The sequence below is a fragment of the Arachis hypogaea genome, chromosome 13 (genome assembly GCF_003086295.3).
Source record: "Arachis hypogaea cultivar Tifrunner chromosome 13, arahy.Tifrunner.gnm2.J5K5, whole genome shotgun sequence".
NCBI classification, from domain to species: Eukaryota; Viridiplantae; Streptophyta; class Magnoliopsida; order Fabales; family Fabaceae; genus Arachis; species Arachis hypogaea.
Window position 1 is genome coordinate 61,110,072 of NC_092048.1, and position 72,089 is coordinate 61,182,160.

At 37.3% G+C, this 72,089-nt stretch overlaps 2 non-coding genes across 2 annotated transcripts; both read left to right on the forward strand.

Moving 5' to 3' along the window:
- Positions 1–24,019: 24,019 nt before the first annotated feature.
- Positions 24,020–24,127, forward strand: LOC112738807 (small nucleolar RNA R71). The gene has a single exon (XR_003169760.1). It is a non-coding gene; the product is annotated as a small nucleolar RNA R71 (small nucleolar RNA).
- An 8,481-nt stretch (positions 24,128–32,608) lies between these two features.
- On the forward strand, positions 32,609–32,716 carry LOC112739508 (small nucleolar RNA R71). Its single transcript, XR_003170443.1, has one exon. It is a non-coding gene; the product is annotated as a small nucleolar RNA R71 (small nucleolar RNA).
- Positions 32,717–72,089: the final 39,373 nt, after the last annotated feature.

Here is a 72,089-nt window from a genome sequence, read left to right on the forward strand (position 1 = left end):
AAGACTCTAATCTCTCCATACCTCGGCTGAACTGGTGTCTCGAGAAGTCCCCGACGAAGTCGTGGATTAGCCGTCTAAGAGATGTATAATCAAGCTAGTGGTTCATCATTGTTCGATGAAAGACTCACTCTGAACCCATGTAGAATGAGATAATCTTGTGTCGATTCAACGCATTCATATTGATGAAGAACGAAGATATATCTTAGCATAGAGAATCAAACACGAATTGAAGATAAAATAGTAATACTTTATTAATCCATAAAACCCAGCAGAGCTCCTCCCCTCAATCTAGGATGTTTAGAGACTCTTACTGATAGAAAATACAATCTAAACGTCTAAAGTGTCAAAAGGTTGGAAGAAGATCCTAAACAAGGTTGATCTTCTCCTATAAATACTAACAGCCTCTTTGGGCGTTGAACGCTAGCTTCTCCCTTGTGGGCGTTGGACGCCAGAATTGGACAGATGGCTGGCGTTGAACTCCAGTTTTGGGCCTTCAATTCTGAAGCAAAGTATGGACTATTATATATTTCTAGAAAGCCCAGGATGTTAGCTTTCCATAGCCGTTGAGAACAATCCTAACAGCATCTGTAGCACTTTCTCTGTCTCTAAATCAGACTTTTGCTCTAGCTCCTCAATTTCAGTCAGAAAATACCTGAAATTGCATAAAAATACACAAACTCAAAGTAGAATCCAAAAATATGAATTTTGCACCAAAACCTATGAAAACACCAATAAAACTTAAACAAAACATACTAAAAACTATATAAAAATGATGGCAAAAAGTGTATAAAATATCTGCTCATCAAGAACAACTTTAAATCCACAAACCGTCAACTGACCGAATCTCATCCATCATGTTAGGAAGGAATTTATCACCTTAAAATTGCTGGAAATTAATGTTTCTTGGCCCACAAGTCAAGTTGAGCATGATTCCTAAGGAAGAACATCAAGAAAACACATGTTTTAAACATGCTTCCTTGAAACTGAAGCAAAAGGGAGATGGTGCAGCCAACTCAACTTGATTCCAGCCTTGATAAGTCATATGGTTTTGTAGAGAAAGAAGAGAGGATCATTTTGGTCAGATTGGAATTTTGATTTGAGTTTTAGTTCATAAGAAATCAAGCTTTGAAGATTTGGAACTAAGAACTTTTCTCTCTTTATCTCTCTTGAAAATTTTGGCCGCAAGGAGTAAATGAACCAGCTTTGGGGGTCTTGGGGGTGTAGGGTGAGTTGTGATTGGTTAGCTTGGAGGTGGAGTAAAATAATATTAGAATATCTTAGGTGTATAACTACTAAAACTATATGTATCGGAACACTTGTAAAAATATCTCTGAAAATTCTTTTCTGAGCTACTAGAATAAATGACATTAGTAACATATTTAATATGAGAATAAAACATGTATGATGAGGCCTTAGCATTGCTAAAGTCATCAGAGAGTGCTGGCGCTAAGCTGTACCAGTAAACTATGAACCCAGTTAAACCGTTTTCCTATTTTTTTACTAAAATAGACTAGGTAACCTTATAATATCATTCAAGAAGCTTCTAATACTAATATATTGATAATATTATACTATTATCTGTCTTCTCTCCTAAATCGAGTCCGGTTCGTCAAATTGGGAATATTCACGGAAACCAGAATCAAAACTCCTAACTGATATGGTTCAAAAACTAAATTCTTCGCAATTGGGTTGTCGAGCTTGTCTCAAAAGAGGTCCTGACTTAAAGATGACATAATGACAATGAAGATTGAGATACTTGATGATACAGCTCCCAAGTATGCTCTTCTTCTCCTCTTTGTCCCCAAGCCACTTTGACCAAGCGAACAGTTTTGCCCCTTAGCTGCTTATCACTTGTTTCTACGATCTAGACTGGTGATGCGTGATATGTCAAATTGTTTCGTAACTGTACTGTCTCTGGTTGTAAAACGTGACTCTCGTCGGGAATATATTTCTTAAGTTGCGAGACATGAAAAACATTGTAACAACCCAACTTCCAGTATGTCATGATCGTCCCAAAAGTAAGGAGTTACTAACCTATTTCTTTTATTAACTATTTAATATTGAGCCTTTAGTTCAATATCACGTTTCTATTTTATAAAAAAAATTCCAGAAATTTTTTTTTTATTATCAAAATCATATATCAAATATTTCAAAGTAATAATAATCACATAATTATTAATAATAATATCTGTCATACAAAAGATTTCAAATAAAACTCAGATACAAATCCTATCCCTCTGTAAAAAATAAAAATCTTAAGCAATAAAGGCGAGGGAACTCTATGAAAGAAAATTAACTCATACACTTAACTCATAAATAAATTCTATAATCTCCCGCAGCTTCAAACTGTGTCTTCGAACCTGTGTCACTGAAAGGGTGGAAGATTTTGGGGTGAGAACAAACCACACGTTCTCAGTAGGGAATGGAATGCCGTAAAAGTAATGATTAACATGCAAATAATTAGCTACTTTTTTTTAATTTCTAAACTCAAAATAGGTCTCAATCTCAAAATTAACCATACCAACCATCTCTCAGCCACATAATTGATTCTTAATCACAAAATTAGCTCGTAATCACCTCAATACATCCACAACTAATAGCACAAGTAAGAAACTCAATTCAACACACAAACAAGTCACAATAAGGCAAACAACACAATCACAGAAAACTAATACAAGTAAACACAACCAAATGCAAATGCGCAAACATTATGATGCATGTCTGTCCTAAGCAGGCCATGAGCTCACGTGTCGGTTTACACCCTGCAGCCCGACATTACCTAGGAACAAGTCCCAGATATGGCTTCCCTTTGTGTCCTTAGTGCATATGTGTCGGTGGTAAGAATACCACTCCTTCGTGACTACCGGCAGTTGGCGCAAAGCCTGACCCCATAATATACGCACAAGGGGAAACAGTGATCCTCAGTTCGTGGGCGTCCCCGAGATCAATTCACAAACAAAACAATGATCCTCAGTTCGTAGGTTTCCCCGAGATCAACATACAACAACAAACATGATCCTCAGTTCGTGGGTTATACCCGAGATCAATTCATAGCAATACAATGATCCTCAGTTCGTGGGTTACACCCGAGATCAACATATAACAGTTAGTGGGTTATTCCCGTAATCAATGATTATCAATTCGTGGATTTTCCCGCATTTAAAACAAATAAGAATTTATAGGTTTCTCCGAGATCAATGATCATTCAGTTCGTGGGTACTTCCCAAATTTAACTAATTATCAGTTTCACACTCTTGTTCAGTAACTCTTTCTCAAATTTGCTAACTTTCCAAAGACTCGAAAATCATCTTTCTCTTTACTATTCCAACTCAAATGTTATAAATCCACAATCTCCTAAAAGGTAATCCTTTATTTCAAGCCAAAACCATAACTCTTTTCATTTTTGAATCATCTTTATAACAAAATCCTTTTTCTTAAACAAATCAAAATCGAAATATAATTTATTCTGTTCTTAATAAATCAAATAACACATTTTCACAAATCCAAAACATTTAAATCAAAACCTCAATTTTAGATAAATTTCAGCAGCACCTCCCCTAAAATTCGGACTTAGCCACCCTTACGGTTTCCCTCTTTCTCAACAATTCATCTGTCTATTCCCAACCAATATCAAAGTAGCATGATTCTCAATAATCAATTTACCTCAATTCAGTTTAATAACCAATGTAATATTGTCAACATAACCAAGAAGAATAAGAATTTCCAAGAGATCTGTTTGTCAAATAAACATTAACTCGTTCTACAATTTTTAATTTCAATCTTGGTTCATTCAAACTCAATTCAATACTCCACACAAAATTATCCAATCAAATTAGCATATCCAGTAAATAACATTTTCCAAACTAGCTTGCAACAATGTCCATCATCTTCAAATAAATCTTAAGTTAACAACCAAATTAAGAAATCAATGTAACCCGAAATTTAGGTAACAAGCATAGCCTCAAACCAAAATCAACCTCATCAATTAATCACTTACAACAATGAAACCAGCCACAATCACAGCCAAGTCAGAATCAATAAATCATGACACAGAAAACTAGTCTAACCATTACAAAATTATTTATATACTCTTAAAGTTTACTATATTATTTCAGAAAATCAGGTTCTCAAGACAGTTTAATCCCATAAGTTCCAATCCTTCAATAACCACCAAAACCAATCCCAACCAGTCACAAGTCAATTTCACAGCCATTCCGATACATCAGATAACTAAAATCAACAGCAAGCATTTATTCTCAATAATCAGGATACAGTTACAATTCAACCAATTCAGCATAATCACATAAAATCAGAATTTTCAACAATTCTATCAAAATAAGAAAACCAATTTCAATCACAGACTCAATCCAAAATAAACCTTGTCAATTAATCAATCACTCACAACAAGAACACCCAATGACATTCACAGCCACAACCTAAAATCAATAAATTAATTGAAATACTAGGAAATCATCTCAATACCAAACTTAATCCAAATTTCACAACCTCAAATCAAGCTTATTCCTATCAATTAATCATGTTTATGAATTATTTACAATTACTCACTAAACCTCATTGGCATTCATAAGTTAAAACTGTTAATTTTAAAATAAATCCCCTACCTCAATGTCACATTAACAATGCAATCAAACCAAACAGCAGCCTCGGTGACATTTTTTCTTATGAGTTCCCTTCCTCTGGCAACAACACAGTAGCTCGGAACCTACGTAGCAGCATCAGAATCATCAAGAGCAGCTTCAGAAATTGGTTCCTAGCGACTCCAATGGCAGTATCCACGATGGCAGAGACTCCGGTAACTACGAACATCAAAAGCAGAAACAGAATAGAGGACAACAATGAGCAGAGGCAAGGACGGATTACATCAGAATCAAAATAGCAACTTCGGCATTTCAACTAGTACCAGCGGCAGACTTTACTCACGGCGGTGGCGACGAAGGGCACAAACAATGGCACTGGAACGACGGCGATAGAACCCTCACGGTGGTGGCTGTGGATCGGTGGCGACGGGGCCGTGGAACACAGCTCCTTCTCTTCTCGGTGGTGACCCTGACTCTCGCGTTTCTCTCTCTGCTGGCCCTCGATGGCGACGGCTCTAAGGGAGACGACGAGCAAGGACAGCAATGGCTCCTCGAACGATGACGCGTGCGACGGATCCAGCGGCGGTGGGAACAACCGAGACAACGGCGACTGTAGCGGCTCAATGACCCCTCGGGAGCTCCTTCTCCTTTCTCGCGCGATGACGGCAACTGCTCAGTGGAGGCGACAGCGCAGGTGAGACGCGGCAGTGGCCGCGAGCTGGACAGCGCAGAGTGCAACACCCTCTCCTTCTCCGATTCCAAGCTCTCTCTCTTCTCCCTTTCCATTTCTGCCTTTCTTTCTCAGCTATGTGGGTGTTGTATGACTGTTAGGGGAAGGAAGTGTGGCTGACGGCTGTTGCTAAGGAGAGTGGGGGAGGGTTAGGGTTTCTTAATTTAGGAATTAGGGTTTCTGAGGTTGATTTGCGAATTAGGGTTAGAAATTAGAAATTTTATGAAGAAATATGGATAGATATGAATAGATATTTTGATAAAATTGGAGGGTAGAACAATTTTAAAATCAAATGTACTCCGTTAAAAAATATTTAAGAACATTATTTATCAATATATTGGTAAGTTCAATTAATTATTTCTAATTTAAAATATAAAATGAACATATTAATCACATTTTTGTAAAATATAGTTTTAAACTCAATATTAATTATTCAAATCAAATGGTATAATTTTTCATTATTTTTCTATCACCGGAACTTTAATTTCAAATTGTAAAATAACTGACAATAAAAATTGTACAAAAATATTAATTGACTTAAACTTAAAGTATTTATAAATACCAATCTAATCATTTTTAATAAAATCATTTCTAGGAGTTCAAATTAATAACATAATTCATTCAAAATAGAATTTATTTAAATTAAATTATACAATTCTTCTTATTTTTCAATTATCAAAATTATAATTTCAATTATGCCAAATATCTAATAAAGATTATATAAAAATTCTAATTAATTTAAACTTCAATTATCATGAAACTCTATTTAATTACCATTAGTAAAATAATTTTCTTAAAATAAAATTATCAACAAATAAAATAAATCACAAATAACTAATTATTTGAATTTCAAAAACTAGGGTTGTTACAAACATCATGAAAGTTTGACAGATAAGGAGGAAGGGCTACTTGATAAGCTATTGGACCGACCTTTTTGAGTATTTGGAAAGGTCCTATGTATCTAGGATTAAGCTTTTTAGTCTTAAGGGCTCTACTTATTCCAGTAGCTGGGGATACTTTTAGAAAGACATGGTCTCCCTCACTAAATTCTAGGGGTCTACGTCTATTATCAGCATAGCTCTTTTGACGGCTTTGTGTTGTTTGGATCATCTGACGAATCCCTTTTATCTTCTCATTAGTTTCTTGCACCAATTCTGGACCCAAAACACTAGCTTCTCCATCATCATTCCAACACAATGGTGTCTGACATCTTCTTCTGTAGAGAGCTTCATATAATGCCATCCCGATGCTTTGTTAGTAACTATTGTTGTAGACGAACTCGACCAACGGCAAATACTTATCCCAACTGCTTTGGTTGTCCATCAAACATGATCTTAACATGTCTTCTAATGTCTGGATTGTCCGCTCTGATTGTCCATCTGTCTGAGGATGGTATGCTATACTCATATGCAGTTCTGTTCCCAACGCTTTTTGAAAGGCTCCCCAGAATCTGGAAGTAAATCTCGGATCTCGATCTGAAACAATTGACGAAGGTATCCCGTGCAATCGTACGATTTCTTGAATGTATATTTGTGCCAACATTTCTAAAGTATAGTACACTCAAATCGGAAGGAAATATACCGATTTTGTCAACCTGTCCACAATCACCCAAACGACAACATTTCTTGTTGAGGTTCTTGGCAATCCCGTAACAAAATTTATAGTGATCTGCTCCCATTTCCATTGTAGTATTTCCAAGGGTTGTAAAGTTCCTGACGCTTCTGATGTTCCACCTTTACCTTATGGCAGCTTAAACATTTCGAGACACAATCAGCTGCCTCTTTCTTTAAGCCCCGCCACCAAAACATTATTTTCAAATCTTGATACATCTTTGTCACTCCACAATGCATAGAGAATCTACTTTGATGAGCTTTTGCAAGAATCTTTTGTCACAATTCTCCAGAGTTAGGCACACAAATTCTGTTCTTGTATCTCCATAGACCACTTTGATCTTGTTTCATAGCTTCTCATTCTTCTGTTCCCATACGTCTCAGCATTATCATCATTTTTGAGTCTTGTGCTTGTGCTTGCTGAATACTAGTCTTGAAATCTGGTGTTATATGCAACTGTGCCAAACGGACTCTACTTGACGTCTCAGTCAGGTCCAACTTAAGGCTCTCAAATTTTGTGAGCAGTTTTTTTCTTTTATCATCATCCAAGAGATACTCAAACTTTTCCTGCTCAAGGTGTCTGCCACCATGTTTGCTTTTTCTAGGTGATAACTTAACTTGAAATCATAGTCCTTCAGGAATTCCATCCATCTTTGCTGTCTCATATTGAGATCTTTTTGGTCAAAGATATACTTTAAACTTTTGTGGTCAGAGAAAACTTCTAATTGAGCGCCATACAGATAGTGTCTCCAGATCTTCAAAGCAAACACCACTGCAGCCAACTCTAAGTCATGCATCGGGTAATTCCATTCATGAGGTCTTAACTGCCGAGAAGCATAAGCTACCATATTTTTGTCTTGCATCAACACACATCCAAGTTCCTTATGAGAAGCGTCACAATATACTTTAAAAGTTTTCTGTGGATATGGTAGTACTAACACAGGTGTAGTCGTTAGCTTTTCCTTAAGCATCTTGAAACTTCTATAACACTCAGTCGTCCAAATAAATGGAACTTCTTTTTGTGTAAGGTAGGTCAAAGGTAAGGCTATCTGTGAAAACCCTTTGATGAACCTCCGATAGTATCCAGCTAGTCTGAGGAAACTCTGAACTTCTGTAACTGTTGTAGGTGGTTCCCATTGCACTACTGCTTCAATATTTGAAGGATCCAATGCAATTCCTCCCTGTGATATAACATGCCCCAAAAATGCCACCTTCTCTATCTGGAATTCGCACTTTAATAGTTTAGCATATAACTTCTGAGTCCTCAATATCTGCAAATAGTCCTTCGATGCTCTTCATGTTCTCTTTTGATCTTTGAATAGATGAGGATGTCAAACTACTACAAACTGATCAAGGTATGGATGGAAAATACGATTCATGTAATCCATGAAAATCGCAGGAGCATTAGTTAGTCCAAATGACATAACCGTATACTCAAACTGACCATATCGAGTTCTAAACGCAGTCTTCAGTGTATCTGACTTTTTTACTCGAATTTGGTGATAACCTGAGCTCAAATCAATATTTGAAAACACATTTGCACCTTTCAGCTGATCTATCAGATCATCAATCCGTGGAAGTGGATACTTGTTCTTGATTATGACTTTATTTAGCTGTCGATAATCTACACAAAGTTTGATTCCACCATCCGTCTTCTTTACCAGCAATGCTGGAGCTCCCCAAGGTAATGCACTAGGGTGAATAAACTTCTTTCCAAGTAGCTCATCCAACTGCTTTCTTCAACTCTGCAAGTTCCAGCGGTGACATCCGGTATGGTGCTATAGAATTCGGCCCAGTTCCAGATACTATATCAATACTGAATTCTATCTCTTGCTGAGGAGGAAACTCAGGTATGTCGTCCGGGAAAACATCAGGAAATTCCTTCATCACTAGGATCTGTTCTAGGCTTAATTCACTGTCATTCGAGCTAGTCACTAACAGAACGTACCCCTCACAATCACTCCTGTCTAAGGTAACTCTTACAGAATTTAGATGTAAAGCATGGGACAATTCCATTGCAAGTATAGTCTGAGCCAACAGATAATGCTCACAGTCAAAGTTTGAATTCAAAACAATGTCACAATTTAAAACCAATTCAATTTTGGGAGTTTCAATTCCTGGGTCATCTCCCAAGGAAACTTGAGACTAATGAGTGTGCAATCTTGGTTGTGAGGATCATGGGATTTTTAATAAAGGGATAAACATATAAAGCAATAAAAGAACATGCAAAATTACAATAAATGAACTAATAAAGGAATTAACGAAGTAACTATGCAATATAGACAAGTAAAGTGTAAAAGGAACTAATGTAAATGTGTATGAAGGAATTGAAGCATAAAAGGTATTGATGAGCGGATAATTTATATGCTTTTTGGCATTGTTTTTAGTATGTTTTTAGTAGAATCTAGTTACTTTTAGGGATGTTTTCATTAGTTTTTATGTTAAATTTACATTTCTGGACATTACTATGAGTTTGTGTGTTTTTCTGTAATTTCAGGTATTTTCTGGCTGAAATTGAGGGACTTGAGCAAAAATCAGATTCAGAGGTTGAAGAAGGACTACTGATGCTGTTGGATTCTGACCTCTTTGTACTCAAAGTGGATTTTCTGGAGCTACAAAACTCAAAATGGCGCGCTTTTAATTGCGTTGGAAAGTAGACATCCAGCGCTTTCCAGAAATATATAATAGTTCATACTTTGGCCGAGTTTAGATGACGTAAATGGGCATTGAACGCCAGTTCTACGCTGCTGTCTGGAGTTAAACGCCAGAAACAAGTCACAAACCAGAGTTGAACGCCAGAAATACGTTACAACCTGGCGTTCAACTCCAGAAAGAGCCTCTGCACGTGTAACATTCAAGCTCAGCCCAAGCACACACCAAGTGGGCCCCAGAAGTGGATTTATGCATCAATTACTTACTTCTGTAAACCCTAGTAACTAGTTTAGTATAAATAGAACTGTTTACTATTGTATTAGACATCTTATGATCTTCAGATCATCTTTGGACGCCTAGTTCTTAGATCATGGGGGCTGGTCATTCGGCCTTGCCTGGACCTTTCACTTATGTATTTTCAACGGTAGAGTTTCTGCACTCCATAGATTAAGGTGTAAAGCTCTGTTGTTCCTCAAAGATTAATGCAAAATACTACTGTTTTTCTATTCAATTCAACTTATTCCGCTTCTAAGATATTCATTCGCACTTCAACCTAAATGTGATGAACGTGACAATCATCATCATTCCCCCACGAACGCATGCCTGACAACCACTTCCGTTCCACCTTAGATTGAATGAGTATCTCTTGGATCTCTTAATCAGAATCTTCGTGGTATAAGCTAGATTGATGGCGTCATTCATGAGAGTTCGGAAAGTCTAAACCTTGTCTGTGGTATTCCGAGTAGGACTCTGGGATTGAATGACTGTGACGAACTTCAAACTTGCGAGTGCTGGGCGTAGTGACAGACGCAAAAGGAGGGTGAATCCTATTCCAGTATGATCGAGAACCTCAGATGATTAGCCGTGCTGTGACAGAGCATTTGGACCATTTTCACAAGAGGGTGGGATGCAGCCATTGACAAGGGTGATGCCTCCAAAAGATTAGCCATGCAGTGACAGTGCATCGGACCATTTTCCAGAGAGGATTAAAAGTAGCCATTGACAACGGTGATGTCCTTACATAAAGCCAGCCATGGAAAGGAATAAGATTGATTGGATGAAGACAGCAGGAAAGCAGAGGTTCAGAGGAACGAATGCATCTCTATACGCTTATCTGAAATTCTAACCAATGAATTACATAAGTATTTCTATCCTTATTTTATGTTTACTTATTATTTAATTTTCGAAAACTCCATAACCTTTTGATATCCGCCTGACTGAGATTTACAAGGTGACCATAGCTTGCTTCATACCAACAATCTTCGTGGGATCGACCCTTACTCACGTAAGGTTTATTACTTGGACGACCCAGTGCACTTGCTGGTTAGTTGTATCGAAGTTGTGAATGAAAAATGATTTATTAAGACGTGCGTACAGAGTTTTTGGCGCCGTTGCCGGGGATCACAATTTCGTGCACCAGGTATCTTGGCTTGGAGTGAGCTAGGGGTCCTATCCTTATTGGAACCACAACTATGACAACTACAATGGATCAATCTCACTTGATTAACCCTCACATCAGAGAGTAAGTTAAATGAGCATAAGTGTTCTTAACCCACAAATCCTAAATTGCTTGCTAATTGCGTTAGCAACAACCTAGCGTTAGTGGGAACAAGAACAATTAACAATCCAAGAATTGACACTAAATGTTGGGCATTCCAACTCTAGGAACCCAACTGCTCACTTTCCCCAAGCCAAGACATAGAAAACTAGCCCAAAATCATAATTGATATTTTGTCAAACACTTGGTGGGCAAGAACTCTAAACATGAGAAAAATGAGGCAAAGCTTGAAACCAAAAGCAACAAATAATCTCAATCAACAATAAAGACTCAAGAAAGCATGTAACAATCATCAATCATCAAATTCATCAACAAGAAATACAAATTGCAAAGGAGAAGTAAAATTGAACTATAACTTGAAATATAAGAAAGAGTAAGAACAGTGTAACTACAAAGAGTAGTAACAAAGAGATACTTACAATGGAAATTAGCAAAATCCAAAATCAAAATGCAAATGGCACTTGAATGTAAAAACCCTAGTACAAACCCTATTAGAGATGATGAAAAACTTAAAGAAAAACTATACTAAAGCTATCTACTACTACTCCTAAGCTATCCTAATGTTATGCTATGGTCTTCTCTTCATTTTCCCTTCCTTATGAGCTAAATGGCTTTAAAAATGGGCCTCCAAACCACCAAAATCGCGAATCATGTGAGATTTTAATGAAGGCATGTGCGGCCACCTGTGCAGATGCACAGACGTGTGCACACGCACACTCTGCCAAAAATCTCTACCGTGTGTACACACAGGAAGTTGTGCACACGCACACTAGGCGATTCTTGAATGGACGCGCGATGTGCATGATGTGGCTCACGCGCACGATGGTCTGTGCGTACGCACACTAGGATGAGCTCTTCTCCTTTGATTCTTCATGCTTCCTCCACTTTGAATGCTCTTCTTCCATTCTCTCCAAGCCATTCCTGCCTTATACCTCTGAAATTACTCACAAATAACATCAAGGCATCAAATGGAAGGTAAATGGAATAAAATTAATCAAATTAGGCACAAAAGAGCATGTTTTCATAATCAAGCACAAATTAGGAGAAAAGTTCAAATGCATGCTATTTATCGGAATAAGTGCAAGTTTATATGATGAAATCCATTCAATTTCAACCAAAAACCATCATCAAATATGGATTCATCACTCCCGTCTAAGGTAACTCTTACAGAATTTAGATATAAAGCATTGGACAGAAATGGTACAATATGTAAACTATGAGATGGAATAATAGCAGTCCTTTCAAAGCAATCAAGGAAAACATGATACTTAGATAATCTAATCTAATCCTAATAACTTCTAAACCACATAGAGACAAATAGATTAGATCATGTATGACAGTCCTGTTCCTAATAGCAAATCGTACTTGTAAACACACTAAACTAGTCAAAGCATTTTGGGATGCAGGTGTATGGACAATTAGATCAAAGTTCAACTCAGAGATATCTAGTCCCAACGCATGAGCAACAGTTAAGGAAATAAAGGAATGTAATGCACTCGAATCATACAGTACAGTTAGAAATCGATTTTTGACATAACACTGACCTTGGATCAGGACGTCTGATTGCATAGCATCATCAGCAGTCATAGCAAACACTCGACCTTGTTGCTGGGTTCGTAATGTATTCCGAACAAATCTTCTTGGGTAGATCCTATCTATGTGTCCAGATTCCTCACAAGTAAAACAAGCGTTCGTTCCTTCCAGCATCAAAATCTCACATAGCCATAGTCGTGGAGATCATAACAGCTATAAAGATAGTTGTGCCTCGCATCGATTCGTCGTTTAAAACTCAAATAAACTATGCCTATTAGCAGTCATTGAGGTCTTATCCGCACCAAACAATCAACATTAAGGTGATTAGTCTTAATGTCTCAAGTAAGGCATGAACATTCCCAAAATGACCACTCATAGACATTCATGCCAAATGTATCTTAAAGATACCCTAACAGCATGAGACACACAATAGAGTATGCAATGAAGCATAGTCAGTCCACTCCCCAAGCTCAACTAGGAACGAACTGCTCTGATACCAAATTGTAACGACCCAACTCCCAGTATGCCATGGTCATACAAGAAGCCAAGTGTTACCAACTTGTCCTTCCTAATTATTAACTATTATTTAACATATGAGCTTGTTCCATGTTAGAACGTAGCCAATTTACGAGTAATTTTTTTTATACTTAACTTATATAATTGCGAGAGATGGAGTAAAATAAATAGTCATACATTGATAGAAATAATAAGGAAGCATCAAGAAACAAAGAACACGGCTGATAATATACATCATGTACACTATAACAAAACATGTAGCATTTACAAAAGATCAAGTCAGTTTACATCCTCGTAAAACCTATATAGATAATATATAAACGACACTCCCAGGGCTTGACCCATACAAAAAGCCGCTAACTGGCATCCAGGCTAGCCTAACCACTCTATAGCTCCTAGCTCTCGGGTGTACTAACACAAGTGAGAGACTAACCAAAAGTCAATGTCAGACTAGAGTGTCATCAAAAGAATGCCCTACTACTATCAGTCTATATCTACACGTGGTCGTTCGGCAGATCGTCATGAGGCTCGTCCATCTCCTCATTCTGCTCTATCTCTATCTCCGGGTCCTCCTCCTCCTCCTCGTCAGCAGCTACAGCTATACCCTCAGAACCACCAAAAGCACTTCTGTCACTATGTACAAAACCATTCGTGAGCACAAGTCCGTTCACGTATATAGGAGCTACCCCATCATCCGGTAGTGCCGGCTCATCATGTTGTGGAAAGTCAAGAATCAGCTCAGGGGGAAAGTCCCACTCTGGTGGAATCGCAGGTATATATTCTTCAACTATCTCTGTCTCGTCAAGAATGAAAGGCACAGGTGCCGCCTCATTCAAGGGTTGAGCTTGTATAGGGTGTCCGGGACCATCGGGAAAAGAATGTCCAGGTGCGTCAGGGTGTAACCAGGATAAAGGAAAGTCGTAAGGAGCATTGGAGTCAAAATGCATACTAGACAGAGGAAGTTGAAAGGCTCGACCTTGTAACGCATATCGTCTGATCCTCATGGATGTAAGGGTCCTCGAACTCATAGAATATCACGCCTGTCTCCATCTGGAGGGGAGGAAAGGAGAGATGAGGGTAAGAATTAGGGAGTTTTTAGTAGGGCCGGGGTTATTAATTACGTTCATTAATTTGGTGTCGATTAGCAGACAAATAACAGAATATAGTAAAGCAGTAAATAGAGGATAAAGATAAATAAAGAAAATAGAGAAAACAGAAAGCAAAACACGAACAAAAGAATACAATAAAATAAAACACAGATATAGCATACAAGCAATCAATCTTAGACAAATAGATCACACACAGAAAGGAATGCAACAGAGAATGATGCGCAGACAAGAATGATGCATGTCTAGCCCTAGTACAGGCCATGAGCTCATGTGTCGGTTAGCTGCCCGCAATCCCGACATTTATCCGGTCACGAGTCCACGATTTTCCGGATACGATTTTCCATTCCTAATAATTGCGCATATGTTAATAGCTGCTCATTTGAGATAGCCTCTACTTTCTATTAGATTCCCTACAGAACTTTGGGTTGTCTCAAGCAACAAACATGAAAATAAATATCTCTTTATTATATTACTCTTCTCTTTTATCTCTTTACTCTGCTCTGGTTACTCTTTTCTCTGTATCTCTTTACTCTGCTCTGGTTACTCTGTTCTCTATATCTCATTACTCTGCTCTGATTTCTCTTTTCTCTATATCTATATTACTCATTTTCTCTTTATCTCTTTACTCTGCTCTGGTTACTCTGTTCTTTGTGTTTCTCTACTTTGCTCTGATTTCTATGCTTAACATATGTATTTAAAGCTTATGTAAATTTTGGTATGAATAGTTAGCCTGTCCCAAGTATAGCTTCATTAATTCTATACTGAAATAGTTTAACTTTTCATATAATACCTGACTTTAGCCGCAACTCAAGAAGTAACTATGTTGCTCTAGTTTGTTCACTAATCTCTGCTATTTTCTGTCATTAAAACTTTATAGACTTTTTCTTTGATTTTTATCTCTTATTTAACTTTTTATCTTTCCTTATCATTGCTCACTAATATGTTATTACCACTCCCTAATTATTTTATGAAGGTAATTATGAGATCTGAGCTTGAAGTTGTCTTTCTAAAGCTTTTAGGAAAAACTGCCTTTTCGTATTATTTTATTATTTTTAATAAAATACTATCTTTATTTAATATTGAGCTTTCGCGAATACGAATCGATACTTTAATTAAGAAATCAAAAGGAGATTTTATTTTAAATCTCTTAACCACAAAAGTATATATTCACATAACTTTATATACATAGGCTTATTTCAAAATTCTAAAAAAAAAAACAAATCCTACCCCTCAAAAAACCAAAAGAATAAACGATGAGGGAAAAATAAATTCTAACAACTTAACTCGTGAATAAAATCTTCTATGCTCCTGTATCTCCGTTGTAAACCTTCGCACCTGTAGTTGAAATGGGTGGAAATAGGGGGTAAGCACTGGAGAGTTCTTAGTAGGATCAGAGTTAGAAGTTAAGTTCATTTCATTATGTTCTTAGTAACAACAGTCAACAAAATATAATCCAACTTAGCAATTACAAAACATAGAATCCAATCACAAGCACACACAATCATAGAAAACACAATAAAAAATAAATATGCACAAACAAGTATGATGCATGTGTATTCTTATCGCAGGCCATGAGCTCATGGGTCGGTTGCCTACCCGCTCCTGACATTACCCGGGCACAAGTCCTAGATATGGCTTTCTAGATGCATATAGTGTGCATAAAAGTCTTACGGCCAGGCCGCATACAGTGTGGCTTTTAAATGTATTCCAATATGCTTACATCTAGAAAATAGTTCTCAGTGTGTGGACACCCCACTATACATTTGGCACCAAGGCCCAAACAAGGTTGCATATGCTCTCCTGTAGCAGACGTTCCTTTAATTAATACACTCCTTTCTCTTATATTCTCCACTCTCATGTGACAGAGATTCTTTAGTTTCTTTTATTCTTTTAATTCTTTTATTCTCTATTATTTATTGAATAATATTTCCACTTAACTCAGTAACCTTTGTCTGAGTTTGGCTTCCAGTGCTATAACCTCTGTAAGCAACCCCTGTCTTATAGGTACGACTCTCTTGAGCCAATGTATGCAAACATAACCTCTGTAAGCAACCTTTGTCTTATAGGTGAGGCTCTCTCTAGTCAATGTATGTATTGATAACCTCTGTAAGCAACATCTTTCTTACAAGTGCGACCATCCCTGGAAAGGCTGATGTATCTCTGGAAAGCAAATCTCAGTGAGCTCATGGTGCACAAAATTGTGATCTCAATGGCGCCAACAATTTGGTACACACAATTGTAATCTCAACTTTTTTTCACAACTTCGCACAACTAACCAGCAAGTGCACTGGGTCATCAAAGTAATAAATCTTACGTGAGTAAGGGTCGATCCCACGGAGATTGTCGGCTTGAAGCAAGCTATGGTCACCTTGTAAATCTCAGTCAGGCGGATTCAAATGGTTATAGAGTTTTAATAATTTAAAAGATAAATAAACATAAAATAAAGATAGAGATACTTATGTAATTCATTGGTGGGAATTTCAGATAAGCGTATGGAGATGCGTTATTCCTTCTGAATCTCTGCTTTCCTACTGCCTTCATCCAGTCCTTCATACTTCTTTCTATGGCAAGCTGTATGTTGGGCATCACCGTTGTCAATGGCTACTTCCCGTCCTCTCAGTGAAAATGGTCCAAATGCACTGTCACCGCACGGCTAATCATCTGTCGGTTCTCGATCATGTTGGAATAGGATCCATTGATCTTTTTGCATCTGTCACTACGCCCAACACTCGCGAATTTGAAGCTCGTCACGGTCATCCCTTCCCAAATCCTACTCAGAATACCACAGACAAGGTTTAGACTTTCCGGATCTCAGGAATGGCCGCCAATAATTCTAGCTTATACCACGAAGGTTCTAATCTTAGATTAGAAACCCAAGAGATACACATTCAAGCTTGTTTGCATGTAGAACGGAAGTGGTTGTCAGGCACGCATTCATAGGTGAGAATGGTGATGAGTGTCACATAATCATCACATTCATCATGTTCTTGTGTGCGAATGAATATCTTAGAGAAGAAATAGGCTTGAGTTGAATAGAAAAACAATAGTACTTTGCATTAATTCATGAGGAACAGCAGAGCTCCACACCTTAATCTATGGGGTGTAGAAACTCCACCGTTGAAAATACAAAAGTGAAAATAGTGTTCATTGGCTTCGTCCCCAGAGGGGGAATGGTGCACGAAATTGTGATGTCCAGGCTCAAACAATCCCTGGCAACATGAGCAACTTGGTACGCGCAATCGTGATTACACTTTAATTATGTAAAATTCATGGCTCTTTCTTTCCCTGGCAATGGCGCCAAGAACATGGTGCCAATACCATGGTTCACAACTTTGATGCAACTAACCAGCAAGTACACTGGGTCGTCCAAGTAATACCTTACGTGAGTAAGGGTCGAATCCCACGGAGATTGTTGGTATGAAGCAAGCTATGGTCACCTTGCAAATCTCAGTTAGGCAGATATAAATTGATAATGGTGTTTTCGAATTTAATATAATAAAATAGGGATAGAAATACTTATGTAATTCATTGGTGAGAATTTCAGATAAGCGAATGGAGATGCCTTCGTTCCTCTGAACCTCTGTTTTCCTGCTATCTTCATCCAATCAGTCTTACTCCTTTCCATGACTGGCTTTATGCAAGGGCATCACCGTTGTCAATGGCTACATCCCCTCCTCTCAGTGAAAAATATGCTCACATGCTCTGTCACAGCACGACTAATCATCTGTCGGTTCTCGATCATGCTGGAATAGGATTCACCCTCCTTTTGCGTCTGTCACTAACGCCCAACAATCGCGAGTTTGAAGCTCGTCACAGTCATTCAATCATTGAATCCTACTCGGAATACCACAGACAAGGTTTAGACTTTCTGGATTCTCTTGAATGTCGCCATCATTCTAGCTTAAGCCACGAAGATTCTGGTTAGGAGATCTAACAGATATTCATTCTAGCTTATTTCATGTAGAACGGAAGTGTTTGTCAGGCACGTGTTCATAGGGGAGAATGGTGATGAGCGTCACACATAATCATCACCTTTCATCATGTTCTTGGGTGCGAATGGATATCTTAGAAGCGAAATAAGATGAATTGAATAGAAAGCAGTAGTACTTTGCATTAATCTTTGAGGAACAGCAGAGCTCCACACCTTAATCTATGGAGTGTAGAAACTCTACCGTTAAAAATACATAAGTGAAAGTCCAGGCATGGCCGAGAGGCCAGCCCTCTGATCTAAGAACCAGACGTCCAAAGATGGTTTACACTGATCAAAGATGATCAAAAGATGCCTAATACAATAGTAAAAGGTCCTATTTATAATAAACTAGCTACTAGGGTTTACATGAGTAAGTAATTGATGAATAAATCCACTTCCTGGGCCCACTTGGTGTGTATTTGGGCTGAGCTTGAGTGTTGTACGTGTAGAGGTCCTTCTTGGAGTTGAACGCCAGCTTTTGTGCCAGTTTGGGCGTTCAACTCTGGTTTTGGCTCCTTTTCTGGCGCTGGACGCCAGGTTTGGGTAGAAAGCTGGCGTTGAACGCCAGTTTATGTCGTCTATTCTTGGCCAAAGTATGGACTATTATACATTGCTGGAAAGACCTAGATGTCTACTTTCCAACGCAATTGGAAGCGCGCCATTTCAAGTTCTGTAGCTCCAGAAAATCCACTTTGAGTGCAGGGAGGTCAGAATCCAACAGCATCAGCAGTCCTTCTTCAACCTCTGGATCTGATTTCTGCTCAAGTCCCTCAATTTCAGCCAGAAAATACCTGAAATCACAGAAAAACACACAAACTCATAGTAAAGTCCAGAAATGTGAATTTAACATAAAAACTAATGAAAACATCCCTAAAAGTAACTAGATCCTACTAAAAACATACTAAAAACAATGCCAAAAAGCGTATAAATTATCCGCTCATCACAACACCAAACTTAAATTGTTGCTTGTCCCCAAGCAACTGAAAATCAAATAGGATAAAAAGAAGAGAATATACTATAAATTCTAAACTATCAATGAAACATAGCTTCAATCATATGAGCGGGACTTATAGCTTTTTGCCTCTTGAATAGTTTTGGCATCTCACTTTATCCATTGAAGTTCAGAATGATTGGCATCTATAGGAACTCAGAGTTCAGATAGTGTTATTGATTCTCCTAGTTCAGTATGATGATTCTTGAACACAGCTTCTTTATGAGTCTTGGCCGTGGCCCTAAGCACTTTGTTTTCCAGTATTACCACCGGATACATAAATGCCACAGACACATAATTGGGTGAACCTTTTCAGATTGTGACTCAGCTTTGCTAAAGTCCCCAATTAGAGGTGTCCAGGGTTCTTAAGCACACTCTTTTTTTGCTTTGGACCTTGACTTTAACCTTTCAGTCTCAAGTTTTCACTTGACACCTACACGCCACAAGCACATGGTTAGGGACAGCTTGGTTTAGCCGCTTAGACCAGGATTTTATTCCTTTTAGGCCCTCCTATCCACTGATGCTCAAAGCCTTGGGATCCTTTTTATTGCCCTTGCCTTTTGGTTTTAAGGGTTATTGGCTTTTTGCTCTTGCCTCTTGGTTTTAAGAGCTTTTGGCTTTTTCTGCTTGCTTTTTTTCTTTTTCTTTCTATATTTTTTTTCTCCTAATTTTTTTTTTCTGCAAGCTTTGTTCTTTGATGCTTTTTCTTGCTTCAAGAATCATTTTTATGATTTTTCAGATTATCCAATAACATGTTTCCTAGTCATCATTCTTTTAAGAGCCAACATATTTAACATTCTTAAACAACAACTTCAAAAGACATATGCACTGTTCAAGCATACATTCAGAAAATAAGAAGCATTGTCACCACATCAATATAATTAAGCTAAGTTCAAGGATAAGTTCGAAACTCATGTACTTCTTGTTCTTTTGGATTAAAACATTTTTCATTTAAGAGAGGTGATGGATTCATAGGACATTTATAACTTTAAGACAAAGTTACTAACTACTAATGATCATGTAATGAAGACACAAACACAGATAAGCACATAATATAGAAAACGAAAAACAGAAGAAATAAGAACAAGGAATGAATCCACCTTAGTGATGGTGGCGTTTCCTTCTTGAGGAACCAATGATGTCCTTAAGCTCTTCTATGTCTCTTCCTTGTCTTTGTTGCTCCTCCCTCATTGCTTTTTGATCTTCTCTTATTTCATGAAGCATGATGGAGTGCTCTTGATGTTCCACCCTTAGTTGTCCCATATTGGAACTCAATTCTCCTAGGGAGGTGTTGATTTGCTCCCAATAATTTTGTGGAGGAAAGTGCATTTGAGGCATCTCCGGGATCTCATGAAAATGAGCTTCTTGCACCTCTTGAGCTCCATGATTGGGCTCTCTTGCTTGCTCCATCTTTTTCTTAGTGATGGGCTTGTCCTCTTTAATGAGGATATCTCCCTCTATGTCAATCCCAGCCGAATTGCATAGGTGGCAAATGAGGTGAGGAAAGGCTAACCTTGCCATAGTGGAGGACTTGTCAGCCACCTTGTAGAGTTCTTGAGATATAATCTCATGAACTTCCACCTCTTCTCCAATCATGATGCTATGGATCATGATGGCCCGGTCTATAGTAACTTCAGACCGGTTGCTAGTGGGAATGATTGAGCATTGAATAAACTCCAACCATCCTCTAGCTACAGGCTTGAGGTCCAATCTTCTTAGTTGAACCGGCTTGCCTTTGGAGTCAATCTTCCATTGAGCTCCTTCTACACATATGTCCATAAGGACTTGGTCCAACCTTTGATCAAAGTTGACTCTCCTTGTGTAGGGGCGTGCGTTCTCTTCCATGTTTGGCAAGTTGAACGCCAACCTCACATTCTCCGGACTAAAATCTAAGTATCTCCCCCGAACCATTGTAACATAGTTCTTTGGATCCGGGTTCTTACTTTGATCATGGTTCTTTGTGATCCATGCATTAGCATAGAACTCTTGAACCATTAGGATGCCGACTTGTTGGATGGGATTTGTTAGAACTTCCCAACCTCTTCTTTGAATTTCATGTCGGATCTCCGGATACTCATTTCTTTTGAGTTTGAAAGGGACCTCAGGGATCACCTTCTTCTTGGCCACAACATCGTAGAAGTGGTCTTGATGGGCTTTGGAGATGAACCTTTCCATCTCCCATGACTCGGATGTGGAAGCTCTTGTCTTCCCTTTCCCCTTTCTAGAGGATTCTCCGGTCTTAGGTGCCATCAATGGTAATGGAAAAACAAAAAGCTTATGCTTTTACCACACCAAACTTAGAATATTGCTCGCCCTCGAGCAATAAACAAAAGAATAGAAGAAGAAGAAGAAGAAATGGAGGAGAGGGAGAGTGAGAAGTGTTTTGGCCAAGAAGGGTGTAGGGGGAAAGGTTTCGGCCATATGGGTGGGTTTGGGTGGGAAATTGGTTTTGAATTTTTGAAGGTAGGTGGAGTTTATGAGGTAGGTTTATGGGGAAGAGTGGATGGATGTGAGTGGTGAAGAGGTGATGGGGAAGAGAGTTTGAGGTGATTGTTGAAGGGTTTTTGGGGAAGAATGTTTATGGGGTTGTGTGAAAGAGAGTGGTGAGAGGAAGTGAGTGGAGGTAGGTGGGGATCCTGTGGGGTCCACAGATCCTGAGGTGTTCAAGGATTTACATCCCTGCACCCATTAGGCATGTAAAAAATGCATTTGTACCCAACTCTGGGCGTTCAGCGCCAGGTTGGTGGCCATTTTGGGCGTTCAACGCCCATTTGTGTGCCATTTCTGGCGTTGAACGCCAGAACCATGCCTGTTCTGGCGTTCAGCGCCAGAACCATGCTCTGTTCTGGCGCTGAACGCCATACAGATGCTCCTCCAGGGTGTGATTTTTCTTCTGCTGTGTTTGATTCCGTTTTTAATTTTTATATTTATTTTGTGACTCCACATGATCATGAACCTACAAAGACATATAACTAAGAAAAATATAGTTAGATAAATAAAAATTGGGTTGCCTCCCAACAAGCGCTTCTTTAATGTCAATAGCTTGACAGTGGGCTCTCATGGAGCCTCACAGATGTGCAGAGCTTTGTTGAGACTCTCCAACACCAAACTTAGAGTTTGGATATGGGAGTTCAACACCAAACTTAGACTTTGGTTGTGGCCTCCCAACACCAAATTTAGAGTTTGACTGTGGGGGCTCTGGTTGACTCTGCTTTGAGAGAAGCTTTTCATGCTTCCTCTCCATGGTTGCAGAGGGAGATCCTTGAGTTTTAAACACAAGGGGGTTCTCATTCCATTGAAGGACTATTTCACCTCTGTCAACATCAATCACAACTCTTGCTGTGGCTAGGAAAGGTCTTCCTAGGATGATGGATTCATCTTCTTCCTTTCCACTATCCAGGACTATGAAATCAGCAGGGATGTAAAGGCCTTCAACCTTTACTAACACGTCCTCTACTTGTCCATAAGCCTGTTTTCTTGAACTGTCTGCCATCTCTAATGAGATTTTAGCAGCTTGCACCCCATAGATTCCCAGTTTCTCTATTACAGAGAGGGCATGAGGTTTATTCCTGAACCAAGGTCACATAGAGCCTTAAAGATCATGGTGCCTATAGTACAAGGTATTATGAACTTTCCAGGATCCTGTCTCTTCTGAGGCAATGTCAGTTGATCCAGATCACTTAGTTCATTGATGAACAAGGGAGGTTCAACTTTCCAAGTATCAATGCCAAATAATTTGCCATTCAGCTTCATGATTGCACCAAGAAACTTGGCAGTTTGCTCTTCAGTAACATCCTCATTCTCTTCAGAAGAGGAATACTCATCAGAGCTCATGAAGGGTATAAGGAGGTTCAATGGAATCTCTATGGTCTCTAGATGAGCCTCAGAGTCCTTTGGTTCCTCAGAGGGAAGCTCCTTATTGACCACTGGACGTCCCAGGAGGTCTTCCTCCTTGGGATTCACGTCTTCTCCTCTCCTCACAGGTTCGGCCATGGTGCTTATGTCAATGGCCTTGCACTCTCCTTTTGGATTCTCTTCTGTATTGCCTGGGAGAGTACTTGGAGGGATTTCAGTGATCCTTTTGCTCAGCTGGCCCACTTGTGCTTCCAAATTTCTAATGGAAGACCAGGTTTCATTCATGAAACTCACAGTGGCCTTAGATAGATCAGAGACTAGATTTGCTAAATTAGAAGCATTTTGTTCAGAGTTCTCTGTCTGTTGCTGAGTGGATGATGGAAAAGGTTTATTATTGTTAAACCAGTTTCTTCCACCATTATTAAAGCCTTGTTGAGGCTTTTGATCCTTCCATGAGAAATTTGGGTGATTTCTCCATGATGAGTTATAGGTGTTTCCATAAGGTTCACCTAAGTAATTTACCTCTGCTATTGCAGGGTTCTCAGGATCATAAGCTTCTTCTGCATAAGAAGCCTCTTGAGTACTGTTGGATGCAGCTTGCATTCCATGCAGACTCTGAGAGATCATATTGACTTGCTGAGTCAATATTTTATTCTGAGCCAATATGGCATTCAGAGTATCAACTTCAAGAACTCCCTTCTTCATAGGCGTCCCATTATTCACAGGATTCCTTTCAGAAGTGTACATGAACTGGTTGTTAGCAACCATGTCAATGAGTTCTTGAGCTTTTGCAGGCGTTTTCTTTAGGTGAATGGATCCACCTGCAGAAGTGTCCAGTGACATCTTTGATAGCTCAGATAAACCATCATAGAATATATCCAGGATGGTCCATTCTGAAAGCATGTCAGAAGGACACTTTTTGGTCAACTGTTTGTATCTTTCCCAAGCTTCATAGAGGGATTCACCTTCTTTCTGTCTGAAGGTTTGAACATCAGCTCTAAGCTTGCTCAGCTTTTGAGGAGGAAAGTACTTGGCTAAGAAAGCCGTGACCAGCTTATCCCAAGAGTTCAGGCTGTCTTTGGGTTGAGAATCCAACCATAATCTAGCTCTGTCTCTTACAGCAAAAGGGGAAAGCATGAGCCTGTAGACTTCAGGATCTACTCCATTAGTCTTAACAGTATCACATATCTGCAAGAATTCAGTTAAGAACTGAAAAGGATCTTCAGATGGAAGTCCATGAAACTTGCAGTTCTGCTGCATCAGAGAAACTAATTGAGGTTTCAGCTCAAAGTTGTTTGCTCCAATGGCAGGAATGGAGATGCTTCTTCCATGTAAATTGGAATTAGGTGCAGTAAAGTCACCAAGCATCTTCCTTACATTATTATTATTTTCGGCTGCCATCTCCTCTTCCTGTTCAAAAATTTCTGAAAGGTTATCTCTGGATTGTTGTATTTTAGCTTCTCTTAATTTTCTCTTCAGAATCCTTTCAGATTCTGGATCTGCTTCCACAAGAATGTTCTTATCCTTGCTCCTGCTCATATGACAAAGAAGAGGGCACAGAAAAATAATAATAATAATAGAGATCCTTTATACCACAGTATAGGGATCCCTGTGTGAGTAGAAGAAGAGGGGGAGACAAAGAATGTAACATAATGGAAGAAACACAACTGTGAGGATGGCAGAGATGTGAGATGAGATGTTAGGATATGAATGAATAAATAGAATAAGATGGGGAGGGATAATTTTCGAAAATTATTTTGAAAAAGAGTTAGTAATTTTCGAAAATGGTTTTTGAAAATTGTTAGTATTTTTTCGAAAAATTTTTTAAAATTAAAAATAGAAATAAGAATAATTAGTTAATTAAAAAGAAATTTTTGAAAAAAAGGGAAGATATTTTCGAAAATTAGAGAGAGAGAGTTAGTTAGGTAGTTTTGAAAAAGTTAAGAAACACACAAAAAGTTAGTTAGTTAGTTGAAACAAATTTTGAAAAGATAAGAAGTTAGGAAGTTAGAAAAGATATTTTGAAAAGATATTTTTGAAAAAGATAAGATAAGAAGATATTTTTGAAAAGATATGATTGAAATTAGTTTTGAAAAAGATTTGATTTTTAAAATCACAATTAATGACTTGATTCATAAGAAATCACAAGATATGATTCTAGAACTTAAAGTTTGAATCTTTCTTAACAAGCAAGTAACAAACTTCAAATTTTTGAATCAAAACATTAATTGATTATGTTATTTTCGAAAATTTGATATAAAAATAAGAAAAAGATTTTTGAAAAATATTTTTAGAATTTTCGAAAATAACTAAGAAATTTGAAAAAGATTTGATTTTTGAAAAAGATTTTGAAAAAGATAAGATTTTCAAATTGAAAATTTGATTTGACTCTTAAGAAACAACTTGATTTTAAAAATTTTTGAAAAAGTCAACTCAAATTTTCGAATTTGATGAGAGAAAAAGGGAAAGATATTTTTTTGATTTTTGAATTTTTATGATGCAAGGGAAAAACAAGAAAAATGATGCAATGCATTAAATTTTTAGATCAAAACAACGAATGCATGCATGAATGATATGAGTGTCAAGATGAACACCAAGAACACTTTGAATGTCAAGATGAACATCAAGAACATATTTTTGAAAAATTTTTTATGCAAAGAAAACATGTAAGACACCAAACTTAGAATTCTTTAATGCTTAGGCACTAAGAATTCAAGAATGCATATGATAAACATGAAAAGACACAAAACAAAAAATCATCAAGATCAAACAAGAAGACTTACCAAGAACAACTTGAAGATCATGAAGAACACTCTAAATGCATGAAATTTTCGAAAAATGCAAGATGCATATGTAAGTGACACCAAACTTATGATATGACTCAAGACTCAAACAAGAAACACAAAAATATTTTTGATTTTTATGATTTTCTAATTTTTTTGGATTTTTATTTTATCTTTTTCGAAAAATTCTTTTGAAAAAGAAAATAAGGATTCCAAAATTTTTTAATATGAATTCCAAGAATCTTATGCTCTAAAGCTCCAATCAAAGGGTCAAGCATGGCTTAATAGCCAGCCAAGCTTTAGTATGTAACTCAGACATGACACGCCTGACATACTCATTCCCAAAGGAATTAGACATGGCTTTACAGCCAGCCAGGCTTCACATGCTTCATGAAACACTAGAATTCATTCTTAAAAATTTTGAATAAAAATATATTTTTTCGAAAACAGGTGAGAAAATTTTGAAATATTTTTGAAAAATTTTTGAAAAGAAAACAAAAAGAAAATTACCTAATCTGAGCAACAGGATGAACCGTCAGTTGTCCAAACTCGAACAATCCCCGGCAACGACGCCAAAAACTTGGTGCACAAAATTGTGATGTCCAGGCTCGAACAATCCCTGGCAACGTGAGCAACTTGGTACGCGCAATCGTGATTACACTTTAATTATGTAAAATTCATGGCTCTTTCTTTCCCTGGCAATGGCGCCAAGAACATGGTGCCAATACCATGGTTCACAACTTCGATACAACTAACCAGCAAGTGCACTGGGTCGTCCAAGTAATACCTTACGTGAGTAAGGGTCGAATCCCACGGAGATTGTTGGTATGAAGCAAGCTATGGTCACCTTGCAAATCTCAGTTAGGCAGATATAAATTGATAATGGTGTTTTCGAATTTAATATAATAAAATAGGGATAGAAATACTTATGTAATTCATTGGTGAGAATTTTAGATAAGCGAATGGAGATGCCTTCGTTCCTCTGAACCTCTGCTTTCCTGCTATCTTCATCCAATCAGTCTTACTCCTTTCCATGGCTGGCTTTATGCAAGGGCATCACCGTTGTCAGTGGCTACATCCCCTCCTCTCAGTGAAAAATATGCTCACATGCTCTGTCACAGCACGGCTAATCATCTGTCGGTTCTCGATCATGCTGGAATAGGATTCACCCTCCTTTTGCGTCTGTCACTAACGCCTAACAATCGCGAGTTTGAAGCTCGTCACAGTCATTTAATCATTGAATCCTACTCGGAATACCACAGACAAGGTTTAGACTTTCCGGATTCTCTTGAATGCCACCATCATTCTAGCTTACGCCACGAAGATTCTGGTTAGGAGATCTAAGAGATATTCATTCTAGCTTATTTCATGTAGAACAGAAGTGTTTGTCAGGCACGTGTTCATAGGGGAGAATGGTGATGAGCGTCACACATAATCATCACCTTTCATCACGTTCTTGGGTGCAAATGGATATCTTAGAAGCGAAATAAGATGAATTGAATAGAAAGCAGTAGTACTTTGCATTAATCTTTGAGGAACAGCAGAGCTCCACACCTTAATCTATGGAGTGTAGAAACTCTACCGTTAAAAATACATAAGTGAAAGTCCAGGCATGGTCGAGAGGCCAGCCCTCTGATCTAAGAACCAGACGTCCAAAGATGGTTTACACTGATCAAAGATGATCAAAAGATGCCTAATACAATAGTAAAAGGCCCTATTTATAATAAACTAGCTACTAGGGTTTACATGAGTAAGTAATTGATGCATAAATCCACTTCCTGGGCCCACTTGGTGTGTATTTAGGCTGAGCTTGAGTGTTGTACGTGTAGAGGTCCTTCTTGGAGTTGAACTCCAGCTTTTGTGCCAGTTTGGGCGTTCAACTCTGGTTTTGGCTCCTTTTCTGGCGCTAGACGCCAGGTTTGGGTAGAAAGCTGGCGTTGAACGCCAGTTTACGTCGTCTATTCTTGGCCAAAGTATGGACTATTATAAATTGCTGGAAAGCCCTGGATGTCTACTTTTCAACGCAATTGGAAGCGCGCCATTTCGAGTTCTGTAGCTCCAGAAAATCCACTTTGAGTGCAGGGAGGTCAGAATCCAACAGCATCAGCAGTCCTTCTTCAACCTCTTGATCTGATTTCTGCTCAAGTCCCTCAATTTCAGCCAGAAAATACCTGAAATCATAGAAAAACACACAAACTCATAGTAAAGTCCAGAAATGTGAATTTAACATAAAAACTAATGAAAACATCCCTAAAAGTAACTAGATCCTACTAAAAATATACTAAAAACAATGCCAAAAAGCGTATAAATTATCCGCTCATCAGGGAACCAGAATGACCAAGACATCTAATACAATAGTAAAAAGTCCTATTTATACTAAACTAGTTAATAGGGTTTACAGAGATAAGTAAATGATGCAGAAATCCACTTCCGGGGCCCACTTGATGTGTGCTTGGGCTGAGCATTGAGCTTTACACGTGTAGAGACTTCTCTTGGAGTTAAACGCCAGGTTGCAGCCTGTTTGTGGCGTTTAACTCTGGTTTGTAACCTGTTTCTAGCGTTTAACTTCAGAATAGAGCAGCAAGTTGGCGTTTGAACGCTAGTTTGCGTCGTCAAAAATTGGGAAAAGTATGGACTATTATATATTGCTGGAAAGCCCTGGATGTCTACTTTCCAACATAATTGAGAGCGCGTCAATTGGGTTTTTGGATCTCCAGAAAATCCACTTCGAGTGCAGGGAGGTCAGAATCCAACAGCATCTGCAGTCCTTTTTCAGCCTCTGAATCAAATTTTTGCTCAAGTCCCTCAATTTCAGCCAGAAAATACCTGAAATCACAGAAAAATACACAAACTCATAGTAAAGTCCAGAAATGTGAATTTTGCATAAAAACTAATAAAAACATAGTAAAAACTAACTAAATTATACCAAAAACTACTAGAAAACAATGCTAAAAAGCGTATAAATTATCCGCTCATCACAACACCAAACTTAAATTGTTGCTTGTCCCCAAGCAACTGAAAATCAAATAGGATAAAAAGAAGAAAATATACTATAAATTCCAAAATATCAATAAAACTTAGCTCCAATTAGATGAGCGGGACTAGTAGCTTTTTGCCTCTGAACAGTTTTGGCATCTTACTTTATCCTTTTGAAGTTCAGAATGATTGGCTTCTATAGGAACTCAGAATTTAGATAGTGTTATTGATTCTCCTTGTTCAGTATGTTGATTCTTGAACACAGCTACTTTATGAGTCTTGGCCGTGGCCCTAAGCACTTTATTTTCCAGTATTACCACAGGATACATAAATGCCACAGACACATAACTGGGTGAACCTTTTTAGATTGTGACTTAGCTTTGCTAAAGTCCCCAGTTAGAGGTGTCCAGAGTTCTTAAGCACACACTTTTTTTTTTTTGCTTTGGACCACAACTTTAACCGCTCAGTCTCAAGCTTTTCACTTGACACCTTCACGCCACAAGCACATGGTTAGGGACAGCTTCGTTTAGCCGCTTAGGCCAAGATTTTATTCCTTTAGGCCCTCCTATCCATTAATGCTCAAAGCCTTGGATCCTTTTTACCCTTGCCTTTTAGTTTAAAGGGTTACTGGCTTTTTGCTCTTGCCTTTTGGTTTAAAAAGCTTTTGGCTTTTTCTGCTTGATTTTTCTTTTTCTTTCTTTTTTTTTCTTTTATTTTCGCCATTTTTTTGCAAGCCATGTTATTCACTGCTTTTTCTTGCTTCAAGAATCAATTTTATGATTTTTCAGATTATCAATAACATTTCTCCTTTTTCATCATTCTTTCAAGAGCCAACAATTTTAACATTCATAAACAACAAATTCAAAAAATATGCACTGTTCAAGCATTCATTCAGAAAACAAAAAGTATTGCCACCACATCAAAATAATTAAACTAATTTCAAGGATGAATTCGAAATCATGTACTTCTTGTTCTTTTGTGATTAAAAACATTTTTTATTTAAGAAAAGTGATGGATTCATAGGACATTCATAGCTTTAAGGCATAGACACTTAGACACTAATGATCAAATAATGAAAACACAAACATAGATAAACATAAAGCATAGAGAACAAAAACAGAAAAAATAAATAGACAAGGAGATTAAGGAACGGGTCCACCTTAGTGAGGGTGGCGTCTTCCTCCTCTTGAAGAACCAATAGTGCTCTTGAGCTCCTCTATGTCTCTTCCTTGCCTTTGTTGCTCCTCCCTCATAGTTCTTTGGTCTTCTCTAATTTCATGGAGGAGGATGGAATGCTCTTGGTGCTCCACCCTTACTTGTCCCATGTTGGAGCTTAATTCTCCTAAGGAGGTGTTGATTTGTTCCCAATAGTTTTGTGGAGGGAAGTGCATCCCTTGAGGCATTAGTGGTTATGGAAAAACAAAAAGAAAAAACAATGCTTTTTCCACACCAAACTTAAAATGTTTGCTCGTCCTCGAGCAAAAGAAGGAGGAAAGGAGGAGAAGAAGAAGAAATGGAAGAGATTGAGGTGTGTATGAAAAGGTGTGAAGAGGAGAGAAGAAAAGGTGTGGCAGGTGGGGATCCTGTGGGGTCCACAGATCCTGAGGGGTCAAGGACTTATCATCCCTGCCCCATTGAGGCATGCAAAAACGCCCTTAGAGTGCAATCCTGGCGTTTAACGCCAGACTGCTGCTTGTTTCTGGCGTTAAACGCCAGCTTTTCTCCCTTTCTTGGCGTTAAACGCCAACTTGGTGCTTGTTTCTGGTGTTTAACGCCAGTCTGGTGCTTGTTTCTGGCATTAAACGCCAAGCTGTAGCCTGTTTCTGGCGTTTAACGCCAGCTTGATGCTTCTTTCTGGCATTAAACGCCAATCTGATGCTTCTTACTGGCGTTTAAATGCCAGTAAGCTCTTCCTCCAGGGTGAGCTATTTTTAATGCTATTTTTCATTCTGTTTTTGATTTTTCAGTTGTTTTTGTGACTTCACATGATCATCAACCTAAAACATAAAATGGAAAATAAATAGATATAATTAAATAACATTGGGTTGCCTCCCAATAAGCGCTTCTTTAATGTCAATAGTTTGACAGTGAGCCCTCATGGAGCCTCACAGATAATCAGAGCAAGGTTGAGGCCTCTCAACACCAAAATTAGAGCTTGAATGTGGGGGCTTTGTTTGACTCTGTATTGAGAGAAGCTTTTCATGCTTCCTCTCCATTATTACAGAAGGAGAACCTTGAGTATTAAATACAAGGTAGTCCTCATTCAACTGAAGGACCAACTCTCCTCTGTCAACATCAATCACAGCTTTTACTGTGGCTAGGAAGGGTCTTCCAAGGATGATGGATTCATCTCATCCTTCCCAGTCTCTAGGATTATGAAGTCAGCAGGGATGTAATAGGCTTCAACCTTCACTAAGACATCCTTTACAAGTCCATAAGCCTATTTCCTTGAATTGTCTACCATCTCTAGTGAGATTCTTGCAGCTTTCACCTCAAAGATTCCCAGTTTTTCCATTACAAAGAGTGGCATGAGGTTTATCCCTGACCCCAGTTCACACAGAGCCTTCTCAAAGGTCATGGTGCCTATGGTACAAGGTATGAAGAATTTTCTGGGATCTAGTTTCATCTGAGGTAATGTCTGCCTTATTAATGCATTTAGTTCATTGGTGAACAAGGGGGGTTCATCCTCCCAAGTCTCATTACCAAATAACTTGGCATTCAGCTTCATGATTGCTCCTAGATATTTAGCAACTTGCTCTTCAGTGATGTCTTCATCCTCTTCAGGGGAAGAATATTCATCAGAGCTCATGAATGGCAGAAGGAAGTACAATGGAATCTCTATGGTCTCTGTATGAGCCTCAGATTCCTTTGGTTCCTCAAAGGGAAACTCCTTTCTGTCCAGAGGACGTCCCATGAGGCTTTTCTCACTGGGACTCACGTCCTCCTCACTCTCTCCAGGTTCAGCCATGTTGGTAATGGTTATAGCCTTACACTATCTCTTGGGTTCTTCTGTATTGCTTAGGAGAGTACTGGGAGGAATTTCAGTAATCTTCTTACTCATCTGACCCACCTGTGCCTCCAAATTTCTAATGGAGGACCTTGTTTCCTTCATGAAACTTAATGTGGTCTTAGATAGATCAGAGACTATGGTTGCCAGGCCAGAATGGCTCTGTTCAGAATTCTCTGTCTGTTGCTGAGAAGATGATAGAAAAGGCTTGCTATTGCTAAACCTGTTTCTTCTACCATTATTATTGAAGCCTTGTTGAGGCTTCTGTTGGTCCTTCCATGAGAAATTTGGATGATTTCTCCATGAAGGATTATAGGTGTTTCCATAGGGTTCTCCCATGTAATTCACCTCTGCCATTGCAGGGTTCTCAGGATCATAAGTTTCTTCTTCAGAAGATTATTCTTTAGTACTGTTGGATGCAGCTTGCAATCCATTCAAACTCTGAGAAATCATATTGACTTGCTGAGTCAATATTTTGTTCTGAGCCAATATGGCATTTGGAGTATCAATTTCAAGAACTCCCTTCTTTTGAGGCGTCCCATTGTTCACAAGATTCCTCTCAAAGGTGTACATGAACTGGTTATTTGTAACCATTTCAATGTGTTTCTGAGCTTCTGCAAGGGTTTTCAGATGAAGAGATCCTCCTGCAGAATGGTCCAATGACATTTTTTACAACTCAGATAGACCATCATAGAATATACATATGATGCTCCATTCTGGAAGCATGTCAGTAGGACACCTTTTGATTAGTTGCTTATATCTTTCCCAAGCTTCATAGAGGGATTCTCCTTCCTTCTGTCTGAAGGTTTGGATTTCCACTCTAAGCTTGCTCATCTTTTGAGGTGGAAAGAATTTGGCCAGAAAAGTACTGACCAGCTTATCCCAAGAGTTCAGGCTATCCTTAGGTTGTGAATCCAACCATGTTCTAGCTCTGTCTCTTACAACAAAAGGGAAAAGTATAAGCCTGTAGACCTCGGGCTCAACCCCATGAGTCTTAACAGTGTTACAGATTTGTAAGAACTCAGCTAAAAACTGATGAGGGTCTTTCAATGGAAGTCCATGATACTTACAATTCTGCTGCATTAGAGAAACTAATTGAGGCTTGAGCTCAAAGTTGTTTGCTCCAATTGTAGGAATAAAGATGTTCCTTCCACAGAAGTGAGAAGAGGGTGCAATAAAGTCACCAAGCATCTTCCTTGCATCTCCACCATTGTTATTGGGTTCGGCCATGTTTCCTTCTTTTTCAAAAATTTCTGTCAGGTCCTCTCCAGAGGGTTGTGCTTTAGCTTCTCTTAGTTTCCTCTTAAGAGTCCATTCAGGTTCAGGATCAGCTTCAATAAGGATGTCTTTATCCCTGTTCCTGCTCATATGAAAAAGAAGAGAACAGAAAAGAAGAGGAATCATTTATGTCACAGTATAGAGATTCCTTTATGTGAATAGTGATGCGTGAGCATCTTGTCTATCTTTTTCTAGTGAATTTGCATCTAATTTGTTGAGTTTAATTAAGAATTAATTATATTTTAGCCACTATGGATGCTATTTTGAGTTTTGTGCAAAATTATTTATTTTAGGTAGCATTCGGATGGATTTGATGAAGTTTCTGCAGAGAAAGAGAAGAACCCAAGGAGATGACCAGCGAATACCGACGCGGACGCATGGCTCACGCGACCGCGCGGAATGGAGAAAATCACAATGATGCGATCGCGTACCTGACGCGAACGCGTGGACTGGAATCTGCACAAATGACGCAAACGCGTGGACGACGCGGACGCGTCACATGAGCAATCTGCAGAATTGACAGAAAATGCTGGGGGCAATTTCTACGCTGTTCTGACCCAGTTTCTAGCCCAGAAAACACAGATTAGAAGCTGCAGAATGGACAATTCAAGTGGTCCCCACCCATCAGCTGAAGACTTGTTAATTAATTCAAATTTAAATTCAAATTTTAATTCTAGGAAAAGATATTATTTTAATTTTAAATTTAGAAGATAGATTTTAGATTATTAGGATTAGTTATAAAAGGGATCCCAATAGGGTGATTCAAAAACAACATTCCACAACATTATTCCATACAAATTTACATTCCATATTTCATGAGTAACTAATCCTCCATTGTTAAGGTTAGGAGCTCTGTCTATTGTATGGATTGATACTATTATTTTTCTATTTTAATTCATGTTTTGATTTATATTTAAGAATTGTTTTCGTTCTTTATTTTATGAATTTGGGTGGAACGGAAGTATGACCCTCTTTCTAAATGCGTTCTTGTATAACTTGGAAAAGCTCTTTACTTGAACAATAGCTTGAAAACATATTCTCCTAAATTTCTAATTTATCTGGATTTAATAGGATACGTGACATATAATCCTTTTATATTTGGGTAATTAGGATTTCTGTGGCATATAACTAGAATTGAACTTCACTCCCTAATTGGAATTAATTGACCAAAGAATTGGCTGTTGATGAATTTTAGAGGAGACTAGAAAGGTCTAAGGAATTAGGGTCTAGTCACATATAGTTGCCATAAATTAGATCTTACATGATTAAAATAAAATAATAAGAAAAGTCAATCTAGAAAATAGATAACTCTGAAACCTTAACTGTTTCTTCATATTTTATTCCTCACCTATTCACCTGCCTGTCTTCAAACTCTTCTTTATTGTTTAATGTTTTTGAACTCTCAATTACTCTTTTCTGTTTGTCTAACTAAGCCTATCAAATACTATTGTTGCTTAATCCATCAATCCTCGTGGGATCGACCCTTACTCACGTAAGGTATTATTTGGTACGACCTGGTGCACTTGCCGGTAAGTTAGTGGGTTATAAATACCGCACCAAGTTTTTGGCGCTGTTGCCGGGATTGATTGTAATTAACAACTATTCGTTGTTTGATTGCTTAGATTAGATAATTTCTTTTTATTATTAATTTTTATTTTTCATTTTTTTACGTTACTTTTTTTTTCTTTTTTTCCGTTTACATTATTTTTTCCCTTTTCTTTTTCGTTTACCCCCTCCCCTTTATACCGTAACCTTTTTTTATTTTATTTTTATTATTTGAAAAAAAAATAAATAATAATAATAAATTATTTAAATAAATAAAATAGCACTAAAATTTATTTTTTTTTCTGAATTTAAGTTTGGTGTTACCCGGTTGATTTTATTTTAATTTTCCTGTTTATTTTTCCTTTTAAATTTTCGAATTTTTTTTGTATTTTTATTTTATTATTTTACACAGGTTACCTCACAGGGACTTCTCTGCACTCTGACGTAGAGAGTCCCATTTTTTCTTGTTTTCTGCTTGTGTATGCGCAGGAACAGAGACAAAGAACATCTCTTAGACTTTGATCCTGAACCTAAATGAACTTTTAGGCGACGTCTACAACAAGCAAGACTTTGCAAGACTGCAGAATCCACTATGGCAAATAATAACGCTAATGCCAATGAAGTAAATCCGAATGCGGATGATCAACAGAGGAGAGTGCTTGGATCTTATTCTGCTCCTTCTGCAGATCTTTATGGAAAGAGCATTGTGGTGCCTCCTATAACTACAAACAACTTTGAGTTGAAGCCACAATTGATCACCCTGGTGCAACAAAATTGCCAGTATCATGGTCTTACTCATGAAGATCCAAATCAATTTATATCTGATTTTTCTGCAGATATGTGATACTATTAAGACAAATGGAGTGAACCCAGAGGTGTACAAACTCATGCTTTTCCCGTTTGCTCTGAGGGATAAAGCAAAGCTATGGCTAGATTCACAACCAAAGGAGAGTCTGAATACTTGGGACAAGGTTGTTACAGAGTTTTTCACTAAATTTTCCCACCAAAGAAGCTGACTAAGCTTAGGTTGGAGGTTCAGACCTTCAGACAGAAGGAGGGTGAAACTCTTTATGAAGCTTGGGAGAGATACAAGCTACTGACTAGGCAATGCCCTCCAGACATGTTCTCCAAATGGACCCAACTAGATATCTTTTATGAAGGCTTGGGTGAGATGTCCAAGATGAGCTTAGATACTTCAGCAGGTGGTTCATTGCACAAGAAGAAGATACCAGAGGAGACTATTGAGCTGATTGAATTGGTTGCAAGCAACCAATATTTATACTCATCTAACAGGAATCCTGTGAACTCTGAGACCATTCAGAAGAGAGGCGTGTTGGAAGTAGAAGCTGTTAATGCTCTTCTTGCTCAAAACAAGCTTATGTCTCAGCAGATAAATCTACTTACTCAACAGATGGGTGGCATGCAAGTCTCAGCTATCAACACTCAAAATCCACCCTAAGATACCTCCTATGATATGACAAGTAACTTTATACAAAATGATAATTATGATTATGCTCAACCCTTTTCTGAACAGGTGAATTACATGGGGAGTGGTCTTAGAAATCCCAACAATGATCCATATTCTAAGACATACAATCAGGGGTGGAGGAATCACCCAAATTTTGGGTGGAGAGATCAACTTCAGAGACCTCAGAACTTCAACAATAGTTCTCAAGGCGGTTTTCAACAGAACAACTATAATAACCGCCAATTTCAGTCTCAGCAGCAACAACCACCTCAGCAGGCAAATTCTAAATCCCAAGAAGACTCTAAATGGGAGATGATGAGTTTCATACAAGAAACCAGAGCCTCCATTAGAAACTTGGAGGTGCAAATGGGTCAAATAAGCAAGCAATTACCTGAAAGGTCTTCAAATACATTCCCTGGTGATACAGTGGTGAACCCAAGAGAAGATTGCAAGGCTATTCAATTGAGAAGTGGTAAGGTAGCTGGTTCTGAGACCAAGGTTAATGAAGATCTAGTTGAAAAGGAAACTCCAGAAGAGAAGAAGGAAGAAGTAGAGCACGCCCCTCCTAAGCGTGCAGACAACCCGTTTCCTGACTCTCTTGACACTTATCCCACCTTACATAAGGCCCCTGAATACAAGCCAAAAATGCCATATCCTCAGAGGCTTCAGAAGGCGTCCAAAGAAAAGTAATTCTCTAAATTTTTAGATGTCTTCAAGAAGCTACAGATCAACATTCCTTTTGCAGAGGCTCTGGAGCAAATGCCTCTCTACGCTAAATTTATGAAAGAGTTGTTGACCCATAAGAGGAATTGGAAGGAGCAAGAAACCGTGGTGTTAACCAAGGAATGTAGTACTATTATTCAACACACCCTTCCTGAGAAGATGCCAGACCCAGGAAGCTTTGTCATTTCTTGCACCATTGGAGAAGTTGGCATTCAGAGAGCTTTATGTGATCTTGGAGCTAGCATCAACCTCATGCCACTTTCAGTGATGAAAAAGCTTCAAATTGATTTTGTTATATTAGACAATAGTACTTTGCATTAATTCATGAGGAACAGCAGAGCTCCACACCTTAATCTATGGGGTGTAGAAACTCCACCGTTGAAAATACATAAATGAAAATAGTGTTCATTGGCTTCGTCCCCAGAGGGGGAACTAGAATGACCAAGACGTCTAATACAATAGTAAAAAGTCCTATTTATACTAAACTAGTTACTAGGGTTTATAGAGATAAGTAAATGATGCAGAAATCCACTTCCGGGCCCACTTGGTGTGTGCTTGGGCTGAGCATTGAGCTTTACACGTGTAGAGACTTCTCTTGGAGTTAAACGCCAGGTTGCAGCCTGTTTGTGGCGTTTAACTCCGGTTTGTAACCTGTTTCTGGTGTTTAACTTCAGAATAGGGCAGCAAGTTGGCGTTTGAACGCCAGTTTGTGTCGTCAAAACTTGGGCAAAGTATGGACTATTATATATTGCTGGAAATTCCTGGATGTCTACTTTCCAACGCAATTAAGAGCGCATCAATTGAGTTTCTCTAGCTCCAGAAAATCCACTTCGAGTGCAGGGAGGTCAGAATCCAACAGCATCTGCAGTCCTTTTTCAGCCTCTGAATCAGATTTTTGTTCAAGTCCCTCAATTTCAGCCAGAAAATACCTGAAATCACAGAAAAACACACAAACTCATAGTAAAGTCCAGAAATATAAATTTTGCATAAAAACTAATAAAAAATAGTAAAAACTAACTAAATTATACCAAAAAATACTAGAAAATAATGCCAAAAAGCGTATAAATTATCCGCTCATCAGCTCACCACCATATCTTTGATTATCTCATTTTCTTTTCGTTCTTTCTTTCTTTCTTTTCTTTCTTATCATTCTACAATATAAATTATCTTCGCATTATTCCCTCGTCTTTCCCTAAGTGTCGTAAGGAAAATAATTATATAGTATTTTAATTAGGTACGCATTTTCTAAAGCTTTTAAGATCACTCTGTTTACTCTTCTCTAACTTATAATATTATTAATAATATCTCTACTAATTAATATTCGTAATAAAATATTAACAATAATATAAATAGAATAATTTAAAAGTAAATATATATATATATATATATATATATATATATATTCTTAAAACTTAGTTTATAAAACCTTATTTTTAAACTTTTATTAATTACTTTCTAAATCATAAACTTTTTAATATTCTATTTTTAACCTTAATACTTTATAAAATTATATTTGGAACCTTCATTTATTTTTATATTTATAAAAATAACCTTGAACTTTTATAAAATACCCATTTTTACTCTCCGTACTTTATTTATTACTCAAAATACCCAAAAACTTATATAATTACAAATTGTACCTCAATTTTTATATACTAATACAATGTTACCCTTCAAAAATAAGGTTTAAATATTAATCTTCTTTTTATATCAAAACCGAAACCCTTAGCCCTTCTCTATCAAAACATTACTTGTACCATGTATTTTCGAGTTCTTCGATTACCTCGTAACTTTTAATTTATCTCTCGGCCATCAAACCTTACCAAATTTATCTCAAAATACCATATCACAACAGTTTCAAAACAATTAAAATAACCACAGCTGAGCTGTTCCTCATAGCCAAACCAACAAATCACAAGCAACAACAATAATTTAACATAAACTCATTCAAACTCAAACAATAATCAACCAAATCAACAATCACTTATGAAATTCACGTTTATTATTATAAAATTACCGAACCCTACATCCGTACGAAATCAAAATAATAGAAACTCCGGATAAGCTTTTTGATCGAGCTTATGAAGAAAAAAACGTTAGAAATTGCCTGTACTTTCTAAAATTCTAAGTGGCCAAACTCAAAAAGAAGGGGAGTTACATCACCGTCAACTTCTACCAAACAAAAATGATTCCAACATATAGAGGATGAGGATACGAACACTTTTATCGGATTGGATTTTTTATTGAAATTAAGATTCACAAAAAAAAATAAAGTCGAAAGGTCGAAGAAGCTTCGGTTTCTCTCTTTCTCTCTCGATCAATTCTCTTTCTTTTTTTTCCTCAAGTTTAATTCGGTGATAAAGTAAAGAGCATGATGATTATTAAATGGAAGGAACTATGTGTCATGTTAATATATATATATATATATATATACTTACAAGCCACGTTGCTTTCTTCGTTTTTTGTTTCCCATAATGGCTTCGGCCAACTTGTTCCTCCCTTTCTTTCTTATTTTTTTTAACTTTAATAATAATAATAATAATAATTAATTTAATTTTATCTATCAAAATATTTTTTGATAAATAATTTAAACTTAATAAAATAAGTCATAATTAAATTAAATTTAAATAATTATAAAATTTTATTTAATTATTGTTTGTTAAATAATAATTTCTTAAAAATAAAATCTCAATATAATATAATAACTCATAAATAACTAATTTTTTAATTTTTTAAAAATTCGATATGTTATAAAAAGTATAGACTATTATATATCGTTGAAAAGTTCTGGAAGTTAGCTTTTCAATACCATTAGAACCGTGTCAATTGGACCTCTATAGTTCAAGTTATGTTGATTGGAGTGCAAGGAGGTCAAGCTTGACAGCATCATCCATTTTCTTCCTTTTCTTCTACACGAATTCTGTTAAATCTGTCTAAATGCTACTTGAAATTAATCAAATTGCACACAATTCAAAGCAGCATTCATAGTGGCTCAAAATACTTAAATCTTGATTAAACTTAAAAAATTCGAATAAAAATTCACTAGAAAAAGATTGGAAAGATGCTCCCGCATCAGATGTCGTACTCAGAGTCCCTAACCAAAGGTCAGCATTGTGTCAAGACCCGTTTGTTAACTACACTTTACGATTCTGGTGCATTGCATTCATATATTTCTCTAACTGTTATACGTAAGTTGAGACGAGATAAGGAAACTCAACACACTTGAGGACTAGAAAATAACATAAGGACCGATTACTCGCACCTGTATACAGATAAAAGAAATTTTGAAGGCAAATTTTTTTTTAGAGAAGTAGAATGTAACAACTATAATTTTTGCACTAACGCAAATTTTTCTTAAAATAATACTTTAAAGTGATTAATTTTATTTTGACGAATCGACTTCGAACCTCGAAGTAAAATAAATGGTAATATAATTTTATTATTATGTTATTTATTTATTTTACTTGCTCTAATTATAATGGAGCCTAGATAATAAAATTAATATTATTATAATATTAATTTTATAATATTATATATATATATATATATATATATATATATATATATATATATATATATAAATAACGTGACACCTATTCCTTTCTTTCATTAAGCATATCATTATCTTTCATTTCCTTCCTTTCACCACTGAGCCAAAAGAAAGGAAAATAAGAGAAAGAAAAGCTTCCTTCCCCGATTTGTTCTAATTCAAAATTCTAATAAAAAATCGAATCCGATAAAAAAATTCGTATCCTACTCCCACTACAAGAATATGGCCGATTAGCTATCACAAAAAGAGTCATAAAATCATCGCTAATCTGATGCAAAATATAATTTGTGATGGATTAGGTACCGCCTAACAACTAATGCTTTCCTCGCTAATTACAAATCGCAGATCAGTGAGACAAACACAACAGTCGCTAATCCATCGGAAAGTTTTTTAGCTACCGATTAGATAGTCGCAAATCAATCACTAAAGTAAAATCTAATTCCATAGAAGAAATGGACTAAACGGGGCTAATTAGCGACAAACTCTACTATAGCAGACTCATCGCTAAATGCAAGCTAACTTCGTAGACAAATTAGAAAGATTAGTTGACGTTAATTAGTGAGAAATTTTTCCAAACTTAACTCGTCGCAAGTTGTCCGCTAATATGGTCGCAAATCTATTACATTTTATAGCAAATCTATAGCTAATCTTTGAAAATCCTTAATCAAATTTGTAGAAATTTTGTTGCTAAACCAAAGCTATTCGAAATGATAAAGTAGAGTTATGAAATAGTCGCTAATTTGTTAGGAAATAATATATAGTCAATTAGTTGCAATTGTATCGCAAAATGTCATCGCAAATTTCTTTTAAAATAGTAACAAATCGATAGGTATCTCACAAATATTTCAGTCGCAATAGAGTCTTTAATTTGCCACCATCATCAATAACGAGTATGTCGCTATATTAAAATAAACCTCATATTTTTTTTATTTTAGTCATTGAACTAAAAAAATTATATCACATACAGAATAAATGAGTTTATCAAAATTATATATGTTTAAAAAACTTCAAACCATGTTTCAAGAATTATATAATGAAGCTTAACCTGATAATAACCAAGTCTTTGGACTTGATCAAATGCCTACTCTATCTTTTTAATAGCTCTCAATAACATGACTTAATTAGTAAACTAACAAAGAAAAAAGCTCACTTATAATATAATGTAAAAGTAAGTATTCACTCACTTTTTTAGAGATGTTTCAATCTGGCTACACAAATGTGTTCCTACTTCTATAAAATTCATTATACATTACACATATAAGTTCCTCATTGCACATTGAAAATAAAAAAATGAAAAATACAAACAACACCTAAGACTTAGCATATCAATTGCACAAAGAACATGTCCACCAATTTCACCTTCAGTTTCACCAATATTGTCATTTATACTGGGATCAAACTGCAAAATATCACAGAAAAATAACATCGGTAAATAATAGCACATCAGTTAATCAAAATAAAAAATAGAATAATAATAAACTAAATGAAAAAAATAGTAGCTATCAGAACAGTAATGAAGATTAAAAAAAATTAAAATCAAGAACAAAAAATAATAGAACCAATAAATTAAAATAAAAATTAACAAATTCAAAACAAAATAACAGTAAAAGCAGCCAACAGTGAAGAACAACAAATTAAAAATTAACAAATAAAAAGTTAGCAACAACGAAGAACAACAAATTAAGAACAAAAAATCAAGAACAAACAAACAATAGCAAGAATCCAAGAACAACAAATAAATAGTAGTAAAGAACAACAAACTATAGCAAGAACAGAGAAAATCAAGAATAAAACAAAATCAATTGTCTTGAATTAATTAATTAATTGATTGATTAATCAATAAAGACCCAATAATCAGGCTAAAGTCAAAATCAAATGAAATCACTATACCCCTAATAATAATCAAGCTAAGTAAGGTAAAAAAAAGTAGCTAATTTAATTTCCATTTGAAATTACAAATCTTGCTACATTGCAGGCAAGTAGAACTTCTGGAGTCTGCTTTGTCTCTAGAGTCATCTTAGCGAGATTAAGGAATAGCTCTGCAGGTTCAACCTAGGATAACTTACTTATTTTCTTAGGTTTTCTATTGCCAATGAAACATTAAATATAAGAGCACAACAAGAACAACTTACTTTATAACCAGGATGCTTATCCAATTTAAGGAGAGCATAATAGCCTCAAAACTCTTTTTCGGTAGGCTCAAGTGATCCTTTCTTTCTGTGATCATCATACATCTGAAACAATTCAACCGAAGTTATGTTCATATGTTCAATATTGAAGTGAGCATCAAAATCCGCAAAAAATCCTTCTCCTTTTGTGTATTCACATAATTCATGCATTGCAATGATGTGTAATTGGATCTAAAACCACAAAAATCAATAGCCTCATGAGTTTTAAACTTTTAACCATCACTAGATATTGTTCTTACAAACATCACCACGCAGATGCAGGTTCTTGATAAAAGGCATCAGAACCTTTAGAAAATTATTTTACCAACAAATAAATATGAAACTACTGTATCAGTAAGTAGCTACACTATATATTTGTATTGAGTCTTAATCAATATAGCATATAAGGAACTTGCAGAAAAAATAGATATTGTTTCCACTTCAATAAAAGAACAATCAGGTTTTATTATACTTTTGTTAAAAAAAAGTACAATTTGTTCAAGCATAGAATAGCCCCTAGATAGAAAATATGCTGCATTCTCGGGTTCATTCTAATTGCTCTCATCCTATTCTACAAGAATTTATATGCACTAAGAAACCTCTCAATATAGGGCTGATCTAGCAGAAAAAGTAAATAATCAATTGTCTTCTGCATTATGGGCATTGGTAGAATCAAGCTTGCTTCCCTCTCTATTGTCATAGTATATTGCCATAAAACATGATAAGTGTTACTAATGAGAAGTGATAATAGTATTTATGAAAAAAAAAGTATAGTTTACTATTAGTAATATGACAATCACCTTAACTGCAAGAAGTCTATTGGTTATATTTCTATCCCCATCCAAGATTTCATACTGGTCAAGATCCCCTTTCCGTTCACGCTCTCATTATTCAGACTCTAAAATACAGAAATCTCAAGTAAGGAAATTGAATTTGTGTCAAGCATACCTGCAGTACATGCAGAATTCACAGAACCAGCCAAATAAATAAATAAAACCAATTTGAATTGAATCATCTGATTGTTGTGATTTCTTTGTATTTTACAGAACATTGACAACCAATCTGAAAATACAAACCTTCCATAACCACCAAATCCCCAGCTGCACAAATGGATACTCTTAAGTTATAACTTATTTTACAGAGCTAAGATACTGAACTAAGAAAGTAAAGAATTACTCACAAGTAGACAAAGCCATTCTTATCCATCGCGATTAAACATTCAAAAAGAAATAATGAGTAGATGAAAGAAAAGATTAAATAATTGAGATCAAGAATGAAAAAAACAAGCACTTGTGTGATTTGTCCCACATGCCACTTTGACAATTATTTTTCAAGACAGAGAAGCAACTGCCCGAGGATGTGGCTGTGGTACATACACCAATTTCATACAGCTATCCTTGAAATTATACTGCAAGCAAATGCAAAATATGTGAAGCTTTCTGTTCTTTGTTGCACCTTTCGTGTAAACATTTACTAGCATAACACAATAAAATAGGGCAGAGCCATAACACGAACAATTAAAACACAATAAAAAATTACGCAACAGCAACAATAAACTTTTCCAAAGATTAACAAGAATTATCAAAATTTCAGGCTTTGAGGACAATTTTAGTCTCAATTTTTTTCAGCACAGCACAATACAATAGCAGTGAGCAGAGCTAATCATTCAAAGCAAGAACACAGAACAATACAAAGAACAAAAACAGGACTAAAATGAGTAGATCATTAAAACAAGAATACTCAGAATAATTTTTCAAAAAGAAATTATCTAACGGCCACAAATTTTTAAATTAGAGAACTACAAATTATCAAAACTGCAAGAACAAATTAGAAAGAACAGAACCAAGAATCCTAAACTAAAAATCATAATAGCAAAATAAAAATAGAACTAAATATTAGAACAGAACTAAGAACAATAACCAGATCCAAAAAAATTAGAACAAAGAATTTACTTGAGAGGCATCCCTATTCTAGATGCAGAGGAATGCTACTGTACTGATGGCAGCACGAATGACGATGGACGACATTTTTGAAGTGTGACTGACGGGCGACGAGCGACAGATGACGGCAGCTTCACCTGCGATGGAAGGAAGGGAGAGGCTGTGAGAGCGAGGGAGGGAAAGGGAGAAGTTGCGATGCGAGGGAGGGAAACAACGACTGTGACTTGGAAAGGGGGGAGGGAGGGAGAGGACCGCACCGAGGTGCTGTCCGCAAGGCTCTGTTCGGCGAGTTGGCGACGGTGATATGGACGGTAAAGGAAGACACTGCTGGGAGGAAGGGGATCAGCGGTTGGGGCTTGGGGATTGGGGATTGGGGATTGATGTTTCTTCATTAGAGAGAGACTGTGAGGGTAACAGCCCAGACCACCCGCTAGCACGATATTGTCCTCTTTGGCATACAAGGCCTTACGGTTTTGCCTTTGAATATAGGGATGATAGCCGAAGCCCCCCACACTCACTCGACAAAACGCATCATGCTAGGGAGAGGTATCCACACCCTAATAAGGCATGCTTCATTCCCCTCCCCAACCGATGTAGGACCTTATAATCCACCCCCTTAAGAGAGCCCAGCACCTTCGCTGGTACAACGATCCGGGCACCGACTCTGATACCATCTATAATAGCCCAGACCACCTGCTAGCACGATATTGTCTGCTTTGGCACACAAGGCTTCACGGTTTTGCCTTTGACGATAGGGATGATAGCTGAAGCCCCCCACACTCACTCGTCAAAACGCGTCATGCTAGGGAGAGGTATCCACACCCTTATAAGGCATGCTTCGTTCCCCTCTCCAACCGATGTGGGACTTTACAATTGGTATCAGAGCCGGAGCCTAGATCGATGTACCAACAAGGGCGCTGGGCTCCCTTAAGGGGGTGGATTGTAAGGTCCCACATCGGTTGGAGAGGGGAACAAAGCATGCCTTATAAGGGTGTAGATACCTCTTCCTAGCATGACGCATTTTGACGAGTGAGTGTGGGGGGGCTTCGGCTATCATCCCTATTGTCAAACACAAAACTGTGAGGCCTTGTGTGCCAAAGCAGACAATATCGTGCTAGCGGGTGGTCTAGGCTGTTACAGATGGTATCAGAGCCGGAGCCCAGATCGATGTGCCAGCGAGGGCACTGGGCTCCCTTAGGGGGGTGGATTGTAAGGTCCCACATTGGTTGGAGAGGGGAACGAAGCATGCCTTATAAGGGTGTGGATACCTCTCCCTAGCATGACGCATTTTGACGAGTGAGTGTGGGGGCTTTGGCTATCATCCCTATCATCAAAGGCAAAACCGTGAGACCTTGTGTGTCAAAGCGGACAATATCGTGCTAGCGGGTGGTCTGCGTGTTACAGTGAGAGACTAAGAGTGGGCTGCTAGTTGCTAGGTTTAGGTTATTTCCGTTATTTAGTGTTTGGGCCTTTGGGTATTGGCCTTTTAGGGGTTTTTTAAGTGATCGGTTCGGTTCGGTTCGGTTAGGGTTTTTAGTGTCAAAATCGAAGACCGAACCGAACCGCAAAAAAAAGCAATGTGATTTGTTTGGTTTTTTCTATTTTTGATTTGTTCGGTTTTCGATTTTTTTGGTTCAATTGATCGGTTTTGTTCGGTCTGGATCGATTTTGAACACCCCTAGTGGCTATAATGATAAAAGGAAATTATTGTAGGGATAATAAAATTTTTAATTTTTAATTTAAAGCACTGAAAAGAGAGCTTAATCAGCTTATACACAATTTTTTATTTGAAGTAATGGATAGGTCGCTTATTCGTGCATTTTTAATTTTAAAATTATACGTGTTTTAAATTAATATAACTTGTTTTATTTTTTGAGTTACTATTTTTTTATTTTTAAATTTTTATTTTGATTTTTTAAAAAAAATTTATAAGATAGATAAAAATTTTTTAATAAACATAAAAAATCTTAATTCGTTATTTTTTTGTTGATCGAGCTAAGACTATAGTTATTAGAATGGAACCAGTAATTAACCCGATCAAATTACTGAATCACTGGGTTAGTGTGGTTCAACTGGTAGATTATTGGTCGAACTGTTTAACCCAGTAATAATTTAATAAATATATAAAATTATAATAAAATCAAAATTTAAATATTAAAAGTAAAAATTAAATGATAATAATATTTTATATTATTTAAATTTGATTTAATTAAATTATATGTAAATTATGATATAATCAATACTTTTATATAATACATAAAATAATGAGAAAATATAATAAAAAATCAACTAGTGGCACATATAAAATAATATGGTATATATAAATTAAAAGAATTACATCTATTGAAGATTCACTTGTCACAGTGAGATGGGGGCTTTTACTCACTCTCAGGTTCAAGGATTGAACCTTAAAAAGCCACTTTTTGAAGGGGATTCAAATAGATGCTTTTACAGTGATCCACACCCTACTAGTATATGTGTGGAGTCTGCGGATCAAGGAGGAAGTGTGGGTCAACTGCCTAAACCGAGTCCGGTTTGCAACAAAACTGTCCGATTTCAATTTTTGACCGCCATTGATTGAGTTAATTGCAAGTTCGATCTTAATAATGAACCGAACCGGATAGGTCATCAATTCACTGTTTTCCTAGTCGAATCAATCGGTCCGATTTCGGTTCTAATAACTATAGCAAAGTCGTTTAGACTTGCATTTTTTACGAGTTCGATTTTAGAGTCAAATATCCATCTTTTACTCACTCTTAGGTTCAAGGATCGAACCTTAGAGACGCCACTTTTGAAGGGGATTCAAATAGATGCTCCTACAATGATCCATACCCCACTGGTCTACGTGTGGAGCATGCGGGTCAAGGAGGAAGTGCGGGTCATCAACTACCTAAACTGAGTCCAGTTCATGACAAAGTCATCTGATTTTTAACTATTTGACCGCTATTGACCGAGTCAATTGTAGGTCTGGTCTTAATAATGAACCGAACCGTATATGACATCGGTTCACTGGTTTTCTGGTCGAACTGGCCGGTCGGTCCGGTTCTGATAACTATCACTAAGTTGTTTAGACTTGCATCTTTACTAGTTTGATTTTAGAGTTAAATATCCATCTATTTAAGTGAAATAAACGAGCTAGTTCGATAGATTTGGCTAATTTTGACAATCCTAATTAATTCAAGAGCTAGCTCAAATTAATCTTTATTGAATAAATTTCAAAATGATTATAATTAATAATAAAACTTGTACGATCATATAAAAAAAAATTCTGAAATATAATAATTTAATTATCTTATTTATTATATATTTTTCTAGTATATTTTGGGGTAAAATACTTAAATAAACCAAATGCATGCAACTATTACCAAAATCATCCAAGCCAAGAAATGGTATGTGAATATCCCAAAGGTATTTTATATATAAATCAAATTAGGAAAAGGGAAAGGGAAGTGGATCTAGGAGGGAAAGGGAAGAAAGAAGATTATAATGTTAATGATGTTTAGGTATATGAATGCATATGCAGAGACAAGAAAGTAAATATGTAGTTAGATGCGGCGGAAGTCCGCACGCATATGAAAGTTAGTATGAAGTTAGATGTGGCGGTAGTCCGCACACATATGCAGATGTAAAAAGCTTAAATGAAGAACACGAAATTGAAGAACTGGAAAATATTTATTGAATTGGATTGAATAAAACTTGAAGAAAGAAAACTTGAAGAAAGAATGAGTAAAAGGCTTACTAAAGATTCTCAGAGCCTCTCTCTCTAACTTCTATCTCTAATATTGTGTTTCAAAAAACTCTGCCTTAGAATGTTGCTGAGGTTTCCTTTTATAGACCTAGATTCTACTGTTTCTACAGTACAGGTTACGTTAACCGGTACTATTTCTACAGTACAAGTTGGTACAATTTTATTTTTTGGACTCTTGATATTACATAATTTTGGAATACTTCTCTAATCTTCTCCCAAATTAATTCCGAAGCAATCATCTTCGTTTTGATTATAATCACTTGAGGATTCTGAAGGAGTAGGGTCATCTTTATATGTTTTGTCTTCTTCTATCATCTGCATGATCTGCTGGAGATGTTTTGCTAATGTTTCTTTTGATTGGGCCCCTGCTAGGGCTGCAGCAATTTGGGATTTCTGATTGAGAAATATTGACTCTTCACGATCAAATGGCTTGGCAAACTTGGGGTGTTCGCTGAACCATTTTTGACCTTTGTCCGGATGAGCCATGGTTGCATCAAAATGAGACCACCATTTAACATAGGCATTTCTTTGAAGCATTGGTGGTGCCTTTGGGTGCTCCTGTTTGCCATACCTGTATTGCCATGAGAATACCCAGGCCAGTGAGAATGTAAAGAAAAATTGAAGATCCGCAGGGATGCTTGTTTCCTGTTGGTCAATTTTTTTGGTGAAAACTTGAAACCCCTCATCGGCAGGTGGGGACAGGATCTCTGGTAACGGGCCAAAATAATCCCACCATTGGGTGAACCAGTTTGGAAAATGATAATTGGTATTTTTCTTGAAGTAAATAAGTCAGGAATGTCTATTCTGATTATTTTGTAACGAAAATACTCTTGTCCAGGCGTCCACATAATCCCAGTAAGAATATCCTATTGGGTCAAAAGGTTGGGAAAATTTCTTAGCATTATTTGGGTTTTTGCCAAATTGAGTAGGGGTGAGTACTTTTAGAATTTGAATGGTTGAATGGGTGACGTTGGCGGTGTCTTTGGGATCTCTGTAGTGTTTGACTGAAACTGAATCTGAATCCACTAATATGAATTCATAAAACTGTCTGGTTTTGTTTATGGCTGTTGGTCTAAAATGGAATCCTTGTGGAAAGACTTTAGGAATTACCTTAAAAGGTGATTTTTCCTAGAATTCAGGTTCCATTAAAAGGATAGATGAAAATTTGCTTTTTGAAATGTATGTGGATTGTTGTTTTAGTTGGGTGTTTAGAGGTTGGGTTTGAATTGATTAGGGTAATTTTGTTTAGGTAATTGCTTTACCTTTTAGGTCATTACATATGGTTTTATGGGCTGCTACTTGTGACAAAAGTTTGGTTAAGTCTATTTCATCATCATCTTAGTTGTCACATATATTAGCCCAGGATATTTTGTGAAGTTTTGAAAGGCCTGCATCCTGTAAGGCTAACAATGTTTGGATTGGGAGAGCATAATCTGCCTTTGTTAGTTTTACTGTTTGGGTGCTTGGAGGTTGAGTAGATGACTCAACTATATTTTTTGTGATCCGAGTAGATGACTCAGTTGGCTCTTGGGTTATTGGGGTAGGTTGTTGGGTAGATAACTCAATTGGGGTGCTTGACTCTGATTTTTTAGTTGGCCCTGGTAGGGCCAGTCGGATTCCTTTTCCTCTTACAGAGGCTACTGTTGCCCTTTTAAGCATGTGGTAGTGATGAGCATATAATTTATACCCTTTTTGGCATTATTTTTTGGTAGTTTTTAGTATATTTTAGTTCATTTTTATTATATTTTTATTAGTTTTTATTCAAAAATCACATTTCTGGACTCTACTATGAGTTTGTGTATTTTTTTTTTTGTAATTTCAGGTATTTTCTGGCTGAAATTGAGGGACTTGAGCAAAAATCTAATTTAGAGGCTGAGAAAGGACAACAGATGCTGTTGGATTCTGACCCTCCTGCACTCGAAATAGATTTTCTGGAGCTACAGAAGCCCAATTAGTGCGCTCTTAATTGTGTTGGAAAGTAGACATCTTGGGCTTTCCAGAAATATATAATTGTCCATACTTTGCTAGAGATTTGATGGCCCTGGCATTAAAAGCCAGCCAAAATCTTTGAACTGACACCTTTCTTGGCATTAAACGCCCATTTTGGCAACCAGGGTGGCGTTTAACGCCTACTTTAGGCATATTCATGTGAAAGCTTGAAAGCTCAGCCCAAACACTCACCAAGTGGGTCCCAGAAGTGGATTTTCTGCACTATCTGCACTTAGTTACTCATTTTCTGTAAACCTAAGTTACTAGTTAGTATAAAAACTATTTTTAGAGATTCATTTTGCAACTCATGACATTTTTTATTTCATATTGTATCTTCTATGGCATGAGTCTCTAAACCCCAGAGCTGGGGGTGAGGAGCTCTGCTGTGTTTCAATGGATTAATGCAGTTACTATTGTTTTCTATTCAATCACGCTTGATTCTATTCTAAGATACTCACTTGTACATCAATCTGGAGAAGATGATGATCCGTGACACTCATTATTATTCTCACATTTATGAACGTGTGTCTGACAACCATTCCTTTTCTATCTGAGCTCAACGTAGTCATTGGGCGACAGCTTGAGTGCGTATCTCTTGGGTCTCTGATCCACGGACCGAGTCTGTGAGATTAGAACCTTCATGGTATAGGCTAGAACCAATTGGCAGCATTCCTGGGATCCGGAAAGTCTAAACCTTGTCTGTGGTATTCCGAGTAGGATCTGAGAGGGGATGACTGTGACGAGCTTCAAACTCACAAATGTTGGGCGCAGTGACAGTATGCAAAAGGATAGAGAGATTCTATTCCGATGCTAGTGAAAACCGACAGATGATTAGTCGTGCGGTAGCTGTACCTGGTATTTTTCATCCGAAACGAGAAATCCGACAGCTGATTAGCCGTGCAGAGACCGTGCCTGGTATTTTTCATCCGAGAGGATCATACAGCTTGCCATTGAAGGAAGCCATGCGTGTTCGGAGAAGAAGACAGTAGAAAAGCAAAGATTCAGATGACAGAGCATCTCCAGAACCTCAGCCTGTTCCTCATTACTGAATCACAAGTACCATTTATTTCATGTTATTTACCTTTCATAAACAAAACCATTTTTATCGTTAATATCCTGACTAAGATTTACAAGATAACCATAGCTTGCTTCAAGCCGGCAATCTCCGTGGGATCGACCCTTACTCACGTAAGGTATTACTTGGACGACTCAGTGTACTTGCTGGTTAGTTGTGCGGAGTTGTGAAAAGTGTGATCACAATTTCGTGCACCAAGTTTTTGGCGCCGTTGCCGGGGATTGTTCGAGTTTGGACAACTAACGGTTTATTTTGTTGCTTAGATTAGGAAAAAATCATCTTTTTGGTTTAGAGTCACTAATAATTGAGTCTTCTGTTTGAGTTTAGTTTCAAGTTTTAAGTTTGGTGTCAATTGCATGCTTTTATTTTTCTTTCAATTTTTCGAATTATATGTTCTTAGTTCTTCTTGATCTTCAAGTTGTTCTTGTTTATTTTCCTTGTTTGATCTTTAGTTTTTTTTATTTTGTGTCTTTCCTTGTTTTTCTTGTGCATTTTCGAATTATTAGTGTCGAAAGTATAAAAATTTTTAAGTTTGGTGTCTTTTGTGTTTTTATTATCTTAAAAATTTTCCAAAATTTGTTCTTGGTGTTCATCTTGACATTCAAGGTTGTCTTGTTTATTTTCTTTGTGTTGATCTAAAAATTCTAATTTTGGTGTCATTTTATTATTTTTCTCTTTTCTCATTAAATTCAAAAAAATATCTTTTCCTTTAATTACTCATCATTTTCGAATTACCCAAGTTGACTTAGTCAAAATTTTAAAATTTAGTTGTTTCTTGTTAGTCAAGTTAAAATTTCAATTTTAAAATTTATCTTTTTTAAATCTTTTTCAATTTTCTTTTTTTTTTATTTTTCGAAAATCCTTTATAAAATTTTTCAAAATCTTTTTTCTTTTCTTATTCATAATTTTCGAATTACTTGTCTTATTTAATTATTTTGATTGAAAAATTTTAAGTTTGGTGTTTCCTTGTTAAGAAAGTTTCAATCTTTAAAATTTTAAAATCGTATCTTTTTCAAATCTTTTCTTTTATTTATTTATTTTTACAAGTATCTTTAATTTTTAAGACATATCTTTTTTAAAACTCCCTAACCACTCTCTCTCTTGAATTTTTCGAAAATCATATCCAAAATTTTTCAAATCTTTTTTATTAATTAATCATTTTAGTATTCGAATTTTTTTATTTTATTTTTTTCTTTTAGTTTTCGAAATTTATATTCTAGTTTCCAATTATTTTATTTTATCCTATTTTAATTCGGTTTATCCTAATTAAATTAAAAAAAAATAAAAATATATTTTATTTGTAATTCACATCATCTCCCTTTCTCCATCATGGACCTAAGTGAAAATGAATAATCCAAAAGGACTCTGAGGTCATATGCTAACCCCACTACTGCTGCATATGGGAGTAGTATCTGTATACCCCCCATAAGAGCCAGCAATTTTGAGCTAAACCCTCATCTCATTATCATGGTGCAGCAAAATTGCCCATATTCCGGTCTTCCACAGGAAGAACCTACTGAGTTTCTGGCACAGTTCTTACAAATTGCTGACACAGTACGTGATAAGGAAGTAGATCAGGATGTCTACAGATTATTACTGTTTCCATTTGTTGTAAAAGATCAAGCTAAGAGGTGATTAAATAACCAACCCACAGCAAGCATAAGAACATGGAAACAGTTATCAGACAAATTCCTGAATCAGTATTTCCCTCCAAAAAGGATGACACAGCTAAGGCTGGACATCCAAGGCTTTCATTAAGAGGATAATGAATCCCTTTATAATGCTTGGGAGAGGTACAGAGGGATGCTAAGAAAATGCCCCTCTGAAATATTTTCAGAGTGGGTGCAGTTGGACATCTTTTACTATGGGCTTACAGAAAAGGCCCAAATATCTCTAGACCACTCAGCTGGTGGATCTATACATATGAGAAATACAATTGAAGAGGCTCAAGAGCTCATTGATATAGTTACTAGAAATCAATATCTATACTTAAGTAGTGGGTCCTCTATGAAAGAAGAAGCTAAAGCAGTATCCACATAACTTAGTCCTCAAGAACAAGTTGCAGAACTCAATCCGCAATTGCTTATTATAACAAAATAGTTCGCAGAATTTAAAGAGATGCTCCAAGACACTAAAAATGCTAACCAGAATATGGAAGCACAATTGGATCAGACAAGACAGCAGCTATCTAAACAGATAGCAGAAGAATGCCAAGTTGTTCAATTAAGGAGCAAAAAGACATTGAATGTCTCAACTCAAAGCAACAGAAAGCCAAAAAAGGAACAACTGACAGAGGATGACCAACCCACTGCCCAAAATCCCTCTGAGGACAGTAAGAGCCGAGAGAGGAATGATTTTGGCGTTCAAACGCTAGAAAAGGGTAAACAAGTGGCGTTAAACGCCCAAAGGATAGCCAATTCTGGTGTTCAAACGCCAGAAAAGGGTGGAAACCTGGCGTTAAACTCGCAAAAAGCACCCGATTTTGGCGTTCAAACGCCAATAAGGGATCAGACACCTGCAAGTGCTGATAACAACCCCCTTAAGCAGGCTTCTCCAACCCCTTCTGTTGGAAATAAACCTGCAGCAACTAAGGTTGAAGAATATAAAGCCAAGATGCCTTATCCTTAGAACCTCTGCCAAGCAGAACAGGATAAATAATTTGCCCGCTTTGCAGACTATCTCAGGACTCTTAAAATAAAGATTCCGTTTGAAGAGGTGATGACAAGTCATCTTAGCCTAGTTTTACTAGTCTTTTTCTTTATTTTTATTAGGTTTCATGCACTTTCTTGCATTGTAAGTAAGTAATTTGGAATGGAATTGCATGATTTCTTTGAATCAATCAACCACTATTTAATTGATACTAAATCATGAAGTTTAAGCTAAATTTGATTGATATTTGAATGATTTATAAACCTTGTGAATTTGGTGATACTTTGATTAGTTGTTTTGATTAATTGTAGGTGAAGAAAAGAAGAAAATAAGAAAGCGTGGCCTAAGAAGCGTGACCCAAGGAGGAGGAGAGTGTGGCAAAGAAAACAATAAAGCATGGCATAGGCATAGAGCTTTCTTCAGGAGCGGAGCACTCTCTCAAGAAAGCACATACTATGAGCCAAGAAAGCAAGACATGATGCTATGCTCCCCTTGAGAGCGGAGCACACTTTTGAACCAAGAAACAAAGGAAAGAAGAATGATGCTCCACTCCCCTTGAGAGCATTATCGGGCTTCACTCAAGAATAAATCCAAGGAAATAGTTTGCCAATGCTTACTCCAAGGATCGAACCCGTGAGCAAGGGGGAGTGGGGAGCGCTACTCACAAGGGAAAATGAGCCAAACTTGGCCAAAATGCCACCTCCAAGGATCGAACACAGCACCTTAAGGAAGCAAGGAGCAAGGCGCTACAAGAAACCAAGGAAATTTGCACCAAAAAGCTATCCCCAAAGTCTCGAACTTGGGACTTCTCCAAAGCAAAGGGAGAGCTACGCTCTCCACAAGAGCAGAGTGCTACTCCTTGGTGCAACACGCACAACTTGACACGGCCAGAAGACTTGGAGCGCGCATCATGACACGGCCAGGAGACTTGGAGCGCACAAGACACACACAAACTACAATGCTCCACTCCCCACAAGAGCGGAGCACTATCCTGATTGCCCCAAAGCCTTGGCATGCAACAAAGGGATCCAGCTCAAGCCTCAATGCTCTGCTCCCCACAAGAGCAGAGCATCCTCCTGGGAGCAACACTCTTGGGCTAAATAATGGACCAAAATTCAAATTTAATTCAATTCTTCACCAAATTAAAAAGCTCACCCAAATTCTAAAATCCAAGAATGGAAAGTGTATAAATAGAAGCTAGTTTGATTTAGAGGAAAACCTTTTGAACTTTTTACTTGTCACTTAAGAATTTTTACTTTCTTTTAGAATTTTACTTTGTAATTTTGAGATCTGAGTTTCTTTTGGAGAATTGGGAAGGAGAATTGATCTTTCTTCTTTCTTGTTCTTACCTTTGCATTCTCTACTTCTTGCTTTGGATCTTGGGTGAAGAATTGAAGAAATTCTGTTTCAATCTCACATTGAGATCTCTTGTTAATCTTTCTGCATAATTTTAGAAACTTTGATTAACATTTCAAATTCTTTTTACTGCTTTCACTCTTCTACTTCTTCTGCAGCTTACTTTTACATTTCTTTTGCAATTGTTCTTGTTGGATCAAGGAAGGATTTGAGATCTAGACTTGTTTTCTAGTCTCTTCTACTCCTGAGATCTTTAATTTCCCTTTTAATTTCTGCAATTGAGCTACATTCACTTTTTGTTTTAACTCTTCAAGCATTTTTACTTTTCTGTTTGAGATCTACTTCAATCTAATTCATCTTTTGCTCTTCTGTTTGTTGTAATTCACTTGTGATTGTTTAATTTCTGCAAATCTCAGTTCCCGATTCCTTCTATAATTCAAGCAATTTATATTTCTTACACTTTAAAATTCAGTTATTTACATTTCTTGCAATTTAAGTTTCTGCAATTTAATTTACTTGTTCTTTAAGATTCAGCACTTTTACTTTCTGTTCTCTTTAATTTACTGCAATTCTTCCCTCTCCCTTTACATTTCATGCCATTTAGCTTCTGTCAATTACAAACCACTCAAATCAACACTTGATTCGCTTGACTAAATCAACCACTGAACTAAAATTGCTCAATTCTTCAATCCCTGTGGGATCGACCTCACTCATGTGAGTTATTATTACTTGATGCGACCCGGTACACTTGCCGGTTAGTATTTGTGTGTTTGGAAATTTGTTTTTCCACAAAAACACCCATCAAGTTTTTGGCACTGTTGCTGGGGATTGATTAGATTGACAATGATTAAGTGAAGTGGAGATCTAGATTAAGCACTTTTTCCTTTCTGTTCCTTTAATTTTTAGCTAACACACTAACTGTTTGAATTTTTGCTTAAGCTTACTAAAATTTCATTCTAGCGATGGATTGAAGTATTACTGTCCTTCTGTTTTGTGTGATTTTTATGTGTGGTTTGCATTTCAGGGACAAGAGGAGCTATACCCACCTTTTGTGAACAAGACGAAAGAACCCTCAGGAGATTAAGAAGAGCTGAAAGAGGGAAAAATATTATTAGAGAAGAGGATTCAGAAGAAGAGTTCCAAGATATGGAGGAACACTCAACAAACCCAACAAATTCACCAGGAGGAGCAGCCAATAACAACAACAATCCACCACAGAGAAGAGTTTTGGCTTCCTACACATTTGCAAATCCTAGACATTGTGGGAGTAGCATTCTTACCCCAAATGTTAATGCAAATAACTTTGAACTAAAGCCACAACTCATCACTTGGTTCAAAACAATTGCTCCTATGGAGGAGGACCACTGGAAGACCCAAACCAACACTTATCCACCTTTCTGAGGATTTGTGATACTGTCAAAACCAATGGTGTACATCCTGACATCTACCAGTTGTTGTTGTTTCCATTTTCTCTTAGAGACAAAGCTACTCAATGGTTGGAATCCTTCCCAAAAGACAACATCAACAATTGGGATGATCTAGTGAGCAAGTTCCTTGCCAAGTTTTACCCACCTCAAAGAGTTATTAGATTGAAGACTGAAGTACAGAAATTCACACAAATGGATGCTGAACCTTTGTATGAGGCATGGGAATGATACAAGGCTCTAATCAGGAAATGTCCTCCTGAAATATTCAATGAGTGGGACAGATTGCAGAATTTTTATGAAGGCTTGACATTGAAATCTCAAGAGGCTTTGGATCATTCAGCAGGAGGCTCTGTGCAACTCATGAAAACTGCAGAGGAGGCCCAAAATCTCATTGACATGGTAGCTAACAACCAGTATTTCTTTGCTCACCAAAGGCAACGCCAACCATCACAGAGGAAAGAAGTGATGGAGTTGGAAGTAGTGGACTCAATCTTAGCTCAAAACAAAATGATGCAGCAGCAAATTCAACAATAATTTGAGCAAATGGCCAAAAGGATTGATAGCCTCCAAGTTGCAGCAGCCAACACAAGCCAACCATCATCCACATGGGGAACAAATGAAGAAACTCAAGAGGATCAACAGCAAGAACAAGTCCAGTATATGCACAATCAAAATTCTGGGACAAATGAGGTTTATGGTGACACTTACAACCCTTCATGGAAGAACCACCCCAACCTCAGATGGGGAGACAATCACAATCAACCTCAACAACCATGGCAAAGAAACTGAAACCAAAACAGTTGGAAAAACACTAACCACAACAACCAGCAAACCAACAACCAAAACACATACAGAAAACCACAAAACACTTACCCCAACTCTAACCATCATCCATCCAATAACCAAACCACCAACCAAAATACTTACCCTCAACCCTCAACACCCCACAACCAACCAATCTCACAAGACTCTCAGAGGATCACCAACTTGGAGCTCTTAATGGATAAAATGATGAAACACCAAGAGATGACAACAAAGAACCAGGAAGCCTCTATGAAGAATATGGAGAGACAGATTGGACAGCTTTCCAAGCAAATTGCTATTGAGAGACCTTTGAGCTCACTCCCAAGTGACACCATTCCTAATCCAAATGAGGAATGCAAAGCTATACAACTAAGGAGTGGAAAAATCTTGGTGAAAAATGAAGAAGCAACTAAGAAGCCAAAGGAAAATGATGAGAAACAGGGTGAAAGAGGGGAAGCCAAGGATGAGGATGTGACAGCAAGCAAGTATATTCCAGAAGAGTTCAAGGAAAAGGATAAGCAGCCACAAAATTCAAGAAAAGGGAAGGAAGCAATTGAAGAGCCAACTAAGGATCACATGCAGGGAGTGAATTTCACACCTCCATTGCCATATCCTCAAAGGTTCAACAAGGAGACTGAGGACCAACACTTTCCAAAATTTCTTGAAATCTTCAAGAAATTGGAGATCAACATACCCTTGGCTAAGGCACTTGAGCAAATGCCCCTATATGCCAAGTTTTTGAAGGAAATTATTAACAAGAAGAGAAGCTGGCAAGAGAAGGAGACTATTATGCTCACTGAAGAATGTAGCGCTGTAATTCAAAGGGGTATTCCACCAAAGCTCAAAGATGCAGGGAGTTTTGTGGTCTCATGCACCATAGGCAAGATGACATTAGAAAACGCCCTATGCAATTTTGGTGCCAGCATCAATTTGATGCCCCTCTCAATGATGAGAAAGCTTGCTATAGAAGAAATCAAACCTACTAGGATGTCACTAGTGATGGCCGATCGATCAATCAAGACACCCAATGGAATTGTGGAAAATTTACTAGTGAAGGTTGGAGAGTTCATCTTCCCGGCAGACTTTGTAATCTTGGACACAGAAGGGGAAGGAAATAACTCAATCATCTTGGGAAGACCATTTCTAGCTACAGCAAGAACCACTATTGACGTGGAGAAGGGAGAAATGACCTTCAGGGTGCATAATGAACAAATGGTAATCAATGTGTTCAAATCAATGCAACATCCCTCTGAGCAAGAAAATTACACGAAGGTGGATGCAATAGAAGGCTTGGTAGAAGAAATGTTTGAGGACAACTATCAAGAACATCAGGAAGAACAAGGAGAGGAAGTGGTAGGAATATCCATTGAAAACAAGGAAGGGAAAAAGCCAAAACAGGAGTTGAAGCCTCTCCCTCCTCACCTCAAATACGTGTTTCTTGGGGAAGCAGAAGCCTTGCCAGTAATCATAAACTCTTCCTTGAACACGGAAGAGGAAACAAAGTTGATTGAAGTCTTAAAAGCTCACAAAACAGTCTTGGGTTGGACAATTGAGGACATCAAAGGCATCAGCCCTGTCATCTGTATGCATAAAATTTTATTAGAGAAGGAGTCAAAGCCTGTGGTTCAACCTCAAAGAAGACTCAACCCAACCATGAAAGAGGTGGTTCAAAAAGAAGTGATGAAGCTATGGAATGCTGGGATAATCTTCCCAATCTCGGACAGTTCATGGGTGAGTCCGGTTCAAGTTGTACCAAAAAAAGGAGGAATGACAGTCATCACCAATGAGAAGAATGAGTTGATCCCCACTAGGACAGTGACTGGGTGGAGAATGTGCATAGACTACAGGAGACTCAATGATGCTACAAGAAAAGATCACTTTTCTCTGCCCTTCATTGATCAAATGTTGGAAAGATTAGCAGGCCATGCCTATTACTGCTTCCTGGATGGGTACTCTGGGTACAATCAAATAGTGGTGGATCCCAAGGATTAAGAGAAGACTTCCTTCACATGCCCATTTGGAGTTTTTGCTTACAGAAGGATGCCCTTTGGGCTATGCAATGCCCTAGCCACTTTTCAAAGGTGTATGCTTTCCATTTTTTCTGATATAGTGGAAAAGTTTTTAGAAGTCTTCATGGATGATTTTTCTGTCTTTGGCAATTCATTTAACACTTGTTTTGAAAAGATGCCAAGAAACTAATTTGGTGTTGAATTGGGAGAAGTGCCACTTCATGGTTCCAGAAGGAATAGTTCTTGGGCAAAAAGTGTCATGTAAAGGTATAGAAGTTGATAAAGCTAAAATAGAAACTATTGAAAAACTTCCTATACCTGTTAATGTGAAAGCAGTGAGGAGTTTTCTTGGGCATGCTGGCTTTTACAGGAGGTTCATCAAAGATTTTTCAAAAATAGCAAAACCACTGAGCAATCTACTAATGATTGATACCCCCTTTATCTTTGATGATAACTGTAAACATGCCTTTGAAACTCTAAAGAGAAAACTCATTACAGCACCAATTATCACACCCCCTGATTGGAACTTACCTTTTGAACTTATGTGTGATGCAAGTAACCTTGCTATTGGTGCTGTACTGGGGCAAAAGAAAGACAAGTTGCACCATATCATATATTATGCCAGCAAGGTGTTAAATAAAACACAGAAAAATTATACCACCACTGAGAAAGAACTTCTAGCAATTGTATATGCATTTGATAAGTTTAGGCAATACTTAATTGGCTCAAAGGTTATAGTATACACTGACCATCCTGCTCTCAAGTATTTAATGTCTAAACAAGATTCAAAACCAAGGCTTATTAGGTGGGTGTTGTTGCTACAAAAGTTTGATATTGAAGTGAGAGATAGAAAGGGGAGTGAAAATTAAGTAGCTGATCACTTATCAAGAGTGCCACAAGAAGCCAAGCAAGATGAACTACATCAAGTAAATGAGACTTTCCCTGATGAGCACCTTTTCCAAGTTCAACAGACACCTTGGTTTGCTGACATAGCAAATTACAAAGTAGGAAGGAAAATACCTCAAGAATTCTCCAAGCAACAAGTGAAGAAGCTACTCAATGAAGCAAGGAAGTTCTTGTGGGACGAACATTTTCTATTTAAGAGATGCTCTGATGGAGTGATTAGGAGGTGTGTCCCTAAAAATGAAATGAAGGACATATTATGGCATTGTCATGGTTCAGCATACGGTGGACACTTTGGACCAGAAAGAACAGCTGCAAAGGTACTACAGAGTGGCTTTGATGAGCGGATAATTTATACGCTTTTTGGCATTATTTTTAGTATGTTTTTAGTATGATTTAGTTCGTTTTTATTATATTTTTATTAGTTTTTAAATAAAAATCATATTTCTGGACTTTACTATGAGTTTATGTGTTTTCTGTAATTTCAGGTATTTTCTGGCTGAAATTGAGGGAGCTGAGCAAAAATCTGATTCAGGCTAAAAAAGGACTACAGATGCTGTTGGATTCTGACCTCCCTGCACTCGAAATGAATTTTCTGGAGCTACAAGACTCCAAATTACGCGCTCTCAATTGCGTTGGAAATTAGACATCCAGGGCTTTCCAGAAATATATAATAGTCCATACTTTGCTCAGGTATAGACGATGTAAACTGGCATTCAACGCCAGTTCCATGTTGCAGTCTGGCGTTAAACGCTAGAAACAAGTTACAAGTTGGAGTTAAACGCCCAAAACAGGTTACAACCTGGCGTTTAACTCCAGAAACAGCCTAGGCACGTGTAAAGCTTAAGTCTCAGCCCCAGCACACACCAAGTGGGCCCCAGAAGTGGATTTCTGCACTATCTATCTTAGTTTACTCATTTTCTGTAAACCTAGGTTACTAGTTTAGTATTTAAACAACTTTTAGAGATTTATTTTTTACCTCATGACATTTTAGATCTGAACTTTGTACTCTTTGACGGCATGAGTCTCTAAACTCCATTGTTGGGGGTGAGGAGCTCTGCTGTGTTTCGATGAATTAATGCAACTATTTCTGTTTTCTATTCAAACACGCTTGTTTCTATCTAAGATGTTCATTCGCACTTCAATATGACGGATGTGATGATCCGTGACACTCATCACCATCCTCAACTTATGAACGCCTGCCAGACAACCACCTCCGTTCTACCTTCGATTGAATGAATATCTCTTGGATTCCTTAATCAGAATCTTCATGGTATAAGCTAGAATCCATTGGCAGCATTCTTGAGAATCCGGAAAGTCTAAACCTTGTCTGTGGTATTCCGAGTAGGATTCAGGGATTGAATGACAGTGACGAGCTTCAAACTCACAAGGGTTGGGCGTAGTGACAGACGCAAAAGGATCAATGGATCCTATTCCAGCATGAGTGAGAACCGACAGATGATTAGCCGGGCGGTGACAGCGCACCTGGACCTTTTTCACTGAGAGGACGGATGGTAGCCATTGACAACGGTGATCCACCAACACACAGCTTGCCATAGGAGGAACCTTGCGTGCGTGAAGAAGAAGATAGGGAGAAAGCAGAAATTCAGAAGACAAAGCATCTCCAAAACTCCAACATATTCTCTATTACTGCAGAACAAGTATTTATTTCATGCTCTTTTATTTTTCGCAATTCAAACTGATAAATATAATTGATATCCTGACTAAGAGTTACAAGATAACCATAGATTGCTTCAAACCAATAATCTCCGTGGGATTCGACCCTTACTCACGTAAGGTATTACTTGGACGACCCAGTGCACTTGCTGGTTAGTTGTGCGAATTTGTGAGAAATAGTAATATTGACATTGACATACACAATTTCGTGCACCAAGTTTTTGGCGCCGTTGCCGGGGATTATTCGAGTTTGAACAATTGACGGTTCATTTTGTTGCTTAGATTAGGAAAAATTTTTCTTTTTGGTTTAGAGTCTTTTATTATTGTTTTTGGTTGAAATTTCTTTTTTTTAATCCTTATTTTCTCTTTTTAAAATTTTTCGAAAATTTTATAAACTGATAATTGAGTTTTTCTGTTTTAGTTTAGTTTCATGTTTTAAGTTTGGTGTCAATTGCATGTTTTTATTTTCTTTTAAATTTTCAAAATTGTGTTCATTATTCTTTCTTAATCTTCAAGTTGTTCTTGTTTATTTCCTTGTTTGATCTTTAGTTTTTCTTGTTTTGTGATTTTTCTTGTTTTTCTTGTGCATTTTCGAATTATTAGCATCTAAAAAAAGGATTTATTTATACCTTGTTAAAACACTTTAAATTTATAGCTCAATCGGCTAGAGCGTGGTGCTTATGTTCTTGGTAATTGGCTATCCTCTTTTTAAAAACTTTTTCAAAAATAATTTTTCTTTGAATAAATCTTGTGCCAAACTTTAAGTTTGGTGTTTTCTTGTTGATTTTTCTTTAGTTTTCGAAAGTTTTATTTTGGTTTTCCAAAAATTTTAAGTTTGGTGTTCTATCTTCATGTTCTTGTTGTTCTTGTGAGTCTTCAAAGTGTTCTTGAGTCTTCCTTGTGTTTTGATCTTAAAATTTTTAAGTTTGGTGTTTCTTGGTGTTTCCCTCCAAAATTTTCGAAAATAAGGAGTATTAGATCTAAAAATTTTAAGTTTTGTGTCTTTTTATTGTTTTTCTCTTTCCTCATTGAATTCAAAAATATCTTTTTCCTTTATTTTAATTGATTTTTCGAATTTTCCTTTTAAAAATTCAGATTTTATTTAAAAAAATTTTTATTTTATCTTATCTTAGTTTTAAAATTTCAAAATTCCAATCTTTTTCAAAAAAAATCATATCTTTTTCAACATCTTATCTTATCTTATTTCAAATTTCAAATTTCAAATTTCAAATTTCAATTTTCAAATTTCAAATTTCAAATTTCAAATTTCAAATTTCAAATTTCAAAATTAATTTTCAAATTTAAAATTTAAATTTCAACATTTTTTAATTTAAATTCCTTATCTTCTCTTACCTAGCTTATCTTATCTTTTCTAATCTCAAATCTTAAAATCAAATCTTTTTCATATCTTTTATTTTATTTTATTTTATTTTATTTTCTTACAAGTATCTTTAACTTTAAGACATATCTTTTTCAAAACTTCCTAACCAATTTCTCTCTCTTCATTTTTTTTGAAAATCCTCACCCACATTTTTTTTAAATCTTTTTAATTAATTTAGTTTTCAATTTTCTTTTATTTCTTTTTCTTCTAATTTTCGAAAATATAGTAAATTTTTCAGTTATTTTATTTTATTTTAATTTCGGTTTTCAAAAAAAAAAATATTTGCAATCCACATCATCTCCCTTTCTCCATCATGGACCTAAGTGGAAATGAACAGTTCAGAAGGACTCTGGGGTCATATGCTAACCCTACTACTGCTTCATATGGGAGCAGTATCTGTATACCCTCCATTGGAGTCAGTAGCTTTGAGTTGAATCCTCAGCTCATTATCATGGTGCAGCAAAGTTGCCAGTATTCCGGTCTTCCACAGGAAGAACCTACAGAGTTTCTGGCACAATTTTTACAAATTGCTGACACAGTACATGATAAGGAAGTAGATCAGGATGTCTACAGATTATTACTGTTTCCATTTGCTATAAAAGACCAAGCTAAGAGGTGGTTAAATAACCAACCTAAGGCTAGCATAAGGACATGGAAACAGCTGTCAGAAAAATTCCTGAATCAATACTTCCCTCCAAAACGGATGACACAGCTAAGGCTGGACATCCAAGACTTTAAACAAGGAGATAATGAATCTCTTTATGATGCCTGGGAGAGATACAGAGAGATGCTATGAAAATGCCCCTCTGAAATGTTTTCAGAATGGGTGCAGTTAGACATCTTCTATTATGGGCTTACAGAGAGAGCTCAAATTTCTCTAGATCACTCAGCTAGTGGATCTATACATATGAGAAAGACAATTGAAGAGGCTCAAGAGCTTATTGATACAGTTGCCAGAAATCAGCATCTGTATCTAAATAGTGAATCTTCCATGAAAGAAGAGGCTAAAACAGTAACTGCTGAACTCAGTCCTGCAGAACAAATTACTGAATTCAATCAGCAATTAGACTTTCTAACAAAACAGCTGGCCGAATTCAAGGAGATACTACAAGACACAAGAATGGCTAATATAAATATGGAGGTACAGTTGAAGCAAACAGAACAACAGTTATCAAAACAAATAACAGAAGAGTGCCAAGCAGTTCAATTAAGAAGTGAGAAAACATTAAATACCTCACTTCAAGGTAGCAGGAAGCTAAGAAATGAACAAACTGTTATTCAAAATCCATCTGAGGACAGTTAGAGCCCAGAGAGGAATAACTCTGGCATTCAAACGCCAGAAACAAGCAAGGAGTTGGCGTCAAACGCCCAATGGAAGCTCAGTTTTGGCGTTCAAACGCCAGGAACAAGTAAGGAGTTGGCGTCCAACGCCATTCCAGCTTCTAACCCTGGCATTCAAATGCCAGTGAGGGATCAGACACACACAAGTGCTAATAACAACCCCTCTAAAAAGGCTTCTCCAACCACCTTTGTAGGAAATAAACCTGCAGCAACTAAGGTTGAGGAATATAAAGCCAAGATACCTTATCCTCAAAAACTCCGCCAAGAGGAGCAGGATAAGCAATTTGCTCGCTTTGCAGATTATCTCAGGACTCTTGAAATAAAGATTCCATTTGCAGAGGCACTTGAGCAAATACCTTCTTATGCCAAGTTCATGAAGGAGATCTTGAGACATAAGAAGGATTGGAGAGAAACTGAAAGAGTTCTCCTCACTGAAGAATGCAGTGTAGTAATTCTGAAAAGCTTTCCAGAAAAGCTTAAAGATCATGGAAGCTTTCTAATACCATGCATACTAGAGGGTAATTGCACCAAGACAGCTTTATGTGATCTTGGGGCAAGCATCAACCTAATACCTGCATCCACTATCAGAAAGCTTGGTTTAACTGAAGAAGTTAAACCAACCCGGATATGTCTCCAACTTGCTGATGGCTCCATTAAATACCCATCAGGCGTGATTGAGGACATGATTGTCAGGGTTGGGCCATTCGCCTTTCCCACTGACTTTGTAGTGCTGGAAATGGAGGAGCACAAAAGTGCTACTCTCATTCTAGGAAGACCTTTCCTAGCAACTGGACGAACTCTCATTGATGTCCAAAAGGGGGAAGTAACCCTGAGAGTCAATGAGGATGAGTTTAAGTTGAATGCTATCAAAGCCATGCAGCATTGGTGCACGAAATTACAATCACACTTTTGCAACTCCGCACAACTAACCAGCAAGTGCACTGGGTCGTCCAAGTAATACCTTACGTGAGTAAGGGTCGATCCCACGGAGATTGTCGGCTTGAAGCAAGCTATGGTTATCTTGTAACTCTTAGTCAGGATATCAATAATTCTCAGATTTAGTTGTAAAAAGTAAAAAAACATGAAATAAATACTTGTTGTGCAGTAATGAAGAACAGGTTGAGGCTTTGGAGATGCTTTGTCTTCTGAACCTCTGCTTTCCTACTGTCTTCTTCTTCATGCACGCAAGACTCCTTCCATGGCAAGCTTTATGTTGGGCATCACCGTTGTCAATGGCTACATCCCGTCCTCTCAGTGAAAATGTTCCAAATGCGCTGTCACCGCACGGCTAATCATCTGTCGGTTCTCGATCATGTCGGAATAGGATTCATTGATCCTTTTGCGTCTGTCACTACGCCCAACACTCGCGAGTTTGAAGCTCGTCACAGTCATCCCTTCCCATATCCTACTCAGAATACCACAGACAAGGATTAGACATTCCGGATCTCAGGAATGACCGCCAATGATTCTAGCTTATACAACGAAGACTCTGATTTGAATCATGAGGCTAAGAGATATGCATTCAATCTAAGGTAGAACAGAAGTGGTTGTCAGTCACGCATTCATAGGTGAGAATAATGATGAGTGTCACGAATCATCACATTCATCAAGTTGAAGTGCGAATGAATATCTTAGAATGGAAGCAAGCGTAATAGAATGGAAAACAGTAGTAATTGCATTAATTCATGAAGAACAACAGAGCTCCTCATCCCCAACAATGTGGTTTAGAGACTCATGCCGTAGAGAACACAACAAGAAACGTGTAAAGTGTCATGAGGTACAATATGAATCACTGAAAGTAGTATTTATAGTAAACTAGTGACCTAGGGTTACAGAAAATGAGTAAGCTAGGGTGTTTATTGTAAAATTCTACTTCCGGGGCCCACTTGGTGTGTGCTTGGGCTGAGTATTGAAGCTTTCATGTGTAGAGACATTTCTTAGAGTTAAACACCAGCTTTTATGCCAATTTGGGCGTTTAACTCCAGCTTTTGTGCCAGTTCTGGAGTTAAACGCTAGAATTCTTGAGCTGTCTTGGAACGCCTGTTTGGGCCATCAAATCTTGGGCAAAGTATGGACTATTATATATTGATGGAAAGCCCAGGATGTCTACCTTCCAACGCAATTGAGAGCGTGCCAATTGGGCTTCTGTAGCTCCAGAAAATCCACTTCGAGTGCAGGGAGGTCAGAATCCAACAGCATCTGTAGTTCTTTTTCAGCCTCTGAATAAGATTTTTGCTCAGGTCCCTCAATTTCAGCTAGAAAATACCTGAAATCACAAAAAAACACAAAAACTCATAGTAAAGCCCAAAAAAGTGATTTTTATTTAAAAACTAATAAAAACATAATAAAAACTAACTAAAATATACTAAAAACATACTAAAAACAATGCCAAAAAGCGTATAAATTATCCGCTCATCACAACACCAAACATAAATTGATGCTTGTCCCCAAGCAACTAAAAATCAAATAGGATAAAAAGAAGAGAATATACAATGAATTCCAAAAACATATATGAAGATTAGTATTAATTAGATGAGCGGGGCTTTTAGCATTTTGCCTCTGAACAGTTTTGGCATCTCACTTTATCCTTTGAAGTTCAGAATGATTGGCTTCTATAGGAACTCAGAATCCAGATAGTGTTATTGATTCTCCTAGTTAAGTATGTTGATTCTTGAACACAGTTACTTTATGAGTCTTGGCCGTGACCCTAAGCACTTTGTTTTCCAGTATTACCACCGGATACATAAATGCCACAGACACATAACTGGGTGAACCTTTTCAAATTGTGACTCAGCTTTGCTAAAGTCCCCAATTAGAGGTGTCCAGAGCTCTTAAGCACACTCTTTTTTTTTGCTTTGGAACTTTAACCGCTTAGTCTCAAGTTTTCACTTGACACCTTCACGCCACAAGCACATGGTTAGGGACAGCTTGGTTTAGCCGCTTAGGCCAGGATTTTATTCCTTTAGGCCCTCCTATCCACTGATGCTCAAAGCCTTGGATCCTTTTTATCACCCTTGCCTTTTGGTTTAAAGGGGTATTGGTTTTTTCTGCTTGCTTTTCTCTTTTTTTTTTTCCGCATATATTTTATTTTATTTTATTTTATTTTATTTTTTTCATGCAAGCTTTCTATTCACTGGTTTTTCTTGCTTCAAGAATCAATTTTATGATCTTTCAGATCATCAAATAACATTTCTCCTTTTTCTTTCATTCTTTCAAGAGCCAACAATTTTAACATTCATAAACAATCAAATTCAAAAACATGCACTGTTCAAGCATTCATTCAGAGAACAAGAGTATTGCCACCACATCAAAATAATTAAACTGTTTTAAAATTCGAAATTCATGTACTTCTTTTTCTTTTTAAGTTAAAAACACTTTTATTTAAGAAAGGTGATGGATTCATAGGATATTCATAGCTTTAAGACATAAACTCTAATTTTATTAATTATGGAATAAAAATAAGACTCAAAGATAAATATAAGAGCAGACCCATAATAATAGAAGACAGAAAATTAAAAGCAGAAAAATAAATGACTCTTAAAATAGACTCTTAATATTAAAGGTTATCACAGAGTTAGGACTCAACAACCTTGATTTTGAGAAGTGGATGCTCCCTTAATCTGTGGGGTGCTTGGTCCTTCAAGGGAGAGCTTCTGGCGCTTCAGCTCTTGTAGCTCACGCCCCTGCTTCTCCTGTTCTCTCAGCAGCTTGCAGAGCATGCAGTTTTGATTCTGCTGTTCTTCCTTAAGTTGTTCCATAGCTTCCTACAGCTTGGTAACAGATGCTTCTAAGCGGGTCCAGTAGTCAATTTCAGGAATTTCTGGGAGGAACTCCTGCGCCCTCTTTTTGATGGAGTTGTCTTGCACTTGTCCTTCCATTGACTTCTTGGTGATTGGGTATTCAATTGGGATGAATTCATCTACTCCCATCCTCACCCCAGCATCTTTACATAGCAGAGAAATTAAGCTTGGGTAGGCCAGTTTGGCTTTAGTGGAGTTCTTGTTTGCAATTGTGTAAATCTCACAAGAAATCAGATGATGAATCTCCATTTCTTTTCCAAGCATAATAAAATGAATCATCACTGCTCTTTTGATAGTGACCTCAGAGCGGTTGCTAGTAGGCAATATAGAATGCCCAATGAAGTCCAGCCAGCCTCTCACAACTGGTTTGAGATCTCCTCTCCTGAGTTAGTTTGGGACACCTTTGGAATTGGTTATCCACTTAGTTCCAGGGAGGCATATGTCCTCTAGAACTTGATCAAGCCCCTTATCTACTCTCACCATTCTCCTATTAAAGGATTCAGGATCATCTTTTAGTTGAGGCAATTTGAAGACCTCTCTTATTTTGTCCAGATGGAAGTAAATAATTCTTCCTCTGACCATGGTTCTATAAGTATGAAAGGTGGTTCCAGTCATTCTCTGCTTATCTGTCAGCCACAGATTTGAGTAGAATTCCTGAACCATGTTTCTTCCAACCTTTGTTTCAGGATTGGCTAGAATTTCCCATCCTCTGTTTCGAATTTGCTCTTAGATCTCCGGATATTCATCTTCTTTCAGATTGAATTTAACTTCCGGGATCACTGACCTCAGACCCATTATTTTGTAGTAATGGTCTGCATGTTCTTTGGTTAGGAACCTCTCTTGATTCTAAAGACTCTTTGGAGTATTCTCTTTCTTGCCTCTTGATTTGGTTTGTTTTCCCTTAGGTGCCATGATCTTGATGAGTCTTAGCTCAGTGATCACAGAAAAGCACACCAAACTTAGAGGTTTGCTTGCCCTCAAGCAAAAGAAAGGAAAGGGAGGAGAGAGGAGAAGAGGTAAATTCGAATGGTGTAGAGGAGGGGATGACCGAAACTATATTTATAGGAAGAGGGGATCGCTTTCGAAAAATTTGAGAGAGATATGAAAAGATATGGAAAGAATTTTTGAAGATTTTGAAGAAGATTTGTAAAGGATTTGAAAGAATTTTGAGAAATAATTTAGAAAATTATTGAATGATGAGAATTGAAGGTGAATGATGAAAGTTTGAAATATGTTTATGCAGAAAATTATGAGTCAAAACATGAAAATTTGAAAAAAATTGAAGTTGGAAACAAAATCTCCTCCCCCTGTCTATCTGGCGTTAAACGCCCAGTTGTTGGCCATTATGGGCGTTTAACGCCTAGCCAGGTACCCTGGCTGGCGTTAAACGCCAGAAACTCCTTTATCACTAGGCGTTTTACTGAACGCCCAGGATACTGCAAATCTGGCGTTAAACGCCCAGAATGGTACCCATTCTGGCGTTTAACGCCCAAAATGGTACCTTTACTGGCGTTAAACGCCCAGAATGATACACATTCTGGCGTTTAACGCCCAAAATGCCCCTTACTGGCGTTTTCTTGCCAGCAAGCTCCTTTTCTCTGCTTTTTGTACTGAATCCTTCTGTAACTTTGTGAATTCCTTCAATTTTGATGCTTAGCCTTTGATGAAAATGTATATCAAACCTCTACAAGTATTAATTATAATAAATAACTTGCTAATGGCTGGGTTGCCTCCCAGCAAGCGCTTCTTTATTGTCTTTAGTTGGACTCTTACTGAGCTTCATTCAAGCCTCAGTTTTGAGCCTTCTTGCTCAAAATTGCTTTCAAGATAATGTTTGATTCTCTGTCCATTAACAATAAACTTTTTGTCAGAATCAATATCTTGAAGCTCAACATATCCATATGGTGACACTCCTGTAATCACATATGGTCCCCTCCACCGGGATTTTAATTTCCCAGGAATAGTTTGAGCCTAGAGTTGAATAGTATGACTTTTTGTCCTGGCTCAAAGACTCTGGATGACAATTTCTTGTCATGCCACTTTTTTGCTTTTTTCTTATAAATTTTTGCATTTTCAAAAGCATTGAGTCTGAACTCATCCAGCTCATTTAGCTGGAGCAATCTTTTCTCACCAGCTAACTTAGCATCCATGTTTAGGAATCTGGTTGCCCAGTAGGCTTTATGTTCCAGTTCCACGGGCAGATGACAAGCCTTGCAATACACAAGCTGGTATGGAGAGGTTCCTATAGGAGTCTTGAATGCTATTTTGTATGCCCACAGAGCATCATCCAAGCTCTTTGCCCAATCCTTTCTACGGGCAATTACAGTCCGTTCCAGGATTTTCTTTAGTTCTCTATTAGAGACTTCAGCCTGCCCATTTGTCTGTGGATGATATGGAGTTGCTACTTTGTGGCTAATTCCATATCGAACCATAGCAGAGTAAAGCTGTTTATTGCAGAAATGGGTTCCCCCATCACTGATTAGTACTCTGGGAACACCAAATCTGCTGAAAATATGTTTTCGGAGGAACTTCAGCACAGTCTGGGTATTATTAGTGGGTGTGGAAATTGCTTCCACCCATTTAGATACGTAGTCTACTGCCACCAGAATGTAAGTGTTTGAGTATGATGGTGGAAAAGGACCCATGAAGTCAATACCCCATTGATGAGCGGATAATTTATACGCTTTTTGGCATTGTTTTTAGTAGGATCTAGTTACTTTTAGGGATGTTTTCATTAGTTTTTATGTTAAATTCACATTTCTGGACTTTACTATGAGTTTGTGTGTTTTTCTGTGATTTCAGGTATTTTCTGGCTGAAATTGAGGGACTTGAGCTGAAATCAGATTCAGAGGTTGAAAAAGGACTGCTGATGCTGTTGGATTCTGACCTCCCTGCACTCAAAGTGGATTTTCTGGAGCTACGGAACTCGAAATGGCGCGCTTCCAATTGCGTTGGAAAGTAGACATCCAGGGCTTTCCAGCAATATATAATAGTCCATACTTTGGCCAAGAATTGACGACGTAAACTGGCGTTCAACACCAGCTTTCTACCCAAATCTGGCGTCCAGCGCCAGAAAAGGATCCAAAACCAGAGTTGAACGCCCAAACTGGCACAAAAACTGGCGTTCAACTCCACAAATGGCCTCTGCACGTGCAACACTTAAGCTCAGCCCAAACACACACCAAGTGGGCCCCGGAAGTGGATTTATACATCAAATACTTACTCATGTAAACCCTAGTAGCTAGTTTATTATAAATAGGACCTCTTACTATTGTATTAGGCATCCTGGATTGTATTTTGATCCTGTGATCTCGTTTAGGGGGCTGGCCATCTTGGCCATGCCTGGACCTTCACTTATGTATTTTCATAC